At 51.9% G+C, this 62,645-nt stretch overlaps 1 protein-coding gene across 6 annotated transcripts; it reads left to right on the top strand.

The window, feature by feature from the left end:
• Positions 1 to 7,146: 7,146 nt before the first annotated feature.
• On the top strand, positions 7,147 to 56,199 carry Jade2 (jade family PHD finger 2). Of its 6 annotated transcripts, XM_050157784.1 has the most exons (13): positions 8,473 to 8,846; positions 11,187 to 11,270; positions 17,003 to 17,064; positions 19,053 to 19,147; positions 32,025 to 32,182; positions 36,892 to 37,052; positions 37,693 to 37,904; positions 39,812 to 39,979; positions 41,303 to 41,419; positions 42,505 to 42,969; positions 47,972 to 48,089; positions 50,730 to 50,861; positions 51,651 to 56,199. In XM_050157784.1, exons 1-13 carry the CDS (start codon positions 8,719 to 8,721, stop codon positions 52,427 to 52,429), a joined length of 2,679 nt encoding a protein of 892 aa, XP_050013741.1. In that variant the 5' UTR covers positions 8,473 to 8,718; the 3' UTR covers positions 52,430 to 56,199. The 6 variants fall into 6 exon arrangements, with proteins under 6 accessions (XP_050013738.1, XP_050013741.1, XP_050013736.1 ...); XM_050157781.1 differs by lacking the exons at positions 8,473 to 8,846; positions 11,187 to 11,270 and adding an exon at positions 7,147 to 7,255 and having other exon boundaries at positions 17,007 to 17,064; XM_050157779.1 differs by lacking the exon at positions 11,187 to 11,270 and having other exon boundaries at positions 8,475 to 8,846; positions 17,007 to 17,064.
• The last annotated feature ends 6,446 nt before the right edge of the window (positions 56,200 to 62,645 follow it).

The following is a 62,645-nucleotide window of genomic DNA, read 5'->3' as shown; positions in this document are numbered from 1 at the left end:
AAAACAAAAAAAAAACCCAACAAAAAAAAACAAAAAAAAAAAAAAAAAAAAAAAAAACAACAATAAAAACCACTTATGGTACAGGAGACCTCAGCTTCTGGATACAAATCACAAGTTATTTTAAAGGATTTTTGTGCTCTCTGTAAAGCCTCCTGGAAGAACATTTATCATCTAATGAGCAATGACTGAGTGCCAAGCCAGTGTTTGACACCATGCACACAAACTCTGCGTCACAAAGGATGCTTCACAGGCAAGAGCATCAAGAATGACCAGGTAAGGAAGTTGGAGAGACAGATCAGGGGTTAAGAACACCCACTGTTCATGCAGAGGACCTGGGTTCAGTTCCCAGGACCCACATGGTGGTTTACAACCATCTGAAACTTCGGTTCCAAGGAATTTGATACCTTCTCCTGGCTTCAGTGGGCAGGCACATGGTGTACATAAATACATGTTTGAAAAATACTCAAACATAAAATAAGTAAATCTTGGAGAAAAAAAAAGAACCACTAAGTAAGGGTCGGGGATGGAGTGGGGGATGGGTGGGGGATATAATGCAGTTGTTAGGGTGTTTGCCTAGTATGTATGCTACCCTGGGTTCAGTTTCCAGCCCTGTGTGATGGCCCCTATCTGCAATCCCAGGCACTCCAAAGGTAGAAGCAGGAGGATCAGAAATTAAAGGTCAAGTCATATAAAAATTGCTTTAAAAATGATAAATAAATATAAAGTTCAGGGTCATCCTCAGCCACATTGCAAGTTCAAGGTCAGCATGGGCTACTTAAGGCCCTGTATCGAAATAATAATAATAATAATATAATAAATGAGAAAAAAAGAAAATAATGACCAAGTAAGGCAAGTGTAGTTTATAATCACTGCACATGAGAGACTGAGGCAGGAGGATTGCTGCAAGTTTAAGGATATCTTGGGCTACATAGTGGATTCTGGGCCAACTTGAGCCAGTGTAAGACTCTAGCCCAAAAAACCAGAAAGAACAACTAAGTGATTGTTGAAAATGCAGAGCTATAGATCCCTGGGCCCTGCTTTAAACCTGCCTATTGAAAACCTGTGGCTATCAGGCAAAAAAAAAAAAAAAACTGGCCAGAAATACACCGGTCTGTCTCTTTCTCTGTGTGTGTGTGCCAGAAATCAAGCCCAAATCTGCACTTTTTTTTTTTTTGAGACAGTTGTTTAACCCAGGCTGGCCTTGAATTTTTTATATAACTGAGGCTGACCTTGAACTTCTGATCCTCTTGCTTCTCATTAAGCCGTGCTCCCAGCCCCTGCCAATCGTGACAACCTAGTCAAGTTTTTGCTTGACTTTTGCTCTGTTGTTGTCAAGGTCACCAGTGAACTCCATGGTTCTGAACCTTAAGATTTTTATGCTTTGTTTTTTGACACAGGGTTTCTCTGTGTAGCCCTGGCTGTCCTGGAACTCTGAATAGACCGGGCTGCCCTCAAAGTCAGAGATCCACCTGCCTCTGTCTCTCCAGTGCTGGGATTAAAGGCGTGCATAACTACTCATGGATTTTTTTTTTTTAAACACAGGGTCTCCCTAGGTAGACCAGGCTGGCCTCAGACAGGTAAAGTGTGTTGCTAGAATTGAAGACCTGCACGACCATGCCCAGGCTCTTGACCAAATGCCATCCGATCCTTCAGCAGCTCGGTACGTGGAGCTTTTACAACTTCCTCCCAGCTCTCTGGATGTTTCATTTACTTTGCTATTTGATTTATTTTATTTATGAGTCGGGGTCTCATGTAGCCCAGGCTGTCCTCAAACTCAATATACAGCTGAAGTTTACTCAGAACGTCTGGTTCTCTACCTCCACCTCTCAAGTGCTGGCATTACAGAAACTCACCACCACAATGGTTTATATGAGGCGAGGGATCGAACCCAGGGCTTTGTGTGTGCGCAGCAAGCACTCTATCACCTGAGCTATGGCCTCCATCTTCTCTCTCTCTCTCTCTCTCTCTCTCGATTTTTTGAGACAGGCTTTCTCTGTAGCTTTGGAGTCTATCCTGGAGCTAGCTCTAGTAGACCAGGCTGGCCTTAAACTCACAAAGATCCTCCTGTCTCTGCCTCCCAAGTGCTCGAGTCAAAGGTGTGTGCTGCCACCGACTGACCCTTTCTCTTAATGATACCTCTGTTGCGTCCTCCTCTTCCAGATCTCAGCCTTACAGTACCCAGTGCATCATCCTTATGCCCCTCTTCCCATACTTCTTCATGATCTCAGAGAGCGAGGCCTACAGCTTTAAAAAGCACACATCAGCCTTCACTTTGCTCAAGCTGAAACTGCCACATCCAGCTCCCTATGAGAACCCTAAAGCTAAACCTGCAACAGGCACCTCAGGCTTAGGATGTCCAGAAAGGATCCCCCTTTCCTCCTCAAACCTCCTCCTTCCATTTTCTCCATCCTAGGAAATGGCAACTCCTCCCATTGACTTACAACAAAACATTTATAGCTGTTCCTTTATCTAAAACAAAATTTCAATTATATTTTATTTATTTGTATGTCTATGGGCATGTGTGGGTATGCATGGGCATGCATGTGCCACAAACTGTGTGTGGAAGTCAGAGGACAACATGTAGGAGTTGATTCTCTCCCGCCACCAAGTGACGGCATTCAGGAAATTGACTTTGGGTGGTGAGGGGTGGCTGGAAGTGCCTCTCCCCACTAAGCCTCTCCCATCAGCCCTTCTCTCTTGTTCTATCAGCAAACTCTGTTAAAATATATGCAGAACCCACCCACTTCATGAATTATCGCTGCTACTACTCTGGTCCAAGGTAGCATCCACCAACCTAAATGCTCTTCCTGCTTCAGCCTTGAGTTTAGTCTGCTTGCCACGTGATGCCAAGTGACTTGTAAAATCCAGTGTCAGACTGTGACACCCTTCTGCCATCCCAGCAAAGGCCAAGTCCCTAATAAGGTCGCACAACGCCCTATAAAGTCTCATCCTTTAAAGGCAGCAGACTCTTGTCCAAGAGCATCCACATGCCAGACCCTTAACCTTGTTTGAGCCATGGATTCCAGTACTCTGAGGCCTATGGATTCCTCTGGAGTATAAGACCTTATTATTTTTGCAATTCTGAGAGTTGAGTCTAGGACCTTAGACAGCACAGGCTGACCTCACATTTGCGATGTAGTCAAAGATGAGCCTGAATTCCTGCTCCTCCTCCATCAACCCCCTAGGTAGTAGGGTAGGAGGTGTGAACCACCATCCTGCAGCCCTTGCAACAAGTCCTATGAATTATGGAGGAACCTGATCATCTTAAAATGTAACTCTAAAGACATTTTCAAAATGTGTACCATACCAATATGTGCTTTATTAAATGACGAGTAGCGTAATTTGAAGTACTGATGCGCAATGGTATTTTAGGGTATTAGTAAGAACTGTAATGGAGCATGAAAATACCTGTGATTTTCACCAGCAACGATGTCACTGGTGTAGCTAACAGCAAGGATTTGTTGTGCCTATTCATAACTGAAGAACATGCTACGTTTTATTGGTGAAAATGAAGATGTGATTTTTTTCCCATTAAATTTAAGACCCCTAATTTGTATCCACAGACCTTTGTAGGGGGATATCCCTAAACTCCAGAATGTTCCACCCTCAAATACACACAACACACACAACACACACACATGCACTACAGCTCACTCTTCACCACCCATATTCTCAGATCATCCAGTTTAAAACAGTACCCTTTGATCTGATGACTTCTTGCCTCTACAGGGAAGGCACACACATGCAACATAGACATACATGCAGGCAAGACACATATACACAGAAAATAAAAATGAATCTCAAAAAATTACAATTGTAGTTCTATAATGTTTTGCTTTCCAATTGAATTTTTCACTATAGAAAATACCTACGAACACATCACCACACACCTGTAACCCAAGCATTTGGGAGTCTGAGACACAAAGGTTACAGAGAATTTGCGTCCAGCCTGGGGTTCACAGTGGATTTGAGGCTAGTCTGGGCTCACACTTGATTATTCAGTGAGATCTTACCTTAAACTTATTTGTTTGTTTGTTTGTTTTCATGACTGGAGAGTTGACTCTGCAGTTAACTCTCATATTCTTGCAGAGGACCAGAGTTTTGTCCCCAGCATTCAGGTCAAGTGGCTGACAAAGCCTGTAACTCCAGCTCAAAGGCATCTCATGCCCTCCTCTGGCCTCCATAAGCATCTGCACACACACACACACACACACACACACACACACACACAATTAAAACTAGAATGTAATGTAAACATTTTCTCCTTTTCCATGTGTTTGGGCGAGGGCTACTCTGTGCCATTCAATCTGCTGTCTCATTTTACTGTGCAGGCCAGGCTAGCTTTGAACTCTTGGCAATCCTCCTGCCTCAGTTTTCCAAGGGCTGAGATTACAAGTGTGAGTCATGAGGTTTGGCTATACCAATTTCACATTTGTTTAATTAAGCCGGGTGTCTCTGTCCACCAGGAAGGAGGTACCAAGAGACCAGGCATCTATGGTCCTTTCACTTAAGCCTGTGCCCAACAGGTACCTAGCAAACAAGGGATGCCTTCTCCACAAGCCTTCTCTTCTCACTTTTTTCAAAAAAGTTAATGAGTGATGAGTGGCTTGTGAAACTTTTTATAACAAATATGGAATTAAAATTAGCTTTGTTGTTATCATTTTGTTGACACTTCCAAGGTTCACCTTAGACAATAGCACAGAGCTGTGGGAAAGTCAAAGACCAGAGGGGATTTGGGCCCTAAACCAGCAGTGTCTCCTAAGGACTTCCTTTCTTCCTTTCTCTCTTTCTTTTTTCAAGGCAGGGTTTCTCTGTGTAACAACCCTGGCTGTCCTGGAACTCGCTTTATAGACCAGGACTGGCGTCGAACTCACTGAGATTCACCTGCCTTTGCCTCTCAAGTGCTGGCATTAAAGACATTTGCCACCACTGCCTGACCTCCTAAGGACTCTTTAGGGGGGCCAGATCGGGTCTCAAGTTAAAGAACTATTTCAAGGACTAAATAGAGCAGTTGTTCTTGCTAAGATCAATCACAAACTATATAATAATGCTACTTTTTATTTCTAGACTGCAGCGAAGGGCAGCCACACTGTGGTCAAGGTCATCTGGACTTAGGTGTCCACTCACTACCGGCAGTTATATGATTACTGTTGAGTTACTGAAGTCTTTCTGAATGGGGCTGATGGGCTTCTGCGAGGGAGAAATGGAATAGCTTCTGCATAGGGCACAGCAAGAAACACACACTCATGAAACACTCATTCAATGCCTCTACCATCTCTCTAGGTCATTCTATAACTCCTTGCCAAGACATTTTCCCATTCCAGTTCCTGGGTTCCTGCTGACCAGGGGAAACAACCTGCCCTGTTCTATCCTGTCCTATCCAGAAGCTCCAAGCAGCAGACCAAACCTGCGGATCCCTTTAGACTGTCTCTATGCAGTGTGCCTCTACTTACATCCCGGATTCATGGCTGGCACTGTTGTCAGGACCTTGACCATGTAGTCCATTATTTCCCACAGTTTCCTCCTCTAGTCCTTTCTGCCCACACTGGGAATTCTTGTCTGTATCCTCAGGAAAGATAGACAGTAGTATCTTCTTGTTCTCACCCCGAATGGGCAAAGCCCTGGTTTCAATCAGCAGCAGCAACAGCAAACACAAAAAGCAGGGGCTGGAGAGATGGCTCAGTGGTCAGAAATACTTGCTGCTCTTCCAAAGGACCTGAGTTCAGGGCTCAGCACACACACCAGGTGGCTCACAACCATCTGTAACTCCAGCTACAGGGCTCCCACGCCTCTGGTCTGTCTCACCTGGCACTCATGCGCACCTGCACACATGCTGACACACAATTAAAAGGAGGTATGCAGGGGCTGGAGAGATGGCTCCATCCCTTAAGAGCACTGACTGCTCTTTCAGGGGACCCAGGTTCATTCCCAGCACCCACACGGCAGCTCATAACTGTCTGTAACTCCAGATTCAACCCCCTCATACACACAGGCAAAACGCCAATAAGATGAAAATAAATTTTTAGAAAGTAGGTGCACATACACCTATACCTAATTAAGAATAATTTTTTTAAAAAATAGAGGTTATAAGAAAGAAAACAGTTGCAAAGCCCTCGAGAAAACAGTTGCAAAGCCCTCGGGTACCACCGTACGCTCTGAGCCCGGTCCTGCTTTACTTATCCAGGATGTCAATTTACATATTTATACACACGTGCGCGTGCACGTGCGCTCTCTGGAACTTTCAGCTCACCAAAGGTGAAAAACAGATCCAGAGAGAGCTACTCGGTGGCTGCTTCACGTGGCCTTCTGAAAAGGAAAGCCGGGATTAGTAGCCATTAACCGTGCTGCGAGGCACGCCCAGCCTGCAACACCTGTTAGCAGACAGTGACCTTGGCCTGGGAAAATCTTCTCAGTGGACCATTGAGAGCCAGAGCCTAGCCAGGGCCAACTGTGAGGTGATAATGAGCCCCCCTCCTCTGGCCAAACAAGCCTCTTCAAACTTTGTGAATGAAGGCCAAAGAAGAGAAATTCTGCTGGTGGCTCTCTTCTGGTTCATATTCCTTTCTTGTTGCAGAAAGCGCTTCTTTCAGCATTCATCATGCCCCTCTTTGTTGCACAGACACCCTCCCTGTCAGAGGATTTGAGCTGTTATGAGTTTGTTTATTATTAGATTTATTTCTCCTATAAGCAAATGTGTTCACAACATTCCATGGGGAATCTTCTTAATTGTCACATAAATGTCATCTTATGTAAATTGAATATTTATCTTTCCATGCAAGGGGGGTAGTGGAGGGGAAAGGAAAAATAAACAACCTTAAGTCTTGGAGAGGGAAAGGGATTTAAAACTCATCCACCTGCCTTCAAAAACAAAGGTGAAGGAAGGAAAAAAAAATCATTGGATTATCTTGGAGGGGGCAGAAAACCTTGGCAAGGAGGAGATGGTTTGGGGATGCTGGGCCAGGCTTCTCCAAACCTCAGCCCAAAGCCAACCAACCTCCCCAGCTGGAGCATTCCCAGGAGGCAGAAGGTTGCCCCCCACGTGCCTACCCATCCAGGAGGCCTGCCCTTTTCCTTCCTAGAGAGAAGGTGAGCTCCCCGGGCGCAGCGGGTTGGGTGGGTGTGGCCCGCAGCTCAGGGAACCGACCCAAGGCTCCGCCACTGCCGGCTAGCCGCCCGACAGCCCGCCCGCCTGGCGAGCGCAGGCTCTTCTTCCAGAAACTGCGAGGATTGGAGAGCACTGTTTGTGCACCACAAGGTCAAGTCGGGAAGTGGAGTCGGAGGAGGAGGGGCGAGGAGGAGAGGGTGGGGAGAGGGGCGCCCCGCTTCACCAAGTACCAGCCCTGGGAAGTTGCCCCTCGGTTTTTAACCCTTTGCGGTTATAAGAGGCACGAGGCAGAAGGAAGGGGGTGTCCGGGGGCAAACTCCGCCTGAGGCTAGGACGCGCTGCCACCCTCCTAGCCACCCACCCATCACAACGCGCCTCACTCCCCCCCCCCCGGAAATGCAGGGCAGCACCGGGCGCCAGGAGGCACCCGCGAGGGGGAGGGGGCAACGAGCCCAAGAAGGGACCCCCCCCCAGCAGCCCCTTTCTACCGGAGGTCGCCCACAATTTCAAGTTTCCCTGCCTGGGATGCTAGTTTGCATTTGGTGTGGGTGGGGGAGGAGGACCGCGCCCCCTCCCCCCAGCCCCATGCGCGCCCCTCCCCTGCACTCCTGCCAGCACTTTCTGCTCACTTCTGGCGCTGCAAACAACGCCACGCGATTTATTCGATTCCGATTTTAAAACCAGTGATTCCTAAACCTGGCGAAGGGCTAGGGTCTTCCAGCTCCGGAGTCCCGGGGGGTGGGGCGGGCGGGCGGGGTACTCTGTGCAAGCCTCGTTTCCTCCGCGAGTGTCGCCTCCAGGCTGTTATTTGCAAAGAAACGTCTTTTTGACGCAGGGAGAAATGGCAAATTTTAAGTACGTCATTAATATGGCGCCAAAAGATTTTTTAAGTATAAGCTTGCTTTTTTTTTTTAAGGTTGTGGGGGGCTCCGCCTGGGTCTGGGGCGCGAAGGGGGCGGGGTGTGAGCAGAAAGTGTGAGTGAGCGAGTGGAGGGGCGGGGTATGTGTGTGAGTGTGTGAAGTGTGAGCCGACCTGATGGGACTTGCACGGGCTCAGCCGGCGCTCGGGCCCGGCCCTGGGGACAGGGCGGGCTGGGGGCGCCCCGGAGTCCACGAGGAGTCCGGGCCCGCGTGCAAGCGGGCGGGGGACCATGCAGGGCACCCCCCCCGCGGGGGGGGGCCCGCAACGCTACCTGGGACTGTCGCCGGAGCCAAACAACTGGGCGAGAAGGGGGGGGGGACACGGCGGGGGGGTGCCGGGAGCGGAGATCCGAGTGAATTAGAAAAAAGTGGCTACTCCCCCTCCCTCTCCTCCTGCCCGCCCCCACCCCACCCCCACCCCAACACATTTTTTTCTCCTCTAAAGAGATCACAAGGAAGTCTTGGTTTAAAAAGAAACAGAAACATACACAGGGGGTTGGTGAATGGTGCCGACCGCGGCCATCGCAGTTGGAGGCTATTTTTTGGGGGGGTGAGTAGCGTTCATGGAGTTACTTTGCGCCCACTCCTAGAGGCACCAGCTCAGGGATGGAGGGCTGACCGTATTCCCAGCAGGGGTGCGGGGCTTGGGGACGCTGCGGCCCGGTCGCCTCCCTCGCCACGACCCCGGATGGATGCGCGCCCCCCGCCCTCCCGCGCCGGCCCCAGGAGCTCCTGGCTTCGGGAGCATCCTTCCCGCGCCGGCCCCTGCCGCGGCGCGTAGCCGAGGGCAGCGCCCCTCGGGAGGGCACCGCGGAGCAAGGTAAGAACCAGCCCCCAGCGAATGGGCCCTGCGCATCTCAACGGCATTATTTTGTGGGCTTTTTTTTTTTTTTTTTTTTTTTTTTTTTTTGATCTGCCAGTGCTCCTCGCTCCCTCTCTCTCTCTTGCTCACTCGCTCCCTCTCTCTCTTGCTGGCTGCCTGTTCTAGGAAGCCAGCGCGGGGGGTGGGGGGGGGGACGCACAGCACTGGGGAGAGAGATTGCGCATGTTGGTCAGCCGTGTTTTAAAGAGTACAGTGCGGGGAGGCTGAGAGGGGCACATGCAACAACTTTTGGAAGGGTGAGCCTGGCGACCTTCTTTATTAATGACTGCGGCAAAGCGCCCCTGGGCCGGCGAGGGGGCGCGGGCGGGTGGGGGTGCTGGGGCTGCAAGTTGCCTCGCGGGCTCCGGCCGGCCCGAGGGGCTGCGGCGCGACCGGGGTGCGGGGTGGGAAGGCCGAGCGGCTGGGAAGCAGAGCACGGAAACCCGGAGCTATCTGCCCTTCTGTCTCCCCGAGTTTCATTTTGTTGATACGCAGCACGTCCGGGTGCCGAACCGGACTGAGCCGATGCACATGACCCCGCGCTGGGCTCACGTGCAGCCGGTCCAGTCCTAGACACCTTCCGGGGGCCACCGCCTCCGCCCTGCGCCCCCTTTCCAGGCTGGGTGCACGCGGGCGCTGCACGCGGGGGCAGCATGCTCGGTTTCTGGGCTCAGAGGCATTGCACAAATTAAGTTTTTTTTTTCCTTTTTGAGGGGCGGGGGACAACCTTCCCAGGTGAGTGCAAGATACGCAGCCCAGGTAGCTAGGGTGCGTACTGGGGGTAGGGGGCAGAAGCCGTTCGGGGTTGCGCGGGAGTCCGGCGGGGGAAGAGGCGCTGCTGCTAGAGTGGAAATGTACCGGCGACGGCCGGAGCGGCGGGTGCGCGCTCGCGGGGCGACGGCAGGGGGCGTGGCCCTTGTTTACCTTCTCCCAACTCTGCCGGTTCGCGTCCCTCTTTAGGGAGTACTCTGCAGCTCCCTGCCCTCCGCCCTTACACTCTGGGTGGTACCTAGGAGCAGTGGGCAAGTGGCGGGCCCTGCCTAGGACACACGCACCTGACCCCAAAATGAGTGACATTGCAACCCCCGCCCCCACCAAGCACTGCTGCAGTCCCTCCGGCGGATCCCCGGCCCCGCCCCGCCCCCGGCAGTGGCATCTTCCCGGCTCACCTCCTTCCTCCCTCTCCCTCCCTCCTTCCCACCCACTTGCCTGCGCCTGCGGAGCGGCTCTCGCACGCCCACTCCCAGCCAGGGTGCAGACTTGTAGCTCCCCACGGTCCCTTCCCGCCCATCCCTGGGTCCCGAGACACCCCCTTCTCCGGGCAAGAGCTTATCGACCCTAGGTCAGCTTGGCGACTCGTAGCTGTTCTGCCGGAGGGTGAGGACGTTTGCAAAACCGGCTTGGAGGCTTCTCTTTACCTTACAGAGAGGCCCAGCCAACCCTACCCGGTACCCCTACTGCACACCTCTACCCCACTCAGCACCCCTGTCCCCACCCGGGCCTCAGTTGCCCTTCCCAGAGTCCCCCTAGAGCCCTCCCCCGCCTCGGGCGCCAAGCCCACCCACCTCCTGGCACCGCCCCCGGCCCGAACCTCCTCTTGCCCTTCCTACGCCTGGGCCGGAGCCCCCCGCAGCCACCTCCGGCTCCTCCTCCCAGCTCCCGCGGTCGGAATCACGCCGGCGCGCCTTCAACCTGCGTGCCCATCGCCCGCCACCAGGGGCAGGCTGGAGGCGCGCAACCTTCTTCTAATCCCCTTAGCGACTGCAGCCGGCCTGGGCACTTTTTTTTTTTAAACCAGCTTGGCCTCAGGCCTCCTGCTGGGGAGCGGGGGAGGGGCGCCGGGTTTCTTTATGCCCGACAGTACATTGCACTGGCCATTTCAGGTCTCTGAAGATTTCCAAACTTCACCCTTGTCCCTAGCACCCCCCCCATCTGCAGAATTCCGAGGTACAAAGTTTTACCCAGAGGTAGTTTGCAAGAGGTCAGTGGGAGGGATTATGATTGTTTTCAGAGAAGTGCAGGAGGGGTTAGGGAGCCCCTTTTTGAAATGAAGAGTTTTGAGCCATCAAGAACAGTTAGGGTGTACCCTTAAACATTTATATTTGCAAACAGGCCCGAGTTTGGGGAGGTGGGTTCTCCTCCCAGAGTGGCACTGTCTCATCTCACTGGTAAAATTCCCAGTAGGACATTTGGCAGGAGGGTCAGGCAGCGGGCTGCCAACCGGGCCTGGCCCTGCTTCCTGGGTTCCCAGGGTACTGACTTCTTTTTCCCTAGCCTGATTTCTTTTTTTCCCCTTAGTGCCCCAAGCGAACACACCAACCCTCCTGGACCAATTGTCCCATCTTCCTTGGGCGGGTTGGGACTCGCAGAGCAATCCACTAAAGCAGAGAAGGAAAATAACAGAATAAACTAGGGGGGGGGGGGGATGAGTAATAAAACTGACCCAGTCAAGGAGGAAGGCTTTCATGTTTAGGCTATGCTATTTGCTTTTTAGGTCACAGGCTGCAAAAACAGGCTTTGATCCGAAGCGGGCGAATAATTTATTGAGAAAGTTTGCATGGGTGGTGGTGGGGGGGAGGATGTTTGTTTGATCTGGAGCCCTCTCCTCCGTAGTTCCAAGTGCTGTTGGCTGTTGTTTGGAGTGGAAAAGCATTTGGTTCCACAGCAAATGCTTGGTAGAGGGAAGTCCTCACCCTGCGCAGCAGGACTTCCCAGCGAATGTTGGTTTTGAAACTGTTTGGCCAAGGGTCTTCCCAGCACTCTTCACAGATGAAGTGTTTAAGGACAGGGTTATTTGGACTCTGGATACAGCAAATGTTTCCCCATCCAACAGCTTTTCCTTTTCCCAAATTGCCGGGCTAGATGGCCGGTGACTCTTACCCAAGAGTCTATGGTATCTCAGCACTTAGCTCACGCTGACAGTTTGGATATGTGATTTCCCCAGCTCCCTAGTGTTCCTTACTATCCAAGTTAAGCCTTTGACACTGACTCCTCTATTTTTGAGGTGGTGGGCAGCGTGTTCTGGTATTTACAGCCAGTGTTTCTGTTAGACTAGAAGGTAGCTGGTTGTCTTCCGCACCCATCAGGTACTTCACTGAGTGTGCAACAGGCCCTCTGGAAATTTCGTGCATGTTTAAGTTGGATGAGAGGAGGCCAGATAACTTGGGGACATACATAACTTTGACTTGTCCCCATATGAGACCTGTGTCATGTGACTTAAACTCTGAAGTGGTGGGTCTAAGCTCAAAGTTTAGGCACTAAGAGAGGTTGGTTCTGGGGCCATAGGCAGTCCTCTCCGCTTCCCCTCAGCCATCCCATTGGAGTTTGGAAAACTTCCATTCATGCTAGGAACTAAAGGTCTCCCTACAGACCTGAGCCCCTTGACGGAGCAGCCAACTGGCCTAGGTTTGAATGGAGTTTCCAGCAATGGCAAAGGCACTGTGAATCTCAGTTTATCAGCCAGTGGGATTGATGATAATTCCTGTCTAAGTAAGCATAGGAAATGAACAACTGTCTTAAAGAGTCACCCTGAGACTGAGGATGTAGTTGGTCTAGCGAGTGCAAGGCCCTGGGTTCAATCTCCATCCCCACAATGAAAAGGGAAGGGGGAAAAGCCCGAAGTGAGGCGTGTGGTAGCACCCGCACCATAGCAGCCAGTCTTGCTCTTAATGAACTGAGGCTAGCCAGTTCATTATCTACACCCTGGCCTTTGCTGTCAGCTCCAGGCTAGGCCAGCAAGACAACTGTCTTCTGTGCAGAAGAGATGAGAAGCATCCAACAGGTGCCCATGGGCAGCTAGACTTAGAACAGTCCACTGAGTTTCTCCCTGGGTATTGGGGGTGGGGGTAAGGTTGAGGAAGTACCAAATGACAGATTAGACAGAACCCATCACATTCCTGGGATCTCCTTGGTAGAGTCCCTAGAGCTGTCCTGCACAGTGCATGTAGGCGCTGGAAGCTGGAGCCTGGTGGGGACTCTTATAATTGCAGGTAGGCAGTGATGTGGTAGGAGAGGGTTCAGGTTCCCCTAGGGCTTGGAGAAGTAGAGTTGACAGTCACAGACAGCAGCCCTCTGCCCTGTGCGCACAAAAGCACTTTCTGTATCTGCAATTATTGTCCCCAAGAAGGCATTAAAGTTAATGAGAGATGGGAAAGAGTGGGGCTGTGACCCCCGTTTGAAGCGGTTAAGGAGTGCGCGAGCTCTTGTTTTCTGAATGTCTGGCCTTCCTTGCACAAGGAGGCTCTGAGGACAGGTTTTCCAGCCGAAATATCATTAAATTGTATTAGCATCTTATTACACACACGCCTTCGCGGTCTGCCTCAGACAGGGAGAGTTTTTGTTTCTCTCCGAGAGATTGTGTCTGGAATGGTAAACTGCCTGCTTGAAGGTCCCCCACCCCCACTTTTTTTTTCAGGAGGACGGAATCCTGCTGTGTGTGTGAGGGCAGGCCTAGTGGCCTCTGGAGAGGAGAGGCCGGAGGCCAGGTTGGGGTGTTTTAACTGCCCCAGGGAGTGGCTGCAGTAGCTAGCCTGAAAGACCCACTGTTCCCAGGGTCAGCTGGGAGGGCGTTAATGGAGGCCCAGGGTGTTTATTTGAATTTATTTGCAGAGACATCTTTAAAAGAGACTGGCATTGGGCAGTGGTGTTCCAGGGCCAGAACTTTAGTGGGGACTAAAGCCGATGGCCTGTGCTGCCAAGAAAACATCTGCCACCAAATTGCTGCCCTATTACTGAGTTGACATTGGTTATTAGCCAGGAGCCCAACCAAATAAAGCTGCCTGGAAAATGTGTAGGGTCAAGACTGGGAAAGAGGACTGTGGAAACAGGAGGGAATCTTGGGCTGGGGTGTTGGTGTCTGCCAGCAGCAGGCCGGCCAGCTGGGCTGTGTGGTCCTGACACTCCAAGGAGGGAGGGACCAGAGTTTGCTCAGTGCTCCCCATGATCCTGGGTCCAATTCTGCTAAGAGAATCAGAGGAGGTAGGAGCCCACGCTGGGCTTAACCCTTGAGAGGGTTCCTGGCGTTCTAGCCAGACTGCTCTTTACTCATTCCCGAGGAGGACGATTGGCAGGTAGCTCCACACACTGATGGGTTCTCCGAAGGCAGAAACGGGGCAGCTAATTTCTCTGAGCAGGGTAATGGGCAGTAACTGACATGGGCAGCCGACCCAGCTTGTGCCCGGGTCTGGAAGCATGGAGAACCTTTGACTTGGAAGAGAAAACAAAAAGAGGCAGGGGCTGCGGCTGTGGTTGAGTGGTAGCATTCTTGTCTTTCGTGAACGAGGTCCTAGGTTCAGTCCCCAGTCTTACGAAAGGGAGGTCACTGCGTTGGGATGTAGTGAGGAAGGAAGGGGTAGTCACTGTCGACCTTGAGGTAGGCAGGGTCCAAATTGGTGTAGGCTCTGGAGAGGAGAGGAGAATTTGACCTTGGATCAGCTGGAAGCCTGTGAAAGAGTTTGGGGGTGGGGGACAGGAGTTGGCGGTGTGATAGGTTTTATGCTTTAAAGATTTCTTTGACTGCTGTGTGGAGTTATGAGTCCGTGGCGAGAGCAAGGAAATGAATGGGCCAGGGGGGAGGTGAGATGGGCGTGACCCAGTGGGATGATCGTGGAGTTGGAGTGGGTGTGCGAGGGACTGGCCAGAGGTTGACTGGTGCAGAGGAGACATGGAGGCCATGGGCTACTACTGCTCTGTTGAGGGCCCTTTGGTCACCCACAGTCCAGAGAGCTCCCCGTGTGTGTTGCTATCTTGGGGTGGCATGGGAAATGCAGTGGACCCAGAAGATCCTTCTTGCTTAGACTCTCCTCTATAGACAGGATTTCAGGACTAACTACTTCCTTCAAAAGCAAGTGCCTAGTGCCACTGGAGTCATCTGCTGGAACAGACCGTGCCTGGGGAGAGCTGGGAAAACCTGAGGCCAGGCTGATGGCAGCTCCGTCACTCCTGCCTGTTAACTGTCCCCATTCTTGCCAGCGCGCCATGTGGTTTATAACACGAAGGGGCTGTCTCATTGAGGAGGCCGGGTGTAGGTCTGCAAGCTGACAGGGTCACCTGTTGGTCTCTGGACAAGGACCCAGCACTAGGAGAAGGGCATGGGCAGCCATGGTCACTGCCTGTTCTTTCCAAAGGGCTGGCCCTGGTAGGGCTCCCCATTCTGGCTCAAGGCTGCCCGTGCGCGTTTACTAGCTAGTTAGTACCCGTGCAGTGCTCCAGCCGCTGTGCTTCTCACTGAGTCTGGCCAACTGATTCTAGCCAACAAATGTGTTTCGTTTGGCCCTCTCGGGGTGTTCTTCAAATCCTGACTCAGTCGCCAGCTTTTTAAATTCAAATGTATGGGGAAATCGGATCCAGTTTACCTCCTGGGGGAAGTATGTCTTTGCCAAGACCTCTGGCCTTGTGAGCTACCGGTAGGGCTAGGATCTGAACCCAGCACTCCTAAATCCATAGCTCCTGCTCCTCTTCCTCCTGGATTGGAGGTCACACCCAGGGACTTGTGCCTAAACACACCGCAGGTGGCTACTGAGCTCTGCCCTCAGCCCCCAGCCAACTCTTAGTGCTGCAGGAGCTCCTAGTATAGAAGTACTGTTGCCCTCCTTGGAAATGAGAGCAGTTCCTGGACAGGGTTGATGGAGGAGCTGGAGGGGTGAATTTACTGCCACACCAGCGACAGGGCTAAGTGGGCCCATATGTGGGCCAAGGCCAGAGTTCTTTAGAAAGCCAGCCTTCCTCAGATCCTGGAAGCCACAAAAGGTGAAGTCTGGTACAAACATTGTCACCTTGGGTAACTCCTGAGCCTCTGTTTCCTCATCCCTTAGGTTCTAAGAGTGAGGGGAAGGCAGTTGCCATATACACTATTAACCAAGGGCTATCCTGAGATTCCCCATGGTGTTCTTGTGGGCTAGGGGACACCCCCCCCGCGCCCTGTCTGCCATAAAGAACAGGTCTTTATTGTTCCTTCCTCTTGGGTTGCTTGCTCTGGCAGGTGTCTTTCACTCTCTTGGCCTTTAGGAAACACTGGACAGCAAACAAGCAGCCCCATTGGGCTCCTCCCATTCTCTTGGGGGACAGTGGGTAAGAGAGGCACCTACTTGAGGTCAAGGGTAAAGCAGGAAGGTCATTGTGGTTGGCCCAGAGATCTGGGTAAGCGTCCTCCCCACTTAGTGAGTGGATGTTCCAGGGTCTCTGTGGCACTACAGGAAGGTAGGCAGGGGCACCCCATAGTTTGATAAGGACTGTCTAGAGAGAGGACGGGGATGGGGGGGGTCACTGGCTGTTGTGAGGCCATTCTAGGACTGAGCAGGGATGTGGTGGGAGTCCCTTGACGCAACTTGGTATTAACCAAGCGGGCTCCACCATTCAGACTTTTGCAAGACCTGGGGAAGAAATGGATAGGCACAGCTTTCCAGGTTGAAGCTGATTCTTTGCACAAAAGGAGCTCAGGGTAGCCTTGGGGATCAGGCCTCAGACTCTGGGGTTCTGTGCTCATCTCTATCCAGACAGGAGTGGGATGAGGCAAGCATCATCTGTAAAAGGGGCTCTTACATCAGCTGTCCCGCGCTCGGCCCCGTGGATGAGGTTCTGAGGGTCATGTGAGGGAGCCACCCTTAGTGTCTGAGAAGTTAGATGGTGCAGCTGAGATAAAGTAGGATTACATTTTATCTGAGAAAGGACCTGCTACCCGGTTTCCACAGCCCAGTAGCCACTATATCATGGTTTGTGCCTTACCTTGAGAGCATGGTCCTGGCAGAATCATCCCTATTCCCTCTTCTCCCTCCTCCCTCTAGGGATGCTCAGGAGGTCCCTGCAGTAGGTGATAGTTCCTGGTCTGCTCATTTCATTGACTGGGAACCGGGACTTGAGTGGTCATTGTCACCTTTCGGTTTATGCCTGCTGGTCTCTCTGCAGTCCTGTCCACTGGACAGACTTCTTGTGAGAACCTTTAACAAATGCTGGCCCTGTGAGTGGGTTGGGGAAGGATGAGGCTGGAAGAGAGGCGTGCCCTTATCCTTCTCTGCGTGGACGTGTGGGTCGAGGATGCAGCTGATGGGGTGTTTTCCAGAAAGATTGAGGATTTCCCCGGGTGTCTGTGAAGGTAATGACCCTTCTTGCCTTTTGTTGCAGATGGAAGAGAAGAGGCGAAAATACTCCATCAGCAGTGAGAACTCCGATACCACTGACAGTAAGGCCCTCCCTCTTGGGGCTCCGATACCACTGATAGTAAGGCCCTCCCACCTAAGGCTCTAGAGGGACAGCCTATAAGGAATACTGGCAGGCCCAAAGACTTGGTAGGAGGAGGCTGGCCCTCCATTCAGTTCAGCCCAGGGCTGTCACATGGGTGAGACCAATTCAAGTCAGGTTCCTCTGCCCCTGAGATAGCCAGTCGCTGCCCTTACCAGAGCCTCAAGATCCCCTTTGGGGACCCCACCCTCTAGGTACGCCTTCCTTCTGATCAGAATAGACCAACTCTGATCCTCAGGATATTTGCTGTTGCCTGATAGAGGAGAAAAAAATTAATTCTTTGGCTTTCTCTTGAGTGGGGACCCTTTTAGGAGTCTCTCCAAAACAGACACTTTGTAGCCCTTTATTATAGTTAGTTAATTATTAAAATAGAACAAGTAACTTCGTAACCAGTGGCAAACTCTGATCAGAGGATTCCTATCGTGTTTACTATGGCACATAGTAGGTGTTTTATAAATGTTGGCTGAAGAAATTAATGAAGAAGCACATCCTTCATGGAATCTTGGCAGTAGATTCTCAGAGGTAGGTTAGATAAGGGCTGGGTGTGTCGGTTGTATGTCCAGAAGTGGAGAAAAGGGTTCCTTAGTGAGACTGTCTAAAACAAAAGTAGAAAAAGCCTTGGGTCTTCCTGACCCTTCTTGTTGAGGCCATTGCCCTGTAGTCTAGCAAAAGCCTCGGACCCTACAGTCGTGGCCAACTGAGGAATCCCTTGGAACCATTCTAAGGCTATAGATAACAGTATCCTTCAATCAGCCTTTCGAGGACCCTTCCTTCCGTATCTCGTTAATCAGCTTCTTGTTACTGTCATGAAATATGTGAAATTATTAGCCTATGAAAGGAAAGGTTTACTTAGCTCACCATGCCTGAGTGATTGTCTTCAGTGGCAATCCCTGTGAGGTTCCAGGCTCTAAAAAGTCACACTGCCTCTCACCTTAGCCAGAGGACTAAGTGTTTGACACACGGACCTTTGAGGGTCTCCTAAATCATCACTCATGTTACAAAAGAGCGAACAGATAGCTAGCTAACCTCCACACTGAGGAGGCTGAAGAAGAAGCATGAGTTCGAGGCCAGCCTGTCTTGGTGTCGTTTCCTGTTGCTGGGATAAAATCCCTGACAAAGCAGCTTAAGGAAGGGTTTATTCTGGCTCACAGTTCAGGGTCCAGTCCATCACAGCGGGGTGACAAAGGCTCCGAGCGCCGGGTCACAAGTTGTTTCTGCAGTTGAGAAGAGAGAGAGATGAGTGCTGAGGTTCAACTTGCTTTCTCCTTTTTATACAGTTCAGGACCCAAGCCTGGGGTGTGTGATCTCTTTAGTGTGGGTCTTCTCTCTTTAACGCAGAATAGTCAAATAGTTCTGGGCTCTTGGCCAGAAGGTAACCAGTCCCTCACAGGTCTGCTGGAGGCTTACCTGCCTCCTAGGTGATTCTGGCTCCTGTCACCGTGGTAGTTAACACTTTACCATCACCTATTCACCCCTTCCAGGCTTACAGGGATCAAATCATTTGTCTATGGTGACCAGTGCCACTTGGGTCTGCCTAGATTGCTACTTTCACATGCCGTACCCGGCCTCTGTATCTTACTGGGACCTGCAGAAATACCTTGGTACACCTAACCTGGGGCAGACGAGAGACAAGGCATTCCTTGACCAAGTAGGAAGCAGAGCCTCAGAGGTCCAGGGACTTTTCTTGGAGCCACAAAACCAGCTGATAACTGCCTTTGATTTCTTCAGCCCCTTTTCAGTGGTGAGTGAAGGGGGCTTTATAGTTAGTTTCATTGGTCTGTGAAAAGGCTGGGGCCCAGAACAGGGACAGTGCTTCCCACCTCCTGACCTTTCAAGCTGGGGCTCTTCTCGAGACTTGCCATCCTCTGATGTGGTTGGGTGCTGATTCTGACTCTCCAGGACCCTTCATGGCCTGTGGTCTATCTGCAGGTCACGTGACATCCACATCAGCATCAAGATGTTCCAAACTGCCCAGCAGTACCAAGTCGGGCTGGCCCCGGCAGAACGAAAAGAAGCCCTCCGAGGTAGGTAGTGGTGGTGGTAAGGTTCTGGGAAGGGTGAAGCTGAGCCGGGGAGGTGACTAGACCAGACACCTGTCAGGAGTGAGAGAGCAGGCTGAGCAGATATATGAAGGCCACGTGTTCTTGGCAGAGGGTCAGAGATGACCAGCGTGGCAGAATGGAATGATTGGGGGACAGTTTATCTAAGCTGTTCCTCTTGACCTGAGAGAAGCCTTTGAATGTTCATAACAGGATAGTGATATAATCTGATGATACAGGGTCTCTCTGTGTAGACCAGGCTGACCTGGAATATGCTCTGTAGACCAGGCTGGCCTCACACTCACAGGGGTCCGCATACCTCTGCCTCCCGAGTGCTAAAGGTGTGTGCCACCACATCAGGCATCATAGTTTAAAAAAGATTCCACTGGCTGCTGAGGAAGAAAGTAGCTTACTTACAGCTTGTAATTTAGAGCTGGTGGCAGCAGATTAAAGAGTAAAGGGATTTTTGGGTGCTTCGATACAGAACCGAGGGTGACAAGGTTTGCTGGTGCTGGACAGAAAGGTAGAAGTGTTCAGAACCCTCAGATGCTTCTGACGATACTTCGTGTGTACCTACATTTTAAGCCTTCCTTGTTTTGACCCAGGGTAATGCTTTCATGTCCTGACCGTAGAGGTGTTTATGGCTTCTGTGGAGGGAGTCCTTGGGTTCATGAACTGGCATTAAGACCTTGCTTCCTGTGGCCTATGAAAAATTACATGCAGGAGCCCTACTGTTCCTTCTGAGGACTTCACTGGCAATGCTATTGGGCAGAGAAGAGGCCCTTGGTTTAAATATGGCTACAATAGCCAGCCAGACATAGTGGTGATGTAGGAGGATCTTCTATCTATCTGTTGCTTTCATTGGTTAATTAATAAAGAAAACTGCTTGGCCTGATAGGTTAGAACATAGGTAGGCATGGAAGACAGAGCAGAATTGTGGGAGGAAGAAAGCAGAGAGAGACAGGCAGACTCCATGATTCTCCGACCCGAGACGGACGTAGGTTAGGATCTTTCCCGGTAAGCCACCACCTCGTGGTGATACACAGATTATTAGAAATGGGTTAATTAAGATGTGAGAGTTAGCCAATAAGAGGCTAGATATAATGGGCCAGGCAGTGTTTAAATGAATACAGTTTCTGTGTTATTGTTTCCGGGGCTAAGCTAGCAGTGCCGGAGCCAGGCAGGACAAAAAGCAGGCCTGCCCGCCTCACCACTACATAGTGGTACATTCCTTTAATCCCAGCACTCTGGAGGCAGAGGCAGGTGAATCTGCAAATCTAGTTCCAGGGCAGCTAAGGCTCTTAACACAGAGAAACCCTGTTTCGAAAATAAATAAATTTATAACAAATAAATAAAGTGGCTGGGAGAACTTTGGGGCTCTGCGTTTCCAACCTGGTCTTTATGCATGCAGCTGCTTTGCAGTTGATATGGGGTGAAGGACCATGTCTTTTCTCAAGCCACGTCCCTTTTCCTGTCGCTCTCTACTAGGGCCATGTGCTGTCCGATTTTACCAGCCCCTGGATGTGAATTTGGGGTGGTCATCCTATATGTTCTTAGCTGGTCTTCCCCAGAGCTTTGTACTTAAAAAAAAGACTCAATGCCTTCCAAGATGTCCTGCGCTAGGACCCTTCCCTTGGGAGGTGGGATTGGGACCCTGTGAGAGTGGTTTTTCATCTCCCCTTTAAGTTACAGTGATTTGTTTAGTGTATGCATGTAACCCATAGGTACACAAGAGTCCATGTCTATGTCATAGCATGCATGTGGAGGGCAGGGAACAATTCGAAGGAGTTGAATCTTTCTGCCATTTGGGTTACCAGGGTCAAGTTCAGGCCCTTAGACTTGGCAGCAAGCACCTGCTGGGCCATCGCCCCAGCCTTCATACCTTCCAAACCTGGGTTGGGTGGAAGCGAGAGGGAGGTGTTTCTGGGGTTGTAGTGAAGGAGGGAATTGGATGTTGGGGCTGAGGGGTAAGAGCACACTTTGGCTCTTCTGTACCCTCTTCTTAGCTGGCTACTTGGGAGGACAGAGTGTACCAAACACAGTTTGGGAAGCAAAAAAAAAAGGGGGGGTGGACTCTTGGAAGGTTCTGCCTCTTCATGGAGTGAGTAACTTTGTAGTCACCTTTCCTTGGCCCTCCTGTTCCTGGGAGACAGGAACTACCATGCACTTTTGGGACCTGAGGATGTTGCCTCTGAGAATCTTGCCTGTCTCCAGCTTCCCTGTGGTTCTGTGTATTTGCATGAGATGTATTGCCGTGAAATGGGAAACTCCTGCGGGAGCCATCTCGTCCCCTGCCCCCCTCCCCAGCTCGTGGGGGATGGGGTGCTTTCTACACTGGCTGGGATCAACCTTAGGAGGAAACAGGTGTCAGCAAAGGCTGAGAAGAAAGAGCAATTTGCATGGGGGCATAAAATTCCCCTGCCTCTTGGATTTTCCAGCCCAGAGGCTTTGTACCCAAAAATAGACTTGAACCTCTCAAAAGGCCCTTTCTGGGCCTGCACAGCCCAGGCCCAGACCAGGAGCCCCTGCAGGTGGCTGTGATGTCCACCCAGAAGGGCTGAAGAGTCTTCCCTGCCTTGAACTGCAGCCAAGCCTTTCCTCCCACAGCAGGCTGGAGAACAGCCTGAGAGGTTTTCCTTGTCCTCTTGAGTGAGAGGGTTGAGCCGTGGCCGGTATAAATTCTGAGTTATGGTGGGGCAGAGAAGAAAGCATCAATGAAAGCTTCCAAATGATTTGGCTCGTGAGAGGGCGGAGAGAGGAGCTAGGACTTGGCTGCAAGAACGTTCGCATGCTCTGATGAATGAACTGGAAGCGAGGGCCTTGCCCGTGAGCCTGGCTTAAGAGGCAAAGGTTCCAGGCACCCTAACAAAACAGGTTCTTGGGAGCCCCAACTGCCCAGCGCCTTGTGAGATAACTGCCAGGCTGGTCACACTCAGGACTCTTCACTGTGGCAGAGAAGTACAGGAAACACCCCCCCACTCCACCCCACCCCCATGGCCCGTGGCTGCAGAGCTGAGGAAGCTGTGGTTCCCTCCGTTTTTTATTCCTGTGTGTCCAGTAGTAGAGTTGGGAGCTTGAGGAAGCATGGTGCTTAGCATCGCACAAATCGTGGAAATGGAGTGAGCTGTAAGATGTCTGTGGGCTAGGATTAGAAAAAACAGATACGCTTTCTTGTTTGCCTGGGGGTGCTCTTCACACCAGCGTGGTCCAGGGCCAAAGAGCACAGACCAACAGTCAGGACCCTGGACAGGGCTGAAGCGCCCTTTCCCTTAGGGTTTTTTACCCAGGCCTCTCCCCAAGCTGAAGCTAAAGTGGAGTTCCAGGCTGAGTTAGAATCTGCCTTTGGGCCATGGAAGGGGAAAGTGGGGACTGGGCCAGGGTCTCAGCCTTCTCTTAGACCTGTCTGTGGGATGGATGCCCGCAAAGCTGAAGTCTGTCCCTTGGGCCTTAAATTCGGAGAGAGGGGAACCCCAGTGTGAGAAGCTGGTACTGTGTAAATTCTGCTAGAGTCTCGGAGTTCTGGTTCGTGCTCTCACACCTGATAACGTTGGCGTCTTACTGCTTCTCCCTTTGTGCATAGCGACTTCGTAGAATCAGGTACGAGCTACAGACCAAGATCATCTGATTTTCCAACACAAACGACCTACCCTAGCCAGAGGCCAGTACGTAGGCAGTTAAGAACCTTCCTGCTGGGGAACAAGCTGAGAGCTGGACCTAAATTTTCCCCAGGATAATTCCCCTGAACCGGCTTCTTGCTCCCAGCAAGCTTCTTAGTGGTGGACAGCATCTAATTGAGAGCCAGTAAAGTGGCCTTCCTGCACATTCCCCCATGGCTAGTGTCATGTTGTTCCCAATCCCCCCTACACACACACACACACACACACACACACACGCACACGCTTGCAATGAACAGGGGCTACCTAAGTGCTAAGGATGGTTCTGGGAGACCGGGAGGCCTGACCTGTGGTTGGTATCTTCCTCATGCCCTGTGGCTTTCAGGCAGCCCAAGCAGTGGGGATGTCCCCTGGAGGTGTGAAGTAGTATCTCAGGAAGTCAGCACCTACACAAGTCAGTCAGTGAGTCCCAGCCGCAGAGAAAGCTGAGCAGGCACTGAGGGGCCCAGAGAAACCTGGCTAGATATGGATACTGCAGGGCTTGTCTGTTGGGGGGGAAGTACAGGCTGCTTTGCCTCTTGAGGAGCTTTGGAACCCTTGGCAAGTGACTCTTCTCTCTGAGTCTCAAGATCAACATCTGTAGAGGCATCTGCCTGGATCTTTTTCTGGGGATGTCTTTTCCCAGTACCCATGTCCCCTGTGGGACGGTGTCTTAGTTACTCTTCTACCGCTGTGAAGACACGCTATGACCTAGGCAATTTACAAAAGGAAGTGTTTAATTAGGGCCTTATGGTTTCAGAGGGTTAGTTCATGATCATTGTGGTGGGAAGCCTGGTGGCGGGCAGACCGCACTAGAGTGTAGGTAAGCACTCTGATCTGCAAGCATGGCAGAGAGACTGGGCCTCCTATGGGCTTTTGAAACTTCCTAGCCCACCCCTAGTGACACGCCCCCTTCAGCAAGGCCACACCTCCTAATCCTTCCTAAACAATCCACCAACTAGAGACCGAGACAAGCCTGTGGGGACCATTTTCATCCAAACCATCACAGAGAGGAAGGTTCCAGAAGAGAGTGGGATGGATGGATGTCAGGAGAAATTGGCCATTTGGAATGGTCCAAGTTGGGATCCTACAGTCCACTCCTCTGTAGGCTCTGCTGAGAAGTGAGTGTTTCTAGAAGAGAGAATGGGAGTGGGGAGGGGACTTCACACATTCTACAGAGGTCTTCCCCCTCCCCCGTGTCCTGCTTCATGTCCACACATGGTCTGGCTGAGAAAGTGAAAACAATCTCTATCATCGGCAATAGGATTCCCCAGATGTGTCCTAAAAAGCTACGTGAGGAATCCCCGTCCCAGAACTGCAGCTTTGCTTAAAACAAAACAACATAAAAGATTAGATCTACCCTGAAAGAAAGACAGTAAAAGTTTGTTGGGTGAAAACCAGAAAATAATCCTGGAGATGCAGAGATGATGTCCAGATGTTTGGAATAAGATAGTCTGTATGAAAACAGCAGTGGGGGCTGGGGATATAGCTCAGTTGGTAGAGCATCTGCCTGGCATACGTGAGGTCCCAAGTTTGACCCCCAGCACCTCATACAGGTTACAATGGCAGGAAGTTTAGAAGTTCAATGGCTCATCAGGTTCAAGTGGCTGCCAGGCAAACCTGCCCACCTGAGTCACAGCAGGAGCAAATCAAGTGCAAATGCTGTCCTCTGGCCTCCGCACAAGTACCACTGCACACTCACACCCCTTCCACACACAGTGCATACACAAACATACGAGAAATTCAGTTATTCTTGACCATACACGAGTTCCAAGCTGGTCTGGGGCTGCATGAGACCCTATCTGAAAACAGCCAGACAAACAGACTGGGGTAGAGTTAGTGGAATGACCACACAGTATGCACTGAGCCCTAGGTTTAATGCCCAGCACTGAATCTCCTGGGCGTGGTGGTACCTTCAGGAGATGGAGGCAGGAGGATGAGATATTCAATCAAGGTCATCTACTCCATAATGAAGTGAGAGGCCAGGCTGGTCCTGAGACCCCGATTCTACAGACAAACAAAACCAGTACAGTGTCACGTGCCGTCGCATGCAGAGTGGCCCACACACTTCAGTAAAACAGGAGAACCCTAAAGAAGCCCCCTGCTTATCCCTGTTAGATCCAGTTCTCCAGACAGTCAGGTGGGGGCGGCTGCAGGTGCGCTTCCTCCAGGGCCAGGCGTTTGCTCTCTGAGACTCCACTCTGGGGTGGCGGTTAAGGCCAGACCCACTTCTCGTACAGGCAGAAATGGAGCTCTTGCCGCCAGCTGGAAAAGCCTCCCGGCCTCTGGGACTTGTCTTGCGAGCGAAATGTGTGTCATAAATTCTCTTTAAGAGCAGGAAGCGCTGTTATCCTCATGAAAATAAGAGAAAGAGATGTTGAGTGGGTTTTTTTTTCCCAATGTTTTTGAGCACCTGACCAGCTTGGCTCCGTGGTAGCTTGAAGCTGGAGCTGGGCAGAGGTGACGACTATTCCCTGAACCCTTGTCTGGGATTACGTGCCTAATAAGCAGTGTATAAATTTGTTCTTGACTGAGAAACTGTCTCAGGTCCAGCCCAGAAAAGATTACTGAAAAGATGAAGTATCTGGCTGGCTCAGGGGTGGTAAATACGTACTAGTGTGGTTGAAGACAGAGCTGAAACACACGGTTTGTTAACTCCTGGGTCTTAGCCTCCACAGCTGTGAAATTGGGGAGCAGACACCAGAGCTGAGCATTTGGCACGTGAACTGTGCCTTAGCTTTACAAGTGTCACTTCCTACAAGCTAGGCGTCTCAGGAAACAACTGATTAAAATAAGGTTCCTGGGGTTGGTGAGATGGCTCAGCAAATAGGAGCACTGGGTGCTTTTCTGAGTTTGGTGCCTTGCACTCAGTGGGTGGCTCACGCCCCCCCCCCCCCGGAACTCCAGTTCCAGAGCAACTAACTCTCTCGGGCCTCTATGGGCCCCTGCTCACAGTGTATGTGTGTGTGTGTGTATTCGTCTTTTAAAATACGAGTTTCAGAGAACAAAACTCAGTTGACAGAATCCTTACCTAGCATGCCTCGGGCTTGATTCCTGACACCCCATAAACTTGGTACATACCCATAATTCCAGGACCCAAGGGGTAGAGGGAAGAGGATGGACAGTTGATGATCATCCTCAGCTGCAAAGAAAGTTTGAGGCCAGCCTGGGCTACATAGGACCCTATCTCAGAAGAAATAAAATGAATAAAATGAGGTTCAGGACAGATGTCAAAGCTCTTGGGCAGACAGGATAGAAGCAGAGAGAATTGATCCTGGCCAGACCCACTTACGCTGGCTTTGGGGAGGTGCTCAGGACCCATTTCCAAGCTCTCACCGCCACCCCTACATGTGTACAAAAGCTCTCTGCCTGATAGGAACTTTTCCACAGTTAGCCCAACTTCAGGGAAGTCTTGGGGGTTTTCGTTGTTTTGTTTTGCTTCTTACTTATTTACCTACCCATTCCACAAGCATTTCCTTCGAAGTTGCGAGATATGGAGGAGGATGCTACAGAATAGACACCAGAAAGAGTAGATATACAGGATACACGCGGTACCTGTCTTATGTGGCTTGTCACATGAGATAGACATTAAATCTCTGTATGTAGTTTAGTTTAGTTTTTTGAAATGGTCTCACGTAGCCTAGGATGGCCTCAGACTTAACTACATAGCCAAGGGCAGTCTTGAACTTAGGCTTGTGTCTCTGCCTCTCCAATGCTGGGGTACAGGCACGTAGTGCTGGGGATCCAACCCAAAGCGTCCTGTGTGCTAAGGAAGTGCTCTGTCCGCTGAGCTACATCCCCAGCCCCTTTGTGATTATGTCTTTAAATAACCGGACTTCCTCAGCCATCCAGCCCCGAAGGAAAGGAATCAGAGAAGTGAGTTTCCAGGGTGAGATGTTTCAAGCGACAGAACACACATTGTGCCTCCTGGCCTGATGTCCGTGTACTTTGAAAGTTGCCCGTTGTCATTATTGGATTTTGGAAGTCACTCCAACTGCATAGATACCCCTGGGAACCTGTTTTCAACCTTTCCTGGGCAGAAGGTACAGAAAATAAGTAACCTATGGTCTCATGGAAAGGAACTGTGCGGCAGGATCACGTCACAAGCCCCAGGTTGACATACTTAAGTTTGGTTCCCTCTAGGGTAGTCTTTGAACCCCTGGCCCTTGGGCTGGTTGATAGTCTGAAGGCTTTAGCATCCTTTGTATGGTTACAGGAAGCTATAGTTGATGTCCCTTGGCAGCTCGGCAGAACTTGGTTGCTAGGCAGCAGACCTTTAAAGACAACCAAAAGAGAGACAAGTAGTAAACATTCATATTCTAAGAAAATTGCTTGTTTTCCAGCCCCTCAACTTTCTTGCCACAGCAAGACTTCTGTTCATCAGTGTCTGTTTTATTCTATATTTAGTTTTCATAAATTATTCAAAGGTGTTTTAGGAAAATCATTAAGCTTTTTCCAAGCCTAACCTCTGGTGGTTCAAACAGAAAATATGTAGGTTAGGAAACAGGCCGCCATATTGGTGGTCAGGGGTCACCTTACTTGGGAAGGCCCCTGAGTACTCAACTGAAGCCTGGAACTAAAACCGAGGTGTTGATCCCTTCAAACGTCTGGAGTCAGCACCTAGCATGTGCCAGGCCCTATGGGCACCACTGAAGAGCAGCATCTTTTGGTCCAGCCAGACCTCACTGAGCTCATCATCTGGCAAGGAAGATCTACCAGAAAACCAGGTGATTCCAACATCAGAGGCTTTGGCAGTATAGACAAAGCTCAAGAACCAGACTGGTTCAAAGCAAAGCTTCCCAGAACCTCGGAGGGCCAGTTTGAGGGAGGAGGTATGAAGCATGCCGGCCCTAATATGACAAGGGAGATATCAGACCTAAAAAGGGCTTGGGTGACAAGAACAATCGTGCAGCCACAGGGCCTGGGTCACTTTGATAATCACCACACCTGTTGCTGTAAGCTGATAAAGCAGCTTCAAGGAGAAAGAATATTTGTGGTGGGGATGTCCTGGCCATAGGTGCTGGAAGTGGCTGTCACCTTGCATCTGTAGTAAGGTAGCAAAGACAGACGGATGCTACTGCTTAGCCCCTTCAACTTTCTTTTTTCACTTTCCAGATGCGGTTTCCTTATTTAACCCTGGCTGTCCTGGAGCTTGCTCTGTAGACCAGGCCGGCCTCGAAGTCAGAGATCACCTGCCTCAGCCTCCCGAGTGCTGTGTGTACCACTCTACACCTAACTCACTTTCAATTCTCATTCAGTCTGGTGTAAGCGGAGACTGCTCGTTTGTTTCCTGGCTGCTCAGACCCAGATAATCACACAGAAACTCTATTAATGACAACACTGTTTGGCCTGTTAGCTCAGGCTTCTTATTAACTAACTTTTAATCTTAAATTAACCCATTTCTATTCATCTGCATATCACATGATACCGGTAAACCACAGCCTAAAGGTTCTGGGGCGTCTGTCTCCTTTGTCAGCTACATGGCATCTCCCTGACTCCGCCTCCTTTCTCTCTAGATCTCTGTTTGGATTTCCCGACTGGCTTTGCTCTGCTAAGCCATTGGCCCAAACAACTTTATTCATTAACCAATAAAGGCATCACATATACAGAAGGACATCCCACATCAACTTGGGACCCCAGCCTGTTGAATAGTGGCCCCCGAGAATTTACATGGGTAAATTCTGCCACTTGAATAAATCTAATTAGATAATCCTTCACAGGCATCCCCAGTGTGCTCTAGGTGACTGTGGAGCCTGTGAGGTGGACAGTATTCCCACAGAGGCCCTCCTGTGGGCAGTCACTGCAGGACTTGGCCCTGGTAAAGGCCTCCATCAGATCTGCATGTTCTTCCTTGGTAATCCACCTGATTTGGCTCCACGCTGATTTAGAGGCACTGAGCAGTCATCTCCATCCTGAGGAGATCGGAAGGTGTGGTGTGTGGTGCCACCACCTACCACTCAGACTTCGTTAGGACTGATGAGTATAGGAACAGCGCTTCCTGAGCGTGACAGCGCACATCCATCAGTCAGGAGTCTAGGAGGCTAGAGCGGGAGGCTTTGGAAGCTGGAACCAATTTCACCCGTGTGAGAAGTATCTGTCTCCAAACCCAGAAGCTTTTCATGCAGCCTACTGTAGCTGAGGAAGACCTTGAAGTGTGGGTTGTGGGTATAAGTGTGTGCAGGTGTGTGTACACCAGGCCCGTACTGGCCACCCCATGCATGTGGAGGTCAGAGAATAGCTTCTGTGAGACACTCACCTCATTCTCCTGTGCATTGAAGGTAGGTCATCAGGCCCGTGTGGGAACGTGCTTTTACTCACTGGGCTACCTTTTATGCCCAACCTTGAACTTCTAATCTTCCTGCCTCCAACTCCCAAGTGCTTAGTTTACAGGTGTTAGTGGTGCTGGGAATTGACCCCAAGCCTGTAGGTGTACAAGGTGCACACTCCACCTACTGAGTTATATCCCCGGCTGAAACATGCGCACAAGCACAACTCTTAGACTGTCATTGTACCTATTGTGGGGTGACTGATGCAGGCGGGGTTATTTCTTGGAGTTCTCCTGAGTCCTGCCTAACAGGGCCACTGGTGTCCCATCACCCCTTCGCTAGTGACAGGGAAAACACTTAGAGTTGTCTTAGAACCTGGCCCACAGTGCTAAAGGACCCCAAATTGATCCCCAGATTCCCTTCATGCTCCGAGGACTGTAGAGTCTGAAGCCAGGGCTGCCTCTCTGCCAATGGGACCTGGCACACTGGTCACTCCAAATGCAGCACAGGGTCCTCACTGACCAAAAGACATCGGGCCCTGAAGGAATGCATGGGGGAGGGGGGCACAGCTTCACTCGCAGAAGCCTCACGCAGGGCCGTGTGGTTGAGGGTCTCTCTCGTTTGCCTCTCTTCTCTGTAAAGTCCTTGTGCCCGGCACCAGGCACTGAGAACACCTGACATCAGGACAGCGTGTGACAGGGGAGAGGGAAAGAAACACTACACAAGAAGAGCAAACAGCTCCCGTGTGTGGAAATGGTCAGACGCTGACTGGGGGCGGGGCGGGGGTCCGGGGAAGGGGTCCTGTCCTGCAGTCCCAGGGCTGATCGTGAGTAAAGGTCCCAGGGGCCGGAAGAGTTAAGGTAGAGGCCAGGATGAGGAAACCAACCGCAGGGTGGCTTTATTTTTGAGACAAGGTCTCCGGTAGTCCATGCTGGCCTTGAACCTTGTAGACGGAGACAGCCTTGAATGGACTCACCTGCCTCTGTCCTCACCCTGCAATGCTGGGTTCTAAGCACCTTCCACCACACCCTTTATTTACGTGGTGCATCTTCTCTAACATCCCCAGCCCGTTGGTTGATGCTGAGGTAGGCTCCCCGTGTAGATCTGGCCGGCCTGGACCTCACTCTGGAAATCAGGCAGTCCTTCTGCCTCTGCCTCCTGACAACTGGGACCTCAGCCGTGTTCCAGCGGGACGTTTCTAACCACCCGGTCTCTTCAGAGGTTGATTCTGGGTGGGGTGGTTCAGAGCTGCAGGGTCTGAGGAGTTTGAGGGGGCTCTGTATCAGTTGTACTAGATCCTGGTTGTAGCACGCAGTCTGCAGAAGCCCCAGTGGGGAAAACCTCACTAGCGTAAAGCAGGCTGCCGAGGCCTCTCGAAAGTGCCGAAAGTGCCGGCGCCTGGGTTTGCACTCTTGTCTTAGCTCTCTTGCTGCTTGCTAATAAGATATGCAAATGATCAGGGCTGTGAAATCCTAGACCCATTTCATATTATGTTTAATTAGCATTTAATCTAATCTGGTTTTAATTTTTTTTTCACACTGGCACCCTAATTAAATGTTAGGGTGTTAGTCCTAACAATTAAATTATATTGGCAAATAGAGTCTTCAGGAAACTTGACCTTTTTTGAAGTCAGAGCCCTCTCCAGCTAGATGCAGATATTAATTAGATTCTGCGAGATGCAGCTTCTAGGTCCATTGAGGAACCCATTCAGCTCTTTTCCCGTGGTTATGGTCCTCCATTCCGCGAGGCACACACAGCCAGTGAACTGGCCCCGGCAGGCAGTGGGTCACAGCTGAAGGGGTTTGTCAAGAGCTTCCAGAGGGCCAAGTGAACTGACTGAGCCCCAGGACTTACACTTCAACAGGGGGTGTTAACTTCGCCAAAGGGCTGGGGTGGGAGGCGGGGCTTAGGCCTCCAGTGCCCTTGAAGTGGCTTCTCTCATTGACTCGAGCTAGTCCTTAGCTTGTGATTCTCAAGTGATGACCGTTGGGAAAGTTGGGACTTGAGTAAGTCATGTGGTGTCTAGAGGTACCACTGTATTCCGTAGCCACATTTTGTGGGTGGGGTGCAGAAACAGGAGGCGTTGCCGTTGCCAGCTGGGAGGGAGTTCAGAAGTTACTCCGGGTAAAGTTGAGAGGCCACAGACAGAACAATGCAGAGAACAGTTTTCCTAGTGAGGGAGCAGATTGGTGGCAGAAGAAACCCCAAAACATGACTTCGTGGCAGTTCCCAGACAGGCTTAAGGATGACCGAAGACAAAAGTCTTCTTCCCCGCCACGTACCAGTGAAGGGCGGCACTTGAGCTCTGGGGTGGGACACAGAGTGTCTCTGAGAGAACTTGGAAGTCACAGCTCATGGAAGTTTCTCATTGGGCTGTGCCAGGCCCCAGCTTTACTCTTCGTTAGAAGGCCCACGTCTTCCTTCCTGGGACCAGTCCCTCATATTATACATACGCTTGTGCCGCTGGGTGCAAGTCTGTAGCACAGTTTTAAACCTCCACAGGCAAGCCCCGGAACGTTCACGTAGCGGGGAGTGTGTTGTGTTTGCAGGTAGCCGTTCTACTCTTGGAGTCTCTGTGTGTGTCTGTCTGTCTGTCCGTGTCTGGCTGGCTACAGGAGCCAGGAGGCCAGGTCAAGACCGTCAGACCTGGGGATGAAGGGGCGACCGCGTTTTGGTGAGGGACCTGCCAGGCATGTCTTAATTTCTCTATTGTCTAGATCTCTGTTGTCTGTTCCCATTCTTTAAGACAGAGGATAATTTGCAGGAATCTCTCCTTTCCCATGTGGGCATCAACTCAGGTCACCAGGCTTGGTGGCAAGGTCCGATACCCGCCTGGCCGTTTCACTGCCCCCACTCTCTGCTGCCGTATCTGCTCGCTGCCCTAACCTGTGAAACCGGCCTCTCTGAGGCGGCATGAAGACTTCACCCTCTCACCTCTGCCAGGTTTTCCGGACAGACTTGATCACAGCCATGAAGATCCCAGATTCGTACCAGCTCAGCCCAGACGACTACTATATTCTGGCGGACCCGTGGCGACAAGAATGGGAGAAAGGTGTGCAGGTCCCTGCTGGAGCGGAGGCCATTCCAGAGCCTGTGGTGAGGTGAGCCAGGTGGCCAGGATAGGACCCTCGGGGCAGGGCATGAAGGGGAGGCTGGTTTAGGTAAGAGACATACCGTTTCTGGGATTCCTTCTCAGCCTGTCTCTCTTAGTGGTTAATTCTCTTGCGAGATAAAAATAACAACAGCATATACATTGGTTCAGAAATACTGGTAGGGTTACCTTTGAGGCTTTGGGCTTGAAGTCACCTCTGAAGCCAGATTACCTTGGTCCAAATTGCCTTTTACCTTCAGTAGGACCTTGAACCAGACATGCAATCTTCTGGGCCTCGTTTTTTCTTGCTTCTGAATAAGGGTGAAAGCTGCTTTCCTTGTGGTTGGAGGAGGTGTGGTAAACGGTGCATAGCAGATGTTACAGATACGGCTAGGGTTCGACCGTTGCCATTGTGCACAGCAGGCAGAGCGGGCCAGGCAAATCTCCAGACTTTGACCGTCCCTTACATGAGAATAGGCCATGCCTAAAATTGCTCTAAGTCATTACCCTTTAAAACAGCTCTTACGGGGAGGAGCCTGGTGCCCATCACCCAGTAGGGGCCTAGGAAGCAGTCGCTGGTGTCACCTGCTGAGGAGTCTGTCCTGTAGGGCTGGGTTAGAGTTCTCTAGGGCTTCATAACCTGCTGGTCTTGTGGGCAGAGACTGTTGCCCGGGTGTAACCACAAATGGTCTTGCCTTAAACTACAGACTATGCTTCAGTACTTCATTCTGAACCTGAGGGGACTGGTGGCCTGGCCTCCTTGTGCCACCAGCTAACCTGAGTTGGGCGGTTTCTGTGAGTGCCCCTTCCTGGTGTTGGCAGCTTCATGGCTTTTGAAAGATGAAGCTAGGGGCACAGGTCACAGCTGTCCGTTCCTTTGACGTTGACACCATTGCTTCCTGGCAACCACATCTATGAAGAGCTTGCTTCGTGCAAGCCCTGTGCTAGGACTGCAGGCAGTGGAGAAGCAGACCAACTCTAAAGGAATGGATGTGGGAAAGCCTTTCCTCCAGTGACGTGAACTAGTCTAGGGCTCTCCAGTGTCGGGAAGCTTGGGCCCATCTGGAGTGCCTGGGAGTATACAATGGGTAGTTGGGTGGGTTCGTGGATGGGTAGGCGGGTGGACAGATGGACGGACAGATGGATGGATGGATGGATGAGTAGGTGAGTGGATGGATGGATGGACGGACAGGTGGGTGGGTGGGCGGGTGGGTGGATCGATGAATCAATCCATTCTTACTATCTTCATCCCTTCTGGGGCCTGTAATATGGGCCAAGAGTATAGTAAGTTTCATACCCTGACCTTTTCAGTCAGGAGAACTATGGCCCGACTTCTCGGAGGCAGTCTGTTCCTCCGTGAAACTGGGATGATGCTGATACCAGTGGTCACCTAATGATGTGGGACTCAGGATTACATGAGAATTCTCACACCAGCTTGTCACCTTATGTGCCAAGGCCAGGGGGATGAAGAGGACGGGCTAGCTGCTCAAACAGAGAAGCAAGTCCTGATTGGAGTCACCTGGGAGTGTGACCTCTGCACCTGATGTCAATGACAGGTGCTTCTGGGAATGTCTGCTGGCATCACCGTTTATTACGGTTGCTTCTACACCCCCCCTCCCAGTGGCTTGGCTTCATTCGGTCTCTGTGTGGGAAATTTTATCTGATGCCATGGAGGGGGGGGCCTTGCTGTCCTGACCTCCTGGTGTCCGGTCCTAGCTTCCTTCATCTGATTTGGTTGGTGTAGCCCACTTTTTTTTTTTCATGATACATGGTCTCATATGCCCAGGCCAGTCTTGAACTTAGTATATATCCAAGGATATAGTACACCCACAGCATTCTGTTTGGGGGGCGTCGGGGGGAGAAAGATTTATTTATTTTTGTTTTATGGGTATGTGTGTATGCCCTCAGAGACCAGAAGAAGGTATTGGATCCTCTTGGAATTAGGAGTTACAGATGGGGGGCTGGAAAGATGGCTCTGTGGTTAAGAGCACTGACTGTTCTTCCACCCACATGGCAGCTCACAACTGTCTGAAGATCCAGTTGCAGGGGATCTGACACCTTCACAACAATGCACATTAAATAAAGTTAAATAAAAATATTTAAAAAAAAAAGAGTTATAGATGGTATAACCACCATGTGGGTGCTGGGAATTGAACCCGGGTCCCTTGAAAGAGTGGTCAGTGCTCTTAACCCCTGAGCTATCTCTCCAGCCCCGATTCTCACAGCCGTGCTGGGCTGACAGGAGTGATATTCACGGCCTCCCCATACTCAGGGAAGATGTACTGAGGTAGGCAAATGTGTCCTCAGGTGAACCACACCCCTGCTTCCCAGTCTCCCCACGATCAGTGCTACCACTTGCCTGGGGGCCTCCCCGCTCACTGCACAGCCCCCTGCAAGCCTTTGTGACAACTACCTTGGGGGACCCTGAGAGCCTCCCAAGTCAAGCCTCTCCCCGTCCTTTGGTGATCACACTTATAGGGTAGATATAGTACTGTCCCCATTTTATAGATGAGGAAGTTGGGAAATTCTGGGGAATTTCCTATGGGGCCTAGTAGGCCACCGGGCCAGGAAATGACAGACCACAGTGACAAACCCTGGGCTGTCCCTTGTCCCTGCGAGGCCTAGAGTGAGAGCATGAAGCATAGCCTGACGGCTCTCGCCCATAAACGTCCCAGCCCGACTATCCGCCCCTTCCAAACAGTCCATTGGGCAATTCTGCCCACCTTGTGGACTAAAATCTGTCACTGAGGGTTTGCGCTGGCCCTTTAGACTTGGTCCAGGGCAAACGCGACCTCTGGTGTCTGTCTGCTTCTCTGGGCTAGAGTCTTTGCTCTCCCCTGTGGCTCTTAGCACTTTCTTCCATCCCGTCCAGCCCATGTCTACCAGCTGTGTCTGAGGGTGAGGCCGTGGCTCAGGGTCAGGTCAGTCCATGACTGGTAGGAGATGCTCTTTCTCGTGTGTGTCCCTCAGCCCTGGCTCCCCAGGTGGCACCCGTGAAGCAGGCAGGTGTGACTGGTGTGTGTTACGCAGTAGGTGGCTGTTCGGATAAAGATGCTGAGACGCTTGATTAAGCGTGTGCTTCAGGCACACACAAAGCTGGAGTGTGACCGAATGCTAGGCTGTGTTTTTAAGAGATGTTCATTTGGAGTGACAGTTTCTTGGGAAAGGCAGCATTTGGTTAGACTGAGGGCATAGTGTTGGCTTCTATTTGGAATCATCTACTTGGTGTGGGAGGAGGGTCCTGCCATCATTGGTACTTAAGCCTCTCATGAGGGCTTCTGAAGTGGGATGGTGGTGCTGACTCTTAACTTTTGGCCCCTTCCCTGTCCCTGGTCCTAATGACCTCTAAGCCTACAGTCTTCCCCCTGCTTGCACCCCTGCCTCTCTGTGCCTAGCATCCTTCCTGTCCCCTTGCTGACACCAGGGCATTTCCTGAAGCCAGGGGCCCTCCCTGAAACTCTAGTCCTGTCCCCATGCCATCTTACCCAGCCTGAGCTGAGTCACAGCCGTTGGCAAGCCCTGCCTCCGACCCCAGGAGGCCTCCCGGGCAAGTGTGAGGCCTCTCAGGCCTGGCAGGGCTGGCCAGATGGAGGCCAGGCTCCAGACAATAACCATGGCAACCAGTAGGGTATGGGAAGGGCTGGCATTTTGAACTGGGCTCAAAATCTGATGGGTAGCACACAGATGCGTGAAGAGGACCCCACCCATCTGAGGCGAAATGCCCCTTCCCATTTCAGGAGGAGAGGGATGGTTGACATCTAGAGATCTTAACACATTCTCTCTCTCTCTCTCTCTCTCTCTCTCTCTCTCTCTCTCTCTCTCTCACACACACACACACACACACACATGCACGCACACACACACCAGCCCACCTCCCTCGCTACCCAGCACTTTGCCAAGTGCTTTCTTTTTTACCAAGTACCTAAGGTAGATTGTGTTAGTGGGATTCTGTTTGGGGACCCAGTCAGATGGAGCTTTGGTGCTTGTAACAGGTCCCTGACCCGGAGGCAAAGCTGATCTGGTGTTGCGAGTTTGGTTGTTTAGGGAGGCAGGCTGAAGCAGTAAGAAGCAGGATGCCTATGTGGTCCCTGGGGAGGGTCAAGGTGTGTGGTTAGCATTTCACTGTGGCAAGAGACCTTCAATCCAGAAAGCCCTTTCCTGGGCTGTACAGTGGAACCGTACAGAGATTCAACTTCTGAGAAAAGCAGACAAACTCATTTTAACTTAAAACCATGACACCTCTAGGCTGTTGGTGAGGAGGGGCTGGGCGTTATAAAGCCATGGAGACAGTCTTTGGTCCTAGCCTGGAAAAGTATGCCAAAATGTCTAGAGTCCAGTTGGCTCTATCTCACTTGTCCCCAAGTAGTTGGCACAAGGCATTGCCCAGGATGGCACTTGGGACACCTGGAGCCCCAGGCAGGGGCTGGTCCAGGGTGGGAATAGCCCTGACTGGGCAGGGCAGATGTCATTCCCACATGGACCTCACTCTGCTTTATGGCCCTTAGGGTCTGCTATTCCTGTAGATGCATAGTTAATGGAGTCTATAAGGCAAACTGGCAACATAGAAAGAAATGGAAAGAGGGGATGGATACAAGGGGCGGGCCTCGTGGGGCATCAGCGTCTCATGTCTTCCCTGGGGTCCCCAGTTCCTCAGCCAGGTTGACTGAGGAGAACCAGCTAAGGCCCCTCCCTTTACCGCTCCCTCTTTTGGCTTCACAGGCTCCTGCCACCACTGAAAGGTCCCCCTACACAGGTGTCCCCAGACAGCCCCACACTTGGTGAGGGTGCCCATCCTGACTGGCCAGGAGGCAGCCGCTACGACCTGGATGAGATCGATGCTTACTGGTTGGAACTCCTCAACTCAGAACTCAAGGAGATGGGTAGGTGATCCTTCCGCACCGGGTGTATGATCACAACCAGCAGGTATCGTCTTCTTCCCAGCCCTGGATAGCATCTACACCTCCAGAGACGCAGTGGCTGTGACTGGGGGACATCCTTACAGCTTTACTGTGTGGTGTGTCTTTTGTTGTCTCTGTCTCCCGGGTATCTACAGTTGTCAGGCAGAGGTAAGAGTAAGAAGTAATTCACAGGGCTCAATGACACGTGAAGTTAGCGTGCTGGTAGAAACAGTGTTAATGGGCGTGAAGCTTCCTGGATGAAGCCCATTGACATGTCCCCGGGGAAGATCAGCCTGGCCACTGTCTGAGTGGACACAGATAATATACACACAGTGTAAGGAGCGGATCTCTCATGAAGCCAGCTACATCCCACAGACACCCTTCATTGTTCCCATACAGTGGGAGGGAGTGGTCACGGGCCCTCCGAGTAGACAGTGAAGCAGCCGTGATGGGCAGGAACCTTTGGGATTAGATGGTCCATTTGTCCTTGATGGAGCTGAGGCCGCAGTCATACTGTAGATGGCTGGACGGAGCCTTCTCCCTAACACCACGGATACCTTTGCCCTGATTGCCGCAAAGCCTGCTAAACTGCTAATGGTGTCCTCTGCTGTCCCGCCCGCAGAGAGGCCCGAGCTGGATGAGCTCACACTAGAGCGCGTCCTTGAGGAGCTGGAGACACTGTGCCACCAGAATATGGCCCAGGCCATCGAGACACAGGAGGGGCTGGGCATCGAGTACGATGAGGACGTCGTCTGTGACGTGTGCCGCTCCCCTGAAGGCGAGGACGGCAACGAGATGGTCTTCTGTGACAAGTGCAACGTCTGTGTGCACCAGGTGGGTGGACCCTGTCGCCCTCTCCCTGAGCCCTGATGACGCTGGTTGAGTTGGTTATAGGAGCATGCGCACTGTGGACCAACAGCCCTAAGGAGGACTAGAGACAGAGAAGTTAGTAACACAAATGCCTGGCAGTACCTGGGACATCCGGGGCCTCCTTGGCTCAGTCCTGCTAGCCAGACCTAAGCAAGGGTCCTTTGGGGAGTCTGTCTTCTTCTCTGTGTCTTTCTCGGGTCTTCCCCTCAGAAAACTGTCCCCAGCTCCTCACATCCTGACCTTGCAGAGGGACAGTGGCCTCAGGTAGTGATGGAGAGAGAGCCAAGCTGCCTGATTTCAAAGCGTGGTTCTGCCTTCACAGCTCAGGAGGCTCCGGGGAAAGTTCCTGGCTTCTCTGGGGGCTCTGTTTTGTAAACTGTAAACAAATGGGAACAGTCAGAGCAGAGATGCAAGTATGACCTTCTGGTAGGGTGCTTGCCTGATATTCATCCCCAGTACTACCCCAGGCGCCCCCCAAAAAGCAAATTGTTTATGGTAAGTTATTTGCTTACTGGAAGATAATAGGGCTAAGCTTGTGAGGTGGCTCAGTGGGTAAAGACACTTACTCGGAAGCTTGGTGACGTGAGTTCAGTACCCATATAAGGTGGAAGGATTGAACCGACTCACAAAACTGCCCTTCGGCCTTCATATGTAGCCTGTGTCCTGCCATATTCTGTCCCCTCTTAACTGCCAGGCCATCTCCCCAGCCCACAGTTATCCTTCCTTTATTTCTTAAAAATCGTTTTATTATTGTATGTGTAGGGTGTTTTGCATCGTGTATGTGAATGAATTAGGTGTGTGCCTATTGTGGGATGTTTTACTCTTTTGGTTTTTGGGGCGCCTGCCACCCAGCTAGCTCCCAAGTAAATCACACACATGGAGTCTCATTATTACTTATAAATGTTCGGCCTTAGCTTGGCTTGTTCCTTGCCAGCTGTTCTTAAATTATCCTGACTACCTTTTGCCTCTGGGCTTTTATCTTTCTCTAGCCTGTATACCTTTCTTTCCTTCTTGCTCCATGGCTTGCTGTGTAGCTGGGTGGCTGCCCCCGGTGTCTTCCTCTCCTTGTGCTCTTGTTTTCCTCTCTTTATTCTCTCTGCCTGCCAGCCCCACCTGTCCTTGCTCCTGCCTCGCTATTGGCTGTTCATCCCTTTATTAGGACTATCAGGTGTTTTAGACAGACACAGCAACACAAATTCACAGAGTTAAACAAATGCAGAGTAAGTTAGTCACACACCTCAAAATAATATTCCCCAACGCGTACCTGAGGAGATTGAACCCCTTGAATTGGAGTTAAATATGGTTGTCAGTCACAGTGTGGGTGCTGGAAACTGAATTTGGATCCTCTGCAAGAGCAGCAAACCTTCTTAACTGCTGAGCCATCTCTCCAACCTGTAGCTCTCCCTTTCTCAAGCTCAGGTCCTGAGGTCTAGGTCCTTTGTATCTGTAGCCTTGTTCCCAGATTTGTAGCCAGGGGACCCACTCTGGCCCCCAGCTTTGAGGCACATGTTCCCACTACAGCTGAACTAAACAGATCCTGGGGAGCTGGGGAGCAGGGACTTGAGCTACGCAGCAGCTCTTGGGTCCATGTGTCTCTCCTACACTGTGGCATAACAGGAGAAGTGGGGAGTGGTCAATTTAGGAAGCAGTTGAGGTTTTCCCTATAGCCCAAGCTGGTTAGGAACTTGTGGCTACACAGGTCTTCAGCAGAGAGCAGCCCCCACCTTTCTACCAGAGCATGAGGACACCCTCAGGTACACTCGGCTGCCCATTGTTGCCTGGAGACAGAGCTGGCACCACTGGCAAGTTGCTGACCAGACATAGACAGTTTGCCAATGCCCCTGACCCATGACCACCTGCTCTCTTCCCAGGCATGCTACGGGATCCTCAAGGTGCCTACGGGCAGCTGGCTGTGCCGGACGTGTGCCCTGGGAGTCCAGCCCAAGTGCCTGCTCTGCCCCAAGCGAGGAGGAGCCTTGAAGCCCACCAGAAGTGGGACCAAGTGGGTGCATGTTAGCTGTGCCCTGTGGATTCCCGAGGTGTGTATCTAGCATGGGAGCTAGAAGATTTCAGCGACTAGAACATGGGGAAGGGGTGTGGAGAGCTCGGGATGGACCTGGCAGAATTTAGGTGAGCGTATAGGAAAAGAAAGGGCTGCTGGGCTCCCGTGAAGGCTCAGTGACAGGTTTGGGAATAACCAGGAATATTGTCTGTGGACCTGGTCTTAGGTTAGGTGCAATGTCTACTGGGAAGTCAAGTGACCAGCTCCTGGACATTCAGGAGGGATGATTTGAGGTCCAGACTTCAGTCAAACAGGAAGGACTCAGATTATGAGATCCATCGAAAGAAGGCTTTGGTTAAAATCAGAGTGAACCCAGACTTGTTGGCATATGCCTGCAAATCCAGCACTTGGAAGATGGAGGTGGAAGGTGATGGGCTCAAGATTATCAGCTAGCTGCATCTTGAGTTTGATGCTCACCTGGGTTATATGACGTCCTGTCTCAAAACCAAGCAGGGGTACACAGATAATCTCCTGGTCTAGAGGGTAACAGCCGGGAGTCAGGTAGTGAGTGGGCCTGCCCTCTGGCTGGGATTGGGGTGCAGAGGCTGGGGTCACGTGGGAGGGCCTTGGACATCAGGCCGGGTCCACAGTAACCATCCATTTCTTTAACACGAGAGATGCTAAAATCCACAAGGGTTTTGATCAGCTCTTTTGTATTGCAACACCTGTGCATTGCTGACGGTACCTAGTAGCAAGCTAGGAGACCCTGTTAGCATGTGGCTCTTCCCTTCCTGGTTCTCAGTCCAGAGGTTCCAAACCACTGAGGTCCACCTTGCCATTCTTGGGGTAGTGGTTGTTTGTGTCGGATTTGCATCTGGAAGCCAGGACTACCGCTTAGTTCCCTCTCTCCTGGTTACAACAGAGACGGGCTGACCTATTAAGAACCCCATCCTCCGGGGCTGGTGAAATGGCTCAGCGTAAAGGTGCTTGCTGCCAAGCCTGACGGCCTAAGTTCAATCCCCGGGACCTACATGGGGAAGGAGAGGACTGACTCCTGCAAGTTGTCCACTGACCTCCACACCTGTGCTGGGTCATGAACATACACAGACACGCGTGTACCTGTCTCAGAGCCTGCTCTCCCAGGGACATACTTCTAGCCAGCTACACTCTTACACATACACACTCTGGGGCTAGATCCAAGTGAGCCAGGGTAGGGAACCCAGACCTCAAACTCTGCCCGTTGTGGAGTAAGGGAGGACTTGGGACCTGGGAGCTCAACCACGGCTCTGTCTGCGTGCTCTCTGGCTACAACAGACAGCTTCCCACTAGGCACTGATGCAGCTGCATGTATTCTGCCCAGGTCAGCATTGGTTGTCCAGAGAAGATGGAGCCCATTACCAAGATCTCACATATTCCAGCCAGCCGCTGGGCCCTGTCCTGCAGCCTCTGCAAAGAGTGCACGGGCACCTGTATCCAGGTATGTGGCCTTCTTCCTGCTACCCCAAGCCAACTTCTTACATCAGACAGATGTGCCTAGGAGAACTAAGGCCCCAGTTGTTACCACCGCTTGTCCCCTGTGGCTGCACCACTGATGGGCCTGAGAGGCTCAGTGCTAGGGCCATGCTTGGTTCTTCGCCAATCAGGAAGGGACATCTCCTATGTCCCCAGGCTTCCAAGGAATAGGGACAGACCCCACCTGTGGAATGCTAAGAACTTTGCTTTCCCTACGAAAGCAAGTGTCTCTGGACTTGAAGAATGCATTGGCCTTTCAGACTGTAGCCCTGACATATGAGAGGAGTGGAAATCTAGATTTCTCTCCAGTTCAGCAAATGGGCCTTCCTGACAAAAGACAGGCTTACTGGTCTACCTGTGATGATTGCTCTCTTCTTGGTGATCATTAGGATAACCCAAGGTTTTCAGATGTTGGAGGGAGCTGTGGGTTTGCTTTTCTCACAAAGCAGGGTTTGTGGTCCTTCTGGTCTATGCTATGGGGGTGGAAGGCCTCCTTTATCCCTCTCATCTCCCCCAGGAACACAGTTGATCTTGCAAATAGGCCTCCACCCCATTTATCAGCCCTCCAGGCGGACTCTAGACACTGTGACAGTGGTACCTACTTTGGGTATACTCTTGACGAACTGGTTCCAGTGGTCCAGTCCCCATCCAAGGCTGGGAGGCGTGGTCCACCCACCATTTGATTGGACAAGAGAAGGGAGGGGTCCAGCTGCTCCTAGAGAGCAGAACTGGGGCAGACTCCTGGCTTCAATGGCAATGTAATAAAGAAGGCCTCACCCTCTTCAGCGGACATAAAGTAATTTTTTCCCACAGCACAGGGCATCTTGTCCCCAGGAGAGTCATCACCTTCTGGTTGTTGGCTCCCTCGGGGTACCTGGGATTTGTTCCATTACCTTTCCAGCTGCCCCAGGGCTCCTGGGTTCTTCCTGCCAAAGCTCCTTCCACATAGAGATGTCGGAGCCCATGCCATTTTACGTAGGCTCTCCCCAGCACCCACCGTTGTTCCTGGGGCTCCTCTGATTCCTGACCCTGTCCTGCCCCCCTCTCCAGTGTTCCATGCCTTCCTGCATCACGGCATTCCACGTCACGTGCGCCTTTGACCGAGGCCTGGAAATGCGGACTATATTAGCTGACAACGATGAGGTCAAGTTCAAGTCACTCTGCCAGGAGCACAGTGACGGGGGCCCTCGGAATGAGCCTACTCCTGAGCCCGTGGAGCCCAGCCAGGCCGTCGAGGACCTGGAAAAGGTGACCCTACGCAAGCAGCGGCTGCAGCAGCTAGAGGAAAACTTCTATGAGCTGGTAGAGCCGGCGGAGGTGGCCGAACGGCTGGACCTGGCCGAAGCGCTGGTGGACTTCATCTACCAGTACTGGAAGCTGAAGAGGAGAGCCAATGCCAACCAACCACTGCTCACACCCAAGACCGACGAGGTGGACAACCTGGCCCAGCAGGAGCAGGATGTCCTCTATCGCCGCCTGAAGCTTTTTACCCATCTGCGGCAGGACCTGGAGAGGGTAAGTGGCCCCGGTGGGTCAGAGGCTTTGCCTGAGACCTTGGCTAAGACTCCATGTGCCCTGCCTGGAGCAGTCAGGGCTCGGGCAGGAAGGCTGCCAGGATTAGAAGACAATATGGGATGATGGTGTTTCACAGACCGATTCTGCAGACTCTTGGTCTTTGGCTCTCTCTCTCTCTCTCTCTCTCTCTCTCTCTCTCTCTCTCTCTCTCTCTCTCGGAGCGGGGGTTTGAGACAGGGTTTATCTGTGTAACACCCCTGGCTGTCCTGGAACATGCTCTGTAGACCAGGCTGGCCTTGATCTCTGCCTCCTGAGTGCTGAGATTAAAGGCGTGCGCTGCCACCACCCGACTTCTGAGTCTCTCTTGTTCCAGCCTTTTCCCAGGCCTTGGTGAAGGTGGCCTATGGGGACAGGAGGGAAGGATTCTAGTAACCACTGCCTTTAGTCCCACTCTGACCTCTGTGAAAGGTGACTAGGACCAGAGGAGTCAGTATTACCCGGGACGTCTCTGTCTTGAGGCATTGAGAACTGGAATTGTCCAGTTACCAGGCAAGCTTGTCCTGGCCGGACTTGGGCGGGCAGGGGTGAATGGTGGATGTGACTCCACGGACTGCCGGACAGAGCACTAGAGCACAGGGAACAAGGTGACGCCTAACATCAGGCATTCCCCCACAGAGGTGTTCCAGGCCAAGAGAGAGAGAGAGAGAGAGAGAGAGAGAGAGAGAGAGATACAAACACGTCCGTCTTCATTCTAGGATACAGGATAGAGGTGTGGCTTGGGCCCTGATGGTACCTGTGGGGCTGAGGGAGGTGAACAATGTCTGGATCCGTAGACCAGCCCTCTGAATCCCAGGAGCTGCTGTGGCCTTCCCTTTCTGAACGTTAAATTCTAGGGTTCAGAGAACTGTAGAATCGTGTCATAGTGTCCTTCATGGGCCCAGGTAACATGTCATCTCTCCCTGGGCTGTGTTAGGAGACAGTCCTGATTGGAAGCCTCAGAGGGACTGTGTTATTGACTGCTTTTCCTGTCTGTGCCTCAGTGAACCCGTCTGTCAGATGGGTGCAGTGCTGTGTGGAGTGGCTTTTTCTCTCTGTGCCTCAGTGAGCCCGTCTGTCAGATGGGTGCAGTGCTGTGTGGAGTGGCTTTTTCTCTCTGTGCCTCAGTGAGCCCGTCTGTCAGATGGGTGCAGTGCTGTGTGGAGTGGCTTTTTCTCTCTGTGCCTCAGTGAGCCCGTCTGTCAGATGGGTGCAGTGCTGTGTGGAGTGGCTTTTTCTCTCTGTGCCTCAGTGAGCCCGTCTGTCAGATGGGTGCAGTGCTGTGTGGAGTAACAGTGATTGTCCTCGGCTTCCCCATTCTGCACATCTGCCCTGCCCTGGTGGCCGGAGAGGAACCTCACTGCCTGACAGCCACTAAGTCTGCCACCAGGTCAGGAGGCCGTGTGGTAAGAATCACATGTTCATGGTTCAGCCAGGCCAGAGGGGAAAGCTGGTTGCATTGCAGCCTCTGTTTTCCAGGCAGTTCAGCCTGCTGTCACGAGGAGATCACAGCTCCTATGGAAGTTGTCCTGAGGCCTCTCCAAAGCCCCACCCTCCAGGTCTCCAGGGTCATCACTGTCCCAGAGGACCTAGCAGATATTACCTCATGGTCTGTGCTGGTCAGCCTGGGTATGGCCCCCACCTGACTTGACTTCCTGAGGAAGACCTTCCCTGCCCAGGAAGCAGGTTCTGCTGCTGGGGCTCAGGGGGGTGGGTGAACTGATTGGAAACCTCAGTCTCCTTGGGCTTGACCTTGGATTTGGACTTCGAGGGTGGGAATGGGAGTTGAGAAAAGCAATATTGGCTGTTACAGTTGTGTAGATTTTCCTGAGCAAGTGTGTCCTCTTATCCCTTCAGCCTCCCACCCCGGTGTCAGCTGATGCAGGGGCTACTGTCTGAGGCTGGCGAGGCCTGCTATGCCGGCAAGGCTGACCAGTCAGGATCTAAAGGCTCAGGGCAGGTAGGGCGACCACAGACCGCTCCAAGGGCAGAGTGACACCTATCTAAGCCTCTAAAGAAGAGGTGTGAAGACTTGGAACACTATCACAGCTCTTGGGGGCTTGTGACAGGAGCCCCTTTTCTAAATTGCTTCCCAGAGGCCTCAGGGTGGAACACAGCTATCAGATAGCATTGACACCCAACCGTGGGCCCTCCCAGGACCACACGTTGGTGACTCAAACCAATGAAGATCACCAAGCAGAGGAAGGTGGTCTCTTCAGAGCCCCATGGTGGCAGTGGCCTGGCCAACAGGCCCAGTCTCCAACCATGGCCTAGAGCCAATAGCGGAGAGTGCCCCGCCTTTGCCTGGGCACCAGGCCAGCTCAGGCCTGCTTCTGGAGTGAGTTGGAGTTGGAGGTCTTGGGTGGCCTGGCCGTTTACTGACTCTGGTCTCCCCCGCCCATCCCCCAGTTCTCTGACTGTTTCTGTTTCCTTTTCTGAGAAATGGAAGCAAGGATCCAGTTGGGCATGGGGTCACACAAGGACAGTGGCCTGTGTGGTTTATTCTGTTTGAGGCTAGGTCTCACCCGGTAGCCCAGGCTAGCCTCAGACCCATGGCAGTCCTCCTGCCTCACCCTCCCTAGTGCTGGAATTAGAGGGATATGAGGCCCCTTACCTAGCCCACTGCAGGTTCATTGTCACTTTTGTCCCCGGAAGCAGTTTAGCGCTGTGTCCCCAGAGTGGGCTCCTGAGAGGAGCGAGACCTGGAGCTCCGGCATGGGTGTCTTCGCTGGCGGTTCAGCCGCAGGCCTGGACGTTGGCAGGCACTGTGTGGATGGGCACAGCCGCTGCAGCCTCCAGTTATTCATGGCTGACAGAAAAATTGCAGTAGTGGACATCAGCCCTGCAAATGCCAGCTCATGTCCCCTAGCAACCACGCTGGCTGTCAGGCCCTGCAGGGACGCGATTGTGGTTCTGGCTACACAAGTTCTTCCAGAGGCTGAACGGACCTTGTGTGGGAGCCAGGAGGGTGGCAGGGGCGCTCAGGAGCCTGTGGGAGCCCCACCCCTGTTGCCCTCTGAGGGACGGAGAGGACCAGTGGGAGGTGGATCCTGTCATTTTTGGACCCTGCCATTTTCCTCCTTGTCAGTCCCTAGATTGGGGTCTCTTGCCAAAATCCTGAGCAGCACTTGGCTGGTGGACAGTCACTCCATTCTCTACCTCTGTCACCACTCCATCCTCTGGCCCTTTGTCTTCATTCAGCCTTGTCTAAGGACACCAGTCAATTGACGAAAGGGCCCACCCTAACCCAGGATGACTTCATCTTAGCTAATTTTATCTTCCCAGCCCTTAGGTCCCATTCTGAGGTTCCCAGCAGGAAATCTTGGGGAATTCAACCCATATAGAGGCCCTAGAAGGTGTAAGTCCGCCAGGAAGTGGTCTGATTTGCATTTCAAGAGCGTTGCTGAGGGATGGCTTTACTGTCCCTGTGAAAGGCTGGGGGATGGGCAGAACCAGGCTGTGAAGGGAGATGGTGTCAGTCACCAGGACAGACTGTGTAAACATACTGATGGGTCAGTTGTGGGTGGAGGCGAGACCGAGTCATGGCATGACTTCTACAACTGTCCTGGGCCCAATAGAGTACCTCCAGAGCCTGCTCCCCACCCCTACCCCCTGCTGGTTGGCTTTGCCTCTCCCCACCCCCGTGACACTGTCACCACAAGGCCTAGCTAGGCCTCCTGCTGGGGTTAGCTGTCCCTTTATACAGGAAGCCTTGCTACCCTCTAGTCCTAGGTCAGGGAGCTCCTCTGCTCTGGAAAGACCATGTTGCTTTCAACAAATTCCTCCCAAACAATAGGTACAGAGCCAGGCTGGTGTGCAGGATTGTGGAGAGGAGGCTGGTTGGAAGGTGGGCCATGGTAGGAGGGTCCAAGGCGGGCACCAAGTGGTCAAAGTCGAGGGCTGTTCCTTGAGGAAGGGACTGAACATGGGAATTGGTAAAACTGGGGTCAGTGATGGGTGGACCGTGGTGGCCTGGTGTGCACAGTGCAGATTGGGGGTACACACATGGAAAATCCCAGGAGAGTCCGTACTGAATCCATCCTGTTGATGCTTGTAGGCTGATTGGATCTTCTAGAATCCTTTTCACAACTAGTCTCAGAAAGGAAAGGGGGAAAGCCATACGCAACAGAGATCTGCCCATGCTCCCTTGAACTAGGAGGAGTTCATGCCAAGAAGGAGGAGTTTGAATTAAAGGCCACCCCAGGCAGCTTAAGGACAGAGAGACTTAACTAAGTCAGACCTGAAGACCAACGTGGGACTAGATGGAGGAAGACCTCGGTGGGAATAGGATTCAGGTTGAACAGCTGTGGTCAAAAACAGCTGTCCCTGTTTCTGGAAAGCTCCATATAAACCCAAAGGAAATGCCAGACCAAGGGAGTGTCTCAAGGGCTGAATCCTTGCCTCAGCAGCCTGAGAAGTGTGTGAGAAAACGGGGGGGGGGGCACTGACAGGTTGACCTTAGATGCTTCCAGATAGCCTGAAGAATGTGTCCCTGTCCTGTAGACTTCAGAGCCTGCTGTAGGGACTCTGCCAGCCTGAGAGAGTTAAGAGGTTGTAAGAGGTTGCTGTCCTTTATAAAATAAGGCATCGTGTCTCTGCGGATATATGAGCATTGGTGGAAGTGGCAGGGGCCTGGCTCAGGTCCTGGGGTAGCAGGTAGACTTGGGAAAGCTATTCTGCCAGATTGTGCTCATTTGAAAGTACAGTGCCTCTGGTACCTTGGGGCGGGTGCTGGGATTTACAGTGATGCTTGTCTCTGAGGAGTTGCTTTGCTGGGAAAGGTACGTGATGGAGAGACCAGATACTCCCTGCACACTCAGGGTGTGGTAGTGAATTCTCAAATGTCTTGGGCAGACGGGAGGTAGCAGCGGTTGGCCCACATCCGGAAACACTGCCTTCTCCAGCAACGAGGCTCCTTGGGGTGGCCCGTCTGAGATGGTGAGAAACCTCTCTTCCGTCTCTTCAGGTTAGGAACCTGTGCTACATGGTGACGAGGCGCGAGAGAACGAAGCATACCATCTGCAAGCTCCAGGAGCAGATATTCCACCTGCAGATGAAGCTTATGGAGCAAGACCTGTGTCGAGGTAGGTGCGGCGCCTTCCCTCCTCCATTGCAGTCATCAGACCCATAAGGGAACCTGTCAAGGCCCTGGTTGTGTGAGTAGGCAAGGAGCCAGAGTTGGAGCTGTGGCTTTCAAGCTTCCCTCCGGCACCACTGGCTCCCTGGGACAGCCCAGTTCTATCAACAGTGGCTTTGCTTGCATAAGGACAGGTGCAGATCCACAGTTTTCCTGGCTCTGCTGGGCTCAAGATAGGCAGGAGCTGGCCAGCTTCCCTGAATCCCAGCGTGCCTGGGGGTCAGTCCGCAGGGAGGCAGCTGCGCAGAGATGAGGCCGTGTGTTTCTTCTCTCTGGTTTTGCGTGATGAGATTGAGGCTCCAATCAGCTGTATTTTCTTTGTCCTCTTTCGTTCTCTGGGTATAACATTCATTTATCCAAATCTAGAAATCAGGGGCAAAGGTCTTGATGTTGATTGCATTGGTTAGTTACGGACTCTGGACACGTTAAGGAAGACATGCTTAGCACCCCACATACACATGCCATCACACGCAAATATTGAACATGTGCAGCAGAAATGACCGGGTAGACAGCTTTGGAGGTGTGGACTGCCCCTGCCCACTCGGCCTGTGGGTCATTCTGGGGCTTGAGTGGAAGAGGAGGAGAGCTGCTGGGTGCCATTAGAGGGAGTGCTGCCCCCTTCTCTGCCAGCAGCTGAGTTGTTCCCTTTAGCCTTTGGGGTTACAGCATTCGTGGAAGCCAAGTATGTGATGGAACATACCTGTGAACCCAGTGCGCAAGAGGTTGAAACCAGAGGATTTTGAGTTCAGGGTTAGCCTGGGCTGCATACTGAGCTCCTTTCTTTAAAAAAAAAAAAAAAAAGAAAAGAAAAGAAAGAAAATTTAAATTAAAAAGAAAAAAAGAGTTGGAGAGATAGATGACTCAGGGATTAAGAGCACTGGCTGTTCTTCCAGAAGATGTGCTCAATTGCTGGCTCACAACTGTCTGTTCCTCCAGTTCCAGGGGATCCAGCGCCCTCTTCTGGTCTCTGAGTGGCTGGGCGCATAGCTTACTTGATAGGGCCCTTGCCTAACATGCATGAAGTCCTGGGTTTGATCCTCAGCACTGCATAGAACCAGATGTTTGTTCTGGCGCACATCTGTAATCCTAGCACTAGGGAGGTAGAGGCCAAAGGATCAGGAGTTTCAGGTCATCCACAACCACGTAGTAAGTTCAAGACCATCCCTGACTATATAAGAACCATTTTCTTTGTTGCTTGTTTTATGAGACAGGGTTTCTCTATATAGCCCTGGCTATCTGTCGACCAGGCAGGCGTTGAATTCAAGAGATTCTCCTGCCTCTGCCTCCTGAGGGATGGAATTAAAGGCATGCGCAGCTGCCTGGCTAAGAACCATTTTCTTACCTATATTTATTATGTGTGTGAATGTTTTGGCTGCATATCTGTACCTGCCCTGCCTGTATCCCTGGTGCCTATGGATGTTAAAGGGGGTGTCAGATCTCCTGGGACTAGAGCTAAAGATGGTCATGAGCCACCTATGAGTGCTGGGAATTAAACCCAGCATAATCAAAGGAAAAAAGAAAGGAAATTACTGTGGTGTTTTACAGAGGTCAGAGCAGGTCATGGGCTTGTAGAATTGTCTGCTCTGTAGCCTCCAGACCTTTCTAGCCTGCTTACAGTTTGCTCTCTGGAGCGAGAAAGTAAAGTGTCCCAGGATGTGCGGTCAGTGGTGGTTCGGGGACATGTATTGAGGAGGACACCACAGCACTTGGAGGAGGCCACACATGTGTCTTCCTGAGAACTCCCAAAGCCAGTACAAAGTCCTTGTGTTCAAGGAAGCTAAGATTAGCAAGGAGGAGTAGTGCCTTGGAGCACAGAATCCTACACGCCAGAGTGTCTGCACCCCAACCTAAGGTCTGGAGATGCTGCAGCTCCTTGTCCTGGGTAGGAGAAAGCACCATTATTCAGTGCAGTGCCTCTTCATAGGAGACTGCTTTACCCCTGCTTGAAATGGATGAACCTAGGGGAGGAACGGTGCCTAGAGGAGGCTGTGGGGACCAGGGTGAGACATGGGAGGTCTCATGCCTGGGGATCGTGTAACAGGCAAGGAAACTGGGGTCTAGCTAAAGGCTCTCAGGGTGAGAACATCTCAGGACACGACTTGCACCCATTTAAAACAGTGTTCGGGAAACCCTTCTGCTTCTGCTGAGGAACTGGGGACCTTCTTTGGTAGACCAAGGGGACGCGAGCGTCAAGATACAAAACTGGAACCTCTGTGTCACCACAGAAGCAGGTTAAGAGGCGTTTGGCTGTGGTGTCAGCCCCGAAACTAAGCCTCTTAGCCCCAGGTGATGCTCTTCTGCCCTGTGTCCAGCTCCTGGTCCTACTCTGTCCATAGAACATCCAGTCATTGTTGTCACCCCGCAGGACTCAGCAAGGACTGTCCATTTCGTAGATCATACTAAAGTCCAAGCCAAGGACTTCCTGTGCCTACTCCAAGGCCTTCCTAGAGCCGTGGGCAGTTTGTTCTCCTCCAGCTCTGCCTGTGTCTGACACCCTGTCTGTAACCTTGGTGTCCAGGAGGACAGACACAATTGATGGAGGACCGCTGGGCTGCCTCTCAGGTTTAACTCTCTTTCTCTAACCCAGAGCCACCTGGGAGACGAACAAAGGGCAAGAGGAGTGACTCGAAGAGAAAAGGCCGAGAAGGTCCCAAGGGCAGCAGCCCCGAGAAGAAAGAGAAAATAAAGGCTGGGCCTGAATCTGTCCTGGGGCAGCTGGGTAAGTGAAGGGCCCTTGTGAGCTGGCATGCACCGGCTCTTTCAGCTTCACCCCATAGGAGGCCAGCGGCATGAAGCAGAGTTGGCCGCCTCAGAAGAGCCACTTAGGCCGGTGCCCACACCATCGCAGCCTCCCTTCACCTGAGATCCCAAGACTTCTAGCTGGATGGAGATAGTTCTGTCAGCTCAGGAGCTGCCCTGGCCAGAATGCTGGATCCTCCCAGAGGTCCCTAGAAATCAGCCCAGTGGTGGGAGGGGAAGACCCCAAGAAGTCTGTCCCTCCCTGTTCCACCTCCACCACCATCCCCCCCCCACACACACACACACGGGCTGTTTGCTCAACCCCAGTCAACCTTTCTTGAGCCACCCAGAGACCAGGAGAAGTGACAGCAGACCCCCTAGTCCCTGTCACAATAGACCAGAGCTGAAACTGATCCTGGCCACCCTGTCTCAGGGAGACATCTCTGACAGGTGCTTTCCTCCAAGCCGCTGGAGGAACAGCCTGTAAAGACGCAGTGCCCCCTGGTGGCCTCTCTGCTCTTCCCACTTTGAAATTCTTAGCCTTTGAGCAAGGAATTCACCATTTCCCTTCCTCTCTGCTCTGCTACACAATTTGCAAAGCCAGTCCTGGGGTTGGTCACCCTGGCGAGCAGGGACAGTGTCTGGCCCCGCTCTTCGGTGGCCTTGGTGGGAGGGGTAGACAGAACCAGGTGTCTTGCCTGGGTGGGTTGGTTGTCTTGGGCTACCCGAAAGGGTGATACACACCTGCTTTTGTTCTCGCCCCCGTCAGGTCTTTCCACCTCGTTCCCCATCGACGGCACTTTCTTCAATAGCTGGTTGGCACAGTCGGTGCACATCACGGCGGAAGACATGGCCATGAGCGAGTGGTCTTTGAACAGTGGGCACCGGGAGGATCCCGCTCCGGGTCTGCTCTCCGAGGAATTGCTGCAGGATGAGGAGACGCTACTCAGCTTCATGAGGGACCCCTCACTGCGGCCTGGTGACCCTGCCAGGAAGGCCCGAGGCCGCACTCGCCTGCCTGCCAAAAAGAAACCACCCCCGCTTCAGGATGGGCCCAGCGCACGGACCACTCCAGACAAGCCACCGAAGAAGCCCTGGGCGCAGGATGCTGGCAGTGGCAAGGGCACGCAAGGACCACCCGCCAGAAAGCCACCACGGAGGACCTCTTCTCATTTGCCGTCCAGCCCTCCAGCTGGGGACTGTCCTGTCCTAGCAGCACTGGAAAGCCCCCCACCGCTGGCCTCCGAGACCCTGGACGAGACAGCCCTCGTGGCTTCCGACTTGAATGTCCAAGTGCCTGGCCCTACAGTGAGTCCCAAGCCCTTGGGCAGGCTCCGGCCATCCCGAGAGATCAAGGTCAGTCGGAAACCTCCAAGCACTAGGTCTGACGCTGGGACGGGACTGTCATCTGCTGTGACCGAGAGGCCAAAGGTCAGCCTGCACTTCGACACCGAGGCTGACGGCTACTTCTCTGATGAGGAGATGAGCGACTCTGATTTAGAGGCAGGAGCAGAGGAGGTGGTTCGCATGGGGGTACTGGCCTCCTAACTCACCGGGGCCCTGCCCTGGTCCCCCCACAGGGTCTCAGCCCAATCACAACTGCCATTTCCAACTGCTGAGTGTCCCAGACCCACCACTCTGTCGTGGTTTTATTTTTAATATAGAGAGAGTTCTGAATTCCACTCCGTTGTCTTTCCTCTGTGCTGGCCTAGGACATTAGGATTCCTCCCGTGGCCCTGGCCAGGGGCTATGCCAGGTTCTATGTGCCACCCTGTCCCAGCCCACGCAACATCGCTGGGCTTCTGGCTTGATGTAGACAAGGTGAGGGAGAGCTCAGGGCTCCTGCCCACTGCCACTGGGTGACACAGACTGTCGTTTGGGCATTATTTCATGGCAGATGGGCCATTCCAGGGCCTGCCCCGCCTTGTCCCCCCCAGATTGCACTGGGGTCTGTTTTGGGTGTGGGGGAGGTGTCCTGCTGCACTCCACTGGTCCCTAAGGAAGAATAAGGGGTGATACCCAGTCTCTTCACTGTCACAAGCACAACGAGTTTCTATGAGAAAGCACTGAGGGGGTGCAGGGGGCCCGCTGGCTCCCGAATAGCCCACAACATCTGAGGCCCGCCCGCCCACCCGCAACCCCCCTCCCCTCCCTTGCTGCTCTGTCCCTGCCAGTGCCCAGCCCAAGCAGCTCTGGGAAGTGGTTCCCAGAATCCTTCCTGAGCTGTGCTTTTACTCAGGGGACTCCCCAAACAGCCAACCACCCGTCCAGGTGGAAGGCTCCAAGGGAGGGCCAGTGCCCAGCCTGGGGCTTGGGGCTCAGATCAGCCCACTGCAGAGAATCACTCTGGGGCTTCAACTTCCTTTCTTCCTTTGGGGCCAGTCTTGGCCACCGTCTGCCCTCTCCACATGGAGCTGGCCAGACCAGACCGTTTGCCTTTTGAAGTTTCCTAGTCCTGCTAAGAGATGAGCTTCCTCTTCGGTTTCCTTCTGGAAACATCCTTCCAACAAGTGTAGTGGGATCCCGGGGCCCAGGGCAGGCCACTGCTGGCCTGCTGGGGCTGGTTGAAGTATTGCTGGATCTTCCTGTGTCCCTTTGTCCCTTGGCGCCTTAACCCCCTTTTCCCTCCTTGACGTACCCTCTTCCCTACCCCTCTTCAATCCCTCCTCCTCCAAGTCCCCAGGTAGTTCTGAAGAGTTTTGATGGAGTGGCCCCAGGGTGATAGCTCAGGGAACAAAGGAATTCCGTGAAAACATTTGGATTTTTTTTCTTTTACGAATTACTCTTGGGTCACTTCCACCACTGGTAAAGCCAGAACTTCTCCAACCAGAACCTTGCAAAAGTCCAGTGAACCAGTCGAATCATCCTGAGAATGCCAAAGAATATTTTGACCATAATACACAGCACAGCCCGGACCTGACAACTGTCAACTTGAACTTCCGTTTCAAAGGAGTTGGTTAGCAACGCAACAGAGTTCCGAGACTTGGTTGTTGCACACACCTACAGAAAAGTGCCCAAGGCCTCGGAGGAGGAGACCGCTGCCTGCCGCTGCTGCTGCTGTTGATTTATGGTCCCTGGGCTGGGCCGCTGTGAGTGTGGTCCTAAACTCTGAGGACTCCCCCCTTTGGGGAGGGAGAATCCTGACTGCGAATCCAGCGTGGTTCCCCCATCGCCACCGCACAGATACACAAAGAGCAAATACACGGGACCTTCACCCACCTCGACTCCAAAACTATCAAGGTACGACGGTGAGTTTGAGCAAAATCAGAAACAAAGATAATGACTTCAGTTTGGTGGATTGGACAAACATGTCTGATTCCAATGGACTCCGAGGGCGTGGGGTGGACTCCAAGGATACTGGGCCTCGGGATGGCATCGGCTACCACCTAGACTTAGTCTGCCTGCCCATCTTGGTAGTAGTGACAATGCAGTGTTGGCGTCAGCACCCCACCCCAGTCTCTTGTTTACTGCCTTTGAACAGACCTTCCTTAACCCTGTGCTTTGAGTCACTTCGGGTCGCAACCTCGTCTGCTGGATTGCCTGGTGGTCTGACCTTTGGGACGCAAAGGGCATGGGGTCTTAAAGAACAACCAAACACTGTAGGGCGAGGGAGGGCACAGCCCTGACCACTCTGTTCCACCCCAGGGCAGGGGCTGGGCGCTGCTGGTAGACATTAGTGACGAGTGGGGTACATCCCACCCCTTTGCCTGGGCCTCTGGCGCTCTTTCCCCAGGGCCAGGGCTGGGCAGGCAAGAGAGGCGCTTCAGAGAGCCTCTTTATTTTGACCTCTGGGTTCTGGGCCTCTTGGCAGTTGGCACCTGCTTTGGACACGATCCGTCCACTAGGTCCTGCCTGCCACGAAGCCCAGTTGTCTGTTACTATGGCTGGCGAGAGGGCTCCTTCACTAGACCAAGCCCTAAGGCAGTCTCTCTCAGGCAGCTGTCTCCACCTTTGAGGTGTCAGGCCGCTGGGAGGATGAGAATGCCCCATTAGCCTCTCTCTCCCCTTAGCTCCTCCCAAGCCACTGTCCATGGTGTAGATGGCTTTGCCACACTAAGACCAAGGCACCATTTTCAGGCCAGAGGCAGTTCCCTTGCCCGCATCCACTACCCCTCCTTAGGGAGGCAGAAAAGGCTCTTTAACTCATTCTGGCTATCGTCCCCTTCCCACCAGCCCTGGCTGCCTTCCACGTCATTCCCTCTCGCCACAGGACACAGGCTAACGTGCAAGGAAAGTATTTTTTGTGTATCATTAGGTGTGTTTTGAAACAAGTAAAGGAAAAGACAGGATGCTCATTTACTTTATTAAATGGGCTCTGACTTCGTACATGGTGTGAGAATCTGCAGTGGATGGGCCACAGGTTCGTTGGAGAAACCAGCCACCCAGGTTCCTGGGCATCAGTGTTGGACTCTGAGTGAGTGAGTATGTGTGTGTGCGTGCGTGCGAGTGTGTGTGTGTGTGTGTGTGTGAACAGCAGAGCACTGTGCACATACGTGAGCATACGCGGACACCCTGTGGGACTTGCTAGGGTTTCTTAAAGAGTCAACTGTCTGATTCTACAGGAACCTCGGCAGCAGGTTAGACAGGGTTTCCCCGCCATTGCCACATATGGCCAACCTGTGCTCCCGCCTGAAGCTCCGCAGAACAATATGTGATCTCTGTAGTAAGGTCCTTGAGGCTACTCTCCCGCGCCCTTGGCCTAGCTGGCCACATTGGCCAAAGAGCCAGAGGTGTTGGAGTCGGGGACTTTTGGTTGTTCTTTAAGGCCCTTCCTGCCGCCTTCCCTCGCGGACACAGACTTGTGCTCCATCCAAATCATTTGGGGGTGGCGGTGGGGAGGGTGATATGAATGTCACAGGAGGAGACACCTTCTGTCTTTGTTTCAAAGAAAGTGATGTGCCATTTGTTAATATACAAGAGAAATATTGAAAATATATTGAAAAGAGCAATTTTAAATTATTTTTGGCTTATGTTGCAATATTTATTTTCTTGTATTAGAGAAGATTCCTTTGTAGAGAAAAATGTATTTTTCATTACCGCAAAGACCTATTTCTCCTTTTTGTACATTGTCCTTGTTCGCAACCCTTAACGAGCAATAGAATGTCCGGTCACCCGCGCGTGGCCAGTGCCCACTGTGCCCTGCATGATTGTGTTGCTGCTGCTGCTCCTGCTGCTGCTGCATAGTTTCCGGCCCTGTCCTGTCCTGCTCACTCACTGGGGCTTCTGGATTGCGGCCCCCACCAGGGTCTATGTCTAAGGAGCCCACTGCACTCCTTGTGTGTTGGCGAATTCAGTTAATAAAGCAATGTTTTCTGTGCTGGCTGCTGTGAGGTTCTGTTGCATTGGGTGGGCAGGAGACCTGGGAATCCCACTGCATGCCTCCAACAGTGGCCGGGCTGTGTCTTCATGGGGTGTCTTTGATCTTCAGTGTTAGCCCCTGGCATTCAGGGTCAAGGATGAAGGGGCAACCCAAAATCACACCTCTGGTGAGAGGTAAAGGGCCCCATGAAAGGCTGCTGTGCTCCACACCCCTACTGGAAAGTGTGGGAGGATCTTCTCAGAAATCAGTGGAGAATTCTGCCTCAGTTTGTTTCATTATTGCTCGGCCCCTACTCTGGCCGCACACTGTGGTCTAGGGAATGGCTTCCGGTACCAGCTGAGGACACAGGGAGGGTGCCTCCGAGGAAGGGCATCACTCCTTCCTTTGGTGGTTAGTATATTGACTGTGTACTACTAAGGTGTTGTGCCCACCCCAACCTCCCATTGGAGTCCCGAAGAATTGTTAGAAACTGGTGTAGCACATGGTAGTGGTCCCAGTACTTAGGTGGAGGTGGGCAGATGGGAAGTTCAAGGTCATCCTGAGACTTTAGGGCAGATGCTGGGAGGTACTTGTCTGAGATCAGTCTACAGAAACTGCTTAAAAAAAAAAAAAAGACCTGGTGTGCTTATAATTCTGAGTACAGTTGTTTGCTAACCTCCACATGGGCACTGTTAGATGCACAACTTTAGAAAACTGAAAATCCAGCCAGGCGGTGGTGGTATGGGAAGCAGAGGCAGGTGGATCTCTGAGTTAGAAGCCAGCCTGGTCTACAGAGTGAATTCCAGGACACTCAGGGCTACACAGAGAAATGATGTTTTGAAAAACCAAAAAGAAAAAATCTGGACAACAAAATAGCATCAATTTAATGATTCCACATTTATTTTTTTGAGACTGGTTTTTTACTAAACCTGGCTGTCCCAGGGTGACAAAAAAAAAAGGAAGAGCCGGGCGATGGTGGCGCACGGCTTTAATCCCAGCACTCGGGAGGCAGAGGCAGGCGGATCTCTGTGAGTTCGAGACCAGCCTAGTCTACAGAGCTAGTTCCAGGACAGGCTCCAAAACCACAGAGAAACCCTGTCTCGAAAAACCAGAAAAAAAAAATTAAAAATCCAAAACTTATTGTATCATAGCCACCAGTATTCTTAAGATGATGTGAAGTAATGCTATAATAGTGAAACAAAGTGAATTGTTTATTTCTAGAGTTTTCCATTTAGTACTTTTGGGTAATGTTGAACCGAAGGTGACATAAGACAGCAGAAGTGGTGTGGACTGGGCGCCATAGCTCTGGGCGGAGGGCGTGCACAGATTCCTAGCCCTCTCTAAGTCATGGGATATAGGGAGACACTGGAGATTGAAACTATGACATCATATAAGTGGTACCATGCAGCAATTGTCTGTGTCTGGCTCCACGTCACTTAGCCTAGTGCCCTTGAGGTTACTGTGTGTTAGGATTCCCTTTGTGCCACCTTCTTTCCCTCTGAGATGGTATTGTGTAGCCCGGCTGCCCTGGAACACTCCACAGTTGAAGAAGAGTTTGAACACAGCCCTCCAGTGCTGGAATTAGTGTGACCAGCACACCCAGGCCCAGCAGTGCTGACTCATGTTATAGTCACGTGGCCCTATGGGAAGGTGGCCGGCCTAGAGGAAGAAAATTGGGTCGCTGGGGACTTTGCTTCCTTGGTTGTAAGCTGAGGCTTTGCTGTGCGCTCCCTCCAAGATGCCCTCCCTGATTCTCCACAGACCCAAGAGAAACAGAGTCATCTGGCCAGACTGAAACTTCCATGAGGCAAATAAGTTGTCCGTCTCCGTGTGTCCTCACAGTGATGGAAGGCTGAATGGCATACGACGTATCATTTTTTCCTCTTTGGAGACCAGGTCTAGCTTGTATCTGGGAACACAAGCACAAGCCACTATATCCGGATCTTATGAAGGATCATCAAAATGAATAGAGACAGAGGCAGGCTGGTGGTTGCCCGGGGCTGGGAGGAGAAAGTGAGGACGTGTGTAGTGGGCATAGCGGTAGGAAGTAGCTGATGCCCATCGGTGTGTATGTGTAATACTGTGCTGTACTCGGGAACCGTGAGTTTCTGTTCTATTATTTCACACATGATGTTAGCCAAAACACCAAGAAGTGATTATATTATTTGTCTCACAGTTTTGTAAAAACAGCAGTTGTAGGGGCAGGAGAGATGGCTCAGCAGTTAAGAGCACTGACAATTCCTCCAAGGGATCCGATGCCCTCTTCTGGCCTTGGTGGGTCCTGCATGCAAATGGTGTACAGATACACATAAAATAAAAAGAAAATATGGGGCTAGACAGATGGTTCAGAGGTTAAGAGCACTGACTCCTCTTCCAGAGGATCCAGGTTCAATTCCCAACACCCACATGGCAGCTCATAACTACCAGTAGCTCCAGTTTCAGGAAATCTGACACATACATACAGGCAAAACTAAAATGCACATGAAATAAATTATTATTGTTATTATTGTCTTTTTTTTTTGAGACAGGGTTTCTCTGTAGCTTTGGAACCTGTCCTGGAACTAGTTCTTGTAGACCAGGCTGACCTCGAATTCACAGAGATCTGCCTGCCTCTGCCTCCCGAGTGCTGGCTGGGATTAAAGGCGTGCACCACCACAGCCAGCCGAAATAAATTATTTTTTAAAAGGCAAAAATATAACATTATACAGAAAAAAGTACTCTGCTACATATAATGCCACACAGCGGCTTTGCTGCAATGACAAATACATGTTGGACAAAGGAAACCATCCTGAAAAATGAAAGAGTTCATTCTGGAGACTGGGGTGTAGCCAAAAGGTAGAGGAATCACGTAGCATGTATGAGGCCTTGGTTCTGCTCCCAGTACCTCACAGACAATGAGAATTCTCAGGGGGATGAAGGCAGCTGCTGTCGACCCTGGCATGTGGAGGAGGAAAAGAGCTGACTTCTGCAAGCTGCCCTTCCACCTCCACACGTGTGCCTTGGTGCACACATACAGCTTGTGTGCACACTCACAATAATAATTAGAATGCAAATGTTTGAAAAAAAACTATTGGGCTGGAGAGATGGCTCATCGGTTAAGTGTGTTTGCTGTGCTTGCAGAGGACCCACGTTCAGTCCCCATCCCCCATGTCAGCTCACAACCATCTGTCACTTCGGCTCCAAGGGATACGACACCCTCCTCTGATCCCCACAGCCATGTACACATAGACATATAAATAAAAAATCTCCCTCTCTCCCTTCCTAGCTGTCCTAGAACTCACTATGTAGACCAAGTTAGCCTCAAACTCAGAGAAATCTGATTGTCTCTGTTTCTTGAGTGCCAGGCTTGAAGGTTTGAGACACCATGCCCAGCCAAGAAGAAATTTTAAAATTAGTCAATTGATTAACTGGATCTTCCCTAGCACAATGCCAATTCCCTTAAGGTCTCCCAACTTCAACTCAAGGCTCCCTTTTCTTTTCTGACCCCATATCCACCTTTCTGAGCAGTGATTTACAAAAATCCTCTGCCCCAGGTGTGAGAAGCTCTCCAAAGTCCAGCCCCTGAGGCAGAGCCCATGCCCAGGGAGACCAGGTCTTCGTTACTGTCCCATTGCTATGAAGAGACACCATGACTATGACAACTTATAAAAAGGAGGCATTTAATCTGTGTCTTGCTTACAGTTTCAGAGGGTTAACCCATGATCATGACTAAACTGGGCACCAGGCATTCAAATACATGAGCCTATTGGGGGGCATTCTTATTCAAACCCCCATATCAGGAGAGAACGTTATAGGTATTTTTAGGTGTGTGTATATGTATGTGTGTGGTGTGTGTATGGTGGTGTTTTGCCTGCCCATAAATACCTGCACATCCTTGGTGCCCACAGAGGCCAGAAGAGGGAGTCGGAACTCCTGGAACTGGAGTTTCGGAAGCCACCATGTTCTCTGGGAGAAGAAGGGCTCTTCTAGCTCAAGTCTGTCCTCCAGGCCCCGTCCGTGAAGGGTTTTTAACCTAGACCAGCGGGGTGAGGGCTGGCTAACAGATGGAGCTAAGTGAACCTCCAAACTAGATGTGGGCAGAAAAAAAAAAAGATAGGGAAATTTTAATCCATCATGCAGCCTGGGTCTTTGCCCAATCAAAACACTACATGGGTCGTGACTCATCTGTTGCTGGGTGAAAGGGCCATTGAAAGTATAGGCTTAGTTGGGGGCGTGAGCGTGTAGTAAAATGCTTGCCTGATCATAGAGTACTTGCCTAGCATGCATGAGGCCCTAGGTTCCGCCCTCAGCATTGCTGGGGGTGAGGATCAGGGCAAACAAAGGGGAGCGAAGCCATCTGAGCAGCTGGGGACAGGACTTAGAACAGTATAGAAAGCCCCGCGTTCCAGCCCCAGCACTGGGGTGGGGTGGGGAATGGAGGTGGCAGGAGGATCGCAAAAGTTCAAGGTCATCCTCTATAAGTGTTGAATTTAAGGCCAGCCTGGACTACAATAAAATAAAGCCATGTCCGACTGTCTGAGGGATGAGGGAAATCGGGGAATGGGGCCTACGGTGCTGGAAGGCTGACATCCGTGAGGCCTAGGTCACTCTGGCAGGTCTTGACCCTAGTGTTCTGAGAGGCATCCATTCCAAGGTAGGCTGGTGCTGGTATTTGGTAGGAAGCCCCACCCATCCTTCCCTCCCTCGTTTGCTTCTGTCAAACACTACTGGTCATCTGAGCGTAGAGCATGTGTTTGGGTGCACGGTGAAGGAAGAGTGTGGATTTCTAGTGGGAATACACTAGAAATAGACTCCCTTGGGCCCCGAGCTTCCGGAGAAACAGCCTGCATGCTGGTTTCTTCATTTGCTAGGTGATGCCTGCTTGGGCCATTTGCACAGGGTGACCAAGAGGCCACCTAGATGTGGATTTAAGGACAGTGAGACGGATTGTTGGGGTCAAAGTTATTAGAAGAGTTAAGGCCACTTGCAGACAGCATGCTCTGAAGATGGGACTCAGGTCTGCTTAGCTCAAGTGGGGTGGGGGTCTCTTCTCTTATTGTTCAGAGTGGGAGTGGTTTCCTAGCAAGACTCAGGCAGGGAAGGGGAGGAGAGCAGGATGTGTGGCCAGCTCTTCCATGGATACTCACTTCACCAGGTGGGAAATTCCGGTACCTGAAGTCTGTTAGCTAGAAGTGGTATGGGGGGAGAGGGGGAAATGGTTGTTTCAGTCATGTGATCTGAGCAGCAGTCTGGGCTCAAATTCTTTTTTAAAAATACATATTTGTTTCATTTTTAACCATAACGTATGCATCAGTGTGGGTTTGTGCACCTAGACCCTGGATTCCCAGGGTTTTAAACCATCTGAAGCCGGCGTGACAAGGCGTGACAAGCAGCTGTAAACTGCCCAAAGTGCATGCTGGGAACCAACGTGTCCTCTGCACGAGCAGAGCACGTCCTTAACTGCTGAGCCATCTTCCCAGCCCCTTTAACATTCCATTCTTACAAAGGAGACAAAATGATGGTGTTCAAAGGCACTGAGGGAGAGAGCTCCAAAGGTATGGCGTGCTGGCAGCTTGGCCACTGGCCCAGAGGCAAGGTGGCCAGCTGGGATTGTTTACTGACTTGCACTTCCTGGAATCAGAGCTGGTAGCCAGCCCTGTTTGTTTATGAGTTCTCTGGGGCCTCTCCAAGCTGGGGTCACGGCAGGTACTAGCCTTGGGCAGTTCCCTGATAGGGGCTTGTTGGAAACAGCTGGTGGGAACCAGAGATGAAGTCCAAGGGGTGTGTGTGACAGCTGCTGCTGGAGCCAAAGAGACACAGCTGCCAGCTTCCTGAGTGTCTCAGGCTCTCCTTAGCTGTGGTCACCCAGCGCACCTGAAACCTTGTAACCCTAGAGCATGGCTGGCAGGGGAATCTGTGTTGGCCCTTCTCCCCACTCCCCCTTTCCCCCCACCCCAGGAAAGTTCCATTGCTTCGGATTGACTGTTGTGATGAATGCGAGACTCAGAAGGTCAGCTAGAGACTTGCAGGGGAAAGCAAGGGAGAAAAGCAGCTTGCCAAAAACCTGCCTTCACCCGTGGGCACTGGCTGATGCTATTTCCGGGATCCGAGAGGCTAACTGGTTTCTGGTATCAGTTGTTTGGCTGCAAAGACTCTGCCTCCAGTCACAACATGTCTGTCCACTCCTTGCCAAGGAAGTCTTCCTGCCTCCTGAAAGGTCTTGGATACTGTTATACAGGACTCTCCTCCGTGAGAGTCAACTTGAGACATGCAGATGGGTCTCCCTGGGATAGATCATCACGGGAAGGAAGGCAGGAGGGAGGGAGGAAACGTGTGTGTGTGTGTGTGTGTGTGTGTGTGTGTGTGTGTGTGTGTGTGTAGTTTTTCAAGACAAAGTTTCTGTGTAAGAGCCCTAGCTGTCCTGGAACTGGCCTTGAACTCACAGAGATCCGCCTACCTCTGCCTCTTGGGTGCTGGGATTAAAGG

The sequence above is a fragment of the Alexandromys fortis genome, unplaced genomic scaffold, assembly GCF_014885135.2.
Source record: "Alexandromys fortis isolate MF-2015 unplaced genomic scaffold, M_Fortis_MF-2015_v1.1 scaffold_103, whole genome shotgun sequence".
NCBI classification, from domain to species: Eukaryota; Metazoa; Chordata; class Mammalia; order Rodentia; family Cricetidae; genus Alexandromys; species Alexandromys fortis.
The sequence above is the reverse complement of the archived record's forward strand: the minus strand, read 5'-3'. Positions and strand labels throughout refer to the sequence as shown.

Bases quoted from the DNA above. Each gene is read 5' to 3' on its own strand.
- Jade2 (XM_050157784.1), top strand. From the start codon at position 8,719: ATGCGCGCCCCCCGCCCTCCCGCGCCGGCCCCAGGAGCTCCTGGCTTC. The intron at 11,271-17,002 runs AGCAGAGAAGGA...TTGCCTTTTGTT, and splicing joins CTCGCAGAGCAATCCACTAA to GCAGATGGAAGAGAAGAGGC. The intron at 17,065-19,052 runs GTAAGGCCCTCC...GTCTATCTGCAG, and splicing joins GAACTCCGATACCACTGACA to GTCACGTGACATCCACATCA.